This window comes from Anas platyrhynchos, chromosome W (genome assembly GCF_047663525.1).
Source record: "Anas platyrhynchos isolate ZD024472 breed Pekin duck chromosome W, IASCAAS_PekinDuck_T2T, whole genome shotgun sequence".
Taxonomy (NCBI): domain Eukaryota; kingdom Metazoa; phylum Chordata; class Aves; order Anseriformes; family Anatidae; genus Anas; species Anas platyrhynchos.
Genome location: NC_092620.1, coordinates 3,464 through 73,995, shown reverse-complemented (window position 1 = coordinate 73,995; position 70,532 = coordinate 3,464). Strand labels below are relative to the sequence as shown.

At 49.8% G+C, this 70,532-nt stretch overlaps 3 protein-coding genes across 3 annotated transcripts; all 3 read right to left on the bottom strand.

Moving 5' to 3' along the window:
* Positions 1–17,209: 17,209 nt before the first annotated feature.
* LOC119714685 (antigen WC1.1-like) lies at positions 17,210–26,574 on the bottom strand. The gene is made up of 13 exons (XM_072030450.1): positions 26,031–26,574; positions 24,471–24,779; positions 23,933–24,247; positions 23,498–23,824; positions 23,103–23,417; positions 22,637–22,977; positions 22,132–22,165; positions 21,735–22,043; positions 21,336–21,371; positions 20,926–21,066; positions 20,166–20,261; positions 19,311–19,463; positions 17,210–17,388 (listed from the first exon to the last, which is right to left on the bottom strand). The coding sequence occupies exons 1-13, from the start codon at positions 26,572–26,574 to the stop codon at positions 17,210–17,212; spliced, it is 3,099 nt and encodes a 1,032-aa protein (XP_071886551.1).
* Positions 26,575–26,868: 294 nt separating this feature from the next.
* Positions 26,869–34,314, bottom strand: LOC119714683 (antigen WC1.1-like). Its single transcript, XM_072030449.1, has 9 exons — positions 34,056–34,314; positions 32,519–32,833; positions 32,216–32,410; positions 31,689–32,003; positions 31,249–31,563; positions 30,326–30,640; positions 28,940–29,074; positions 27,392–27,706; positions 26,869–27,266 (listed from the first exon to the last, which is right to left on the bottom strand). Exons 1-9 carry the CDS (start codon positions 34,312–34,314, stop codon positions 26,869–26,871), a joined length of 2,562 nt encoding a protein of 853 aa, XP_071886550.1.
* Positions 34,315–37,727: 3,413 nt separating this feature from the next.
* Positions 37,728–40,331, bottom strand: LOC140000590 (uncharacterized). Its single transcript, XM_072030612.1, has one exon. It carries the CDS (start codon positions 40,153–40,155, stop codon positions 38,485–38,487), a length of 1,671 nt encoding a protein of 556 aa, XP_071886713.1. The 5' UTR covers positions 40,156–40,331; the 3' UTR covers positions 37,728–38,484.
* Between the last annotated feature and the right edge of the window lie 30,201 nt (positions 40,332–70,532).

Below are 70,532 nucleotides of genomic sequence, written 5' to 3'. Positions count from 1 at the left end.
TGTATACATATGTATTTTTCCCTTTTTAATAGTGGCAGTTCCATTTTCCCTTTGCCATTCAATGGAACTTTGCCAGACTGCCACCGCTTTTCACATGTGATGAGTAGTGGATTTACAAGTTCATTTGCCAGTTCCCTCAGGACTCTGGGATTCATCTCACCTGGTTCCATAGACTTGTGTTGCTTCAGATGCCTTAGATGGTCTTGCACCTAATCTTCCACAGTAGACATTTCGACATTCTCCCAGTCCCTGCATTTGTCATGTGGGACTTGGGCAGTGTGGCTAGAGCTCTTGCCAATGAAGACTGAGGCAAAGAAATCGAGTACCTCAGCCTTCTGTATATCCTGGGTAACCATGTCTCCTGTTTCCTTCAGGAGAGTGTCCATGTTTTCTGCTGTCTTCCTTTTATCACTGTTGTACTTAGAGAAGCCCTTCTTGTTGCCCTTGACCTTCCTGTCCAGATTGAAGCTTACCATGGCCTTAGCTTTGCTGACTTGATCCCTGGCTGCTCCGATAGTGTCTGTGTATTCCTCCCAGGTTACCTGTCCTTGCTTCCATCTTTTGTAGGCTTCCTTTTTTTTTTTTGTTTTATCATAGAATATCCTGAGTTGGAAGGGACCCTTAAGGATCATCAAGTCCAACTCTTGACACCGCACAGGTCTACCCAAAAGTTCAGACCATGTGACTAAGTGCACAGTCCAATTTCTTCTTAAATTCAGTCAGGCTCGGTGCAGCGACCACTTCCCTGGGGAGCCTGTTCCAGTGTGCAACCACCCTCTCTGTGAAGAACCCCCTTGGCCAGCATCTCCTTATTCAGCCATGTGGCCTCCTGGCCTTTTTGCCTGACTTCCTTTGTGCTGGGATGCATCGCTCCTGAGCTTGGAGGAGGTGATCCTTGAAGATTAACCAGCTTTCCTGGACACCTCTTCCCTTCAGGTCCTTCTCCCATGGTACTCTACAAAGCAGATCCCCGAAGAGGACAAAATCTGCTCTCCTGATATCCAGGGTGATGAGCTTACTGTGTGTCCTCCTTGCTGCCCTAAACATCCTGAATGCCATCAGTTCATGGTCACTGCAGCCAAGGCTGCCTTTAAACTTCACATTCCCCACAAGCCAATCCTTGTTGCTAACAACGAGATTCAGCATTGCACTGGCTAGTGCACAGTAAGTGAACTCCATCCAAATGAACTCCAAATGTATGGGGTCCAGCCAGACAAAGTATACTGGGTAAAAGCTTTGTAGTGGGAAAGAAGGGCTGAGGTGGAAAGCCTGATCCTTCAAGGATGAAGGGTCTGGATGAACGCAGTGGATGTCCCTGTCTCAATCCAAGAAGATGTAAGGCAAGGAGAGAAGAAGACTTGAGATACATCCAGAGGAGCACAGCTGGAGCTGGGACATAGAAAGCCTCAGCTTTTCTGAGACAGAGAGGCCTTGCCTTGTTGGAGGTTGAAGGGAGCAGAGAACCTCTGCAAGCCTTGCTTGCAGCTCTGGGCAGAGAGTTCCTGTCCTTCATGTGTGGCTCCAGGCACTTCCTTGGTCAGTGGTATGTGGGGTATGCAGTGCCAAGTAAAAGACAGTGGTGTGACACCTCCTGGCCTCACTCAGAAGGTGCAAAGAGGGGACGAGCCACAATTGCTAAGAGGACAACATGTTTCCTCCTAGGCCCAGGTGGCAGAGAGACCTGCCATAGCCAAGGGGAAAAGACTTTTTTTTTTCTTGGCTAATGCTTGCCTTGCCAGTGCCCTTGTCCATCTCCGTATCTGGCTGTCCTATGCTGTCCCACACCACTTCATGTTGGTGCATTATCAGTTCATTCTGTACTTCTAAAATGACACACTCATACACACCAGCTGTGTGCCTGAAGGCGGCCTGTCAGCTCCTCAGTCAGAAGTGCCCTGAAACCCACCTGCACAGCCATGGGCCTCCTGCTGCCTTCTGAGAGCCTGAGGCACAGCTGACCTCAGCAAAACATCCCCACCCATCTCCTCCTTGAGCCCGATGACCTGACCAGATCCAGGTCACCTCCCTTGCCTCTTCCAAGACCAAGTGACTGCTGCAGGACCTCTCAAACCCATCTTAGCCTCATGGGGTCAAGCCCCTTCAGTTTTGTGATAAGCATGCAGGAATGACGGATTTGAGGTTTAGGAGTTCTTTTTGCTTTTCATGTTTAGAGATAGGACAGAGTCTTAGAGGGAGGTTTTCGTGTTCTGCTTTGGGAAGCCAGTCAGAGTTTAGTGTAAGGGCTAGATTTTTGGTCAGGTTTTTGTTTGTTTATTTGTTTTTATGGTGTTTTACTGGGTGAGGGCTGGTGTTAAGGCTGGCAATCTAATGCTAATGATTAAAGGCTAGGCATTAGTGAGAGTTAAGACTAATGTTAACAGGTAACATACTTGGGGTTTGACTTCGAGGTAGGATTTGAGGATGGGGATTAGAGCAATGAGTTCCTTCCAGAGCAGGATTTAGTGTAGCCGTAGGTTTTAAGGCTACTGGCCTCCTAATCCTTCCTTTCTCTTAGCCAACCCCCTCTTCTACCCCCAAAATCCCCCACTGTTATTCTCCCAGCTTTCCCCTGGCCTCACCAAATGTGTCACCCTGTTGGGGGCAGCTTTCTGAGGGCCTTTATGACCTCAGAGGCTCTGCCTCCCTGCTGTTGGCCAGCCAGGTGCTGTGACACAAATGACCTCACAGCCAGCATCCAAAGGGACAAAAGGAGCTGTTGTACTCAGGAAGCCTCTTCCCAGGTCCCCCAGGAGCAGTGGGTGCAGGGGATGCCCTGCACAATCTCTCGGGTATTCTTCCTGCCAATTAGCTCATACTGCAGAAGGCCTCCCACATGTCCAGAGTAATTTTTCCTCATGTAGCCTTTATCAACTCCAGGGCATCCTGAAGAAAATCTGTAGAAAAGTGATCCAAGAACTGCTTTCTCAATTTCTTTTGCACAGCTAAAATGACACATGTTCACACCAGCCATCAGCCTGAAGGTGGCACATCAGGTCCTCAGGCAGAAGTGCCCCGACACCCACCTGCACAGCCATGGGCCTCCTGCTGCCTCCTGATGTCCTGAGGCACAGCTGACCTCAGCAGAGCATCCCCACCCATCTCTTCATTGATTCCTGTGACCTGACCAGACCCATGTCACCTTCCCTGCCTCCTCCAAGACCAAGTGATTGCTGAAGAATGTCTCAAGCCCTGCCCAGCCTCATGGGGCCAAATCCCTTCATTTACATCATAAGAGTGCAGGAATGAGGGATTTGAGGTTTGGTTGTTCAGTTTAGAGTTTAGGGATTGTGTTTTACCTTCCAAGTTTAGGAACTGGGCAAGGTCTTAAAGGGAGGCTTGTGAGTTCTGCTTTGGGTAGACAGTCAGTGTTTAGGGTATAAGCTAGATTTTTGGTTAGGGTTTTATTATGTACCTTGTTACGGGATGATATCTGGCAATATAATTCAAGGAATTAAGAACTAGGGATTAGCAAGAGCAATATGTTAAGACTAAAGGTAAAAAATAATTTGTTTGGGGTTTGACTTCAAGGTAGGAAATGAGGTTGGGGTTTAGAGCAGTGGATTCCTTTCAGGGTGAGGGATAGCATTTAGTACTAGGTTAGCACTAGGTTTTCAGGTTGCTGGTTAGAAATTTTGCCAAGGCCTAACACGAATGCTTTCCCAGTGAGTGTTGCAGAAGCATCAGCCTTACCTGAACCCCTCTCACCTCTTTGAAATCTTTCCTTTCTCTTAGCCAAGTCCCTCTTCTCTCACCAAGGTCTTGCATCTTTACTCTCCCAGATTTCCCTTGGCCTCCCATACATGTCACCGTCTTGGGGGCAGCTTTCTGAAGGTCTTTGTGACCTCAGAGGCTCTGCCTCCTTGCTGTTGGCCAGCCAGGTGCTGGGACAGACGTGACCTCACAGCCAGCATCCACAGGGCTACAAGGAACTTTTGTCCTCAGGAGGCCTCTCCCCAGGTCCCCCAGGAGCAGTGGGTGCAGGGGATGCCCAGCACAATCCTTCAGGTACTCTGCCTGCCAACCAGCTCATGCTTCAGAAGACCTCACACAAATCCAGACTCACATTTCCCCATGTAGCCTTTGCAAGTCCAGAGCATCCTGAAGGAAATGGCCACCTCTCTGTAGGAAAGTGATTCAAGAACTGACTATATATTTTAGAAAAATGTTGAGAACTCTTCAGAGGAGTTGCTGTGAAAGTCATGATGACTAGCATTGGTCATATCCATATGCAGTGAACAAAGGCCCAGCCCAGACTGCTCTGTGGTTCCCCCTTGTCGCTTCCAGGAGGCCAGCCCAGCCCACTCCCTCCCCAGCTCTCCACACCTGCCTCTCCTCTCCCCAACCCAGCCCAGAAGAGAAGTCCAGGCTGGGCTGGCCCCAAAGCTGCAAATGAAGCAGGGGAGGTCACCAGCAGTGTGTCTGCTGCTGCAATCTGCAGGAGATAAGCCCTACCGATCCACCTTCTCAGACAGCCTGCAGCCGCCCCCTCCCCGGGCCAGTGCCACTCCCCAGCACAGCACAGCACCACACTGCTGGCCCTGCGGTTCCTCAGGCACCACCACTGCAAACACACAGAGCCCTGCTCTTCTCCCAGGACACCCCATGTCCCACACAGCCTTGCCCCAGCCCAGCACCTCTGGGCTGGCCTGAGCAGCCATTCCTGTAGCCCCTGCCCATGCTGCCCACAGCCCCCCAGCTGGCAGTTCTGTTCTGCAGAGCGAGGTGGCTGTGGTGCACAGGGCCATGGGGGCACTCTGCAGGGCTGTGCTGGTCAGGCTGGGAAGACAGAGCCAGCTGGTGGGGGGCACTGCCACTGACTGCCTCCCACACAAGTGGTTCTTTGGCCATGGAGGGTGCACACAGATAGCCCTCCTTCTTCAGAGTCAGAGATTCATTGAATAGCCTGAGCTGGAAGGGATCCACAAGCATTATCAAGTCCAACTCATTTCCAATGTCAGGAGAAGTTTTGGGGTGATTCACTCAGTCCAGACTATGGAATTTCACTGGTTGAATAATTAATAATTTTCCCAACCCCTTTCCCGTTTCCTCATGTTGCAGAGCTCTCCTTTGTCTGTGGAACACAAATAATGATCATATTTCTCTCTGGACTACCTTATCATCAGTAAAGCAAAGTAAAAGTAATAACAAAAGGAAAACAAAATGAAAACTGTATCTTAGTCTGTAATGAGTCGCATTATCAGTGATATGCAGAGGACAGTAACTATATTGCTTCTGAAAAACACCCAGACATCACTTTCCACACGGCATCCTTCAGCATCTGATTCCTCATGCTGTAGATGAAGGGGTTCACTGCTGGAGTCAACACTGAGTACAGAACTGCCAGTAAAATATTCAGGGATGAGGAGGACATGGATGGAGGTCTCAAGTAGGCAAATGTGCCAGTGCCAATGTACAGGGAGACTATGGCAAGGTGAGGAAGGCAAGTGGAAAAGGCTTTGTGCTGTCCAGGCTCAGAGGATATCCTCAGCACAGCCCTGAAGATCTGCACATAGGAGTAAAGAATGAAAGGAAAACGCACTAAGAGTGAACATGCAGTGAAAACAATAAGCCCAGCTTCTCTGAGGTACACATCTAAGCAGGAGAGCTTGAGGATCTGGGGAATTTCACAGAAGAACTGGTCCACAGCATTGCCTTGGCAGAATGGTAGTGAAAATGTATTGGCTGTGTGCAGCACAGCATGGAGAAAGCCACTGCCCCAGGCATCTACTGCCATGTTGACACAAGTTTTGCCATTTATGATGGTCCTGTACTGCAGGGGTTTGCAGATGGCAATGTAGCGGTCATAAGCCATGATGGTGAGAAGATAAAACTCTGCTGGAGTAAAGACAGCAAACATAAAGACCTGTGCAGCACATCCCGGTAAGGAGATGGTCCTGGTGTCCCAGAGGGAGTTGGCCATGGCTTTGGGGGCAGTGATGGAGATGGAGCCCATGTCAATGAGGGCAAGGTTGAGGAGGAAGAAGTACATGGGGGTGTGGAGGCGGTGATTGCAGGCTATGGATGTGAGGATGAGGCCGTTGCCCAGGAGGGCAGCCAGGTAGATGCCCAGGAAGAGCCCAAAGTGCAGGAGCTGCAGCTGGCGTGTGTCTGCAAATGGCAGGAGGAGGAACTCGGTGGGGAAGCTGCTGTTGGACATTTGTTGCATCTGGGCATGGTTGCCTGCCCATGGAGGAATAGACAGTGACAAGTTAGGGAGAGTTTTCTGAGCAAAACCTAATCCATATTTCATAGAACCCTCCTCACCAAAACTGCATCCTCAACATATCTTCATCTGAAGAAGACTTGTTCCTGCCTTGAGCCCTAGGTTTCTCTGCCTAAGGGTGCCACAGAGACCATGCAGATCCTCTGTAGACTCAGCAGGAGTCAGTAGTGCCATACAGTACATGGTAAAGAGTACCAGGGATGGATCTCAGGTGTCCACTATCCAGCGGCATCTCCCTATTTACAGGTACTGAGAAGGACATCCAACAATCCCACAAGAGACAATGAAGGTTGTGTTGGTGCTGTCTGTAGGCTAAAGAGTGTGGAGGGAAATTGTGAGGTTCCTCAAAGACCTAGAGGTTCCTTTCATTGCAATGCTCTATGAGTTTCAGTCCTTTCTACAAACCTGACAACACCATTATCATCCCGACTTCCCTCCAAATGCAGGAAGAGTAAAGCAGAGATGTCAGATAGTGCCTTTCCTTCTGGTACAGGAGGTGTTGTTCTTCCCTTTCAAGAATCTCCCCTGAAGATGTCCTGTGGGTGCTGTGGATCTCTGACCAGCCTGCTCCAGACAGCAGACTCTGGGCACCAGCAGGACCCTGACCTGTTCTGCCCGGCTTTGGGGGTTCCTTCCATCCACAGCTTCTCCCAGCAGCACCCTGGGCAGTTCCCCGGGCAGGCTGAGTGCTGAGCCTGGCAGGTGGCAGAGACCCTGCCCCATCACACAGTCCCTGGGGCACAGCAGGGACCCTGCTCTGCTCCACAGCTCTGGACACCCCTGCCTGCACCCTGGCTGCACAACCTGCAGCCAGTCCTGTGAGAAGGAACCCTCATGCCCTGTCCCTCTGACAGTTTAGGGAGGTAATCCCTGCTCTGAAAGTTTTCACTCCCCTCTTACACAAAGAAACTCTGAGAGTCCTTCTTAAAGCTCGCATAGGCTGTGGGATTTGCCAGAAAATCTGGAGATGGCATCAGGAGCAACAGCTGTGCTGCCCTGCAGCCACAGACTTACCCTGTTCAGGGCTGTGAAGATTTCTCTCACAGTGATCTCTCAGCATCCCCCCTTCACACTGCCTTTAACATCTCCCTCCCTTCTCTCAGCTGCCCTTGTCCCCTGCAGGCAGTGCCCCCAGCCCTGCTGTGCTGTGCAGAGGAGCTGCTCCTGGGCAGAGCTGTCTCTCTGCAGCACAGGGAGCTCTTGACAAGTCCCTGGGCCTCCAGGGGAATCAACTTCGAAACACACTGAAGTAAACATTTATGTTGCTTCCCTCCAGTGGAGAGGGAGCACTGTCCTTCTTCATTTCAGAAGAGGTATGATGTCCAAGAATCACTTTTCCATATCCTGGTTTTAGGCAGAACACCCAGGCAAGGACAGGGAGTTATCTGTCTTCCCCCTGTTGAGGAAAGGGTTTCAGCTGAGTCAAACCAAGCAACTCATACCTTGTTTGCAGTTCAGAGGCTAGAAGGGAGCTCAGCTGACTCTCCCATGCCTTACAGAAGACCACAGGAGTTGGGATTCCTCTTGCCTAGGTTCAGGTGGGCACAAACCAGGCAGCTCTATGTAAGCTGCTTGTCTCAGCTCCCAGCATATTGAATGGAGACAGAGGCCAGGAGGGAGCTGTTCAGATGCAGACACCGGGTGTCATTGGAGGTGCCATGGTGACATTTGAGTGATGTTTCAAGTGCCAAATTCCTCCGGGCCATAAACAAAGATTTTATTGATGCATGTCCAACATAATATAGCTCTAGCCATTGCTCAACAGCAAAGAAATAAAAGGCAAGCTATGACTTGGCTGCCATCACTGAAAGGTGCTGGGACCACTCCCATGACTAGTATGCTGCAATGACTGGCTTCAGGCTCTTCAGAAGGGACAGGCAGCACAGAACGAGTGGTGGCATGGCTCTCTATATTAGAGAGGGTTTTGGTGTTGTAGAACTCAAGACTAAGAATGGTAACGTTGAGCCCCAGTGGGATAGGGTCATTGGGAAGGCCATCCTGCTGGGGGTCTCTTATAGATCGCCAAACCAGGATGAGGAGATGGATGAGGCATTCTAAAAGCAGCTGGCAAAAGTTGCACAATCACCAGCACTTGTTCTTGTGGGGGACTTCAACTTCACAGACATATCCAGGAAATACAATATGGCTCAGAGTAAGCAGTCTAGGAGGTTCCTGGAGAGCATGGAAGATAGCTTCCTGACTCATTTGGTTAGTGAGCCTACCAGGGGAGGTGCCCTGCTAGACCTTCTGTTCACAAACAAGAGAAGGACTGGTGGGAGATGTGTGGTCAGGAGCTGTCTTGGGCAGGGTGACCATGAAATGGTAGAGTTCTCTATTCTTGGCAAAGTCAGGAGGGGGATCAGTAAAACTGTTTTCTTGGACTTCCGGAGGGCAGACTCTGAGCTGTTCAGGACACTGGTTGGCAGAGTCTGTTGGGAGGCTGTTCTGAAGGGCAGAGGAGTACAGGAAGACTGGGCACTCTTCAAGAAGGAAATCTTAACAGCTCATGAGCAGTCTGTCAGCACGTGTCCAAAGACAAGCCGGTGTGGAAGAAGACTGGCTTGGCTGAACAGAGAGTTGTGGCTAGAGCTCAGGTAGAAAAAGAGGGTTTATGACATTTGGAAAAGAGGACAGGCCACTCAGGAGGAGGCTCAGCATTAGGGCCAGATCTCTTTAATATCTTTACCGATGCAGTCTGTATCAGTCCATGGCAAATGGCAGGACTGTGTTTTCACCCCTGGGGCAGTTGATTCCAGGTGTATAGGATACCCCTGAAGTGAAAGCGAACTGTGGCCTTCACAGTGCTCTCAAAGGGATGGATAAAAATGCATTAGTGATATCCATTGCAGCATACTACAAGGGAAAGGAGATATGTTCTCTTTATGATGTAGGACCTCTTGGAAAAGTTTCTCCCTTGCCTTCTCTTGGCGTTGGTGAGCCCCTTGAGAAAGTTTCTCCACAGACAATACAGAAGCCCATTGGAAAGAAGAGAGACTTTCTTCATACTGCTGGATTTGACTAGCCTATTCATCCACTGTAGGTTTCACCTGACTTTCAGCATTGTTTTCTCTTGTTTAGAGGAGCAACTGATACTGGCATAGGCTGGTTCTCTGGCCCAGACATGGGGCCATCACATTGGTTGGATTAGCTGCAGGGCCTGTCACAGATGGAGTGTCACAGGAGCCAGAGTGTCTGCAGGGCTTGTTACAGGGTTGGAGTCGCTGATGGGCCTGTCACAAGAGTTGTTGTGGCTACAGGGCCTGTTGCAGGTGTTGCAGTGCCTGCAGAACCCATTGCAGGAGTTGCTATGGCTGAAGTGCCTTTCAGAGGAGTTGTAGTGGCTGCTGGGACTGTCACAGTAGTTGGAGTGGCTGCAGGACCTGTGGCATGTGTTGGAGTGGTTTCAGGGCATAACACAGGGGTTGACGTGGCATTAATTGAGGCTCAGTAAGCAGAGGTCAACTCCCAGCATGTTGATTTGTGTCTTATGGGAATGGCCGTGGTGATCACACTACTTTTTCAAAGGTTTCTCTAGATTGTTTGGATTCTGCACTTGTTCAGGGGTGAATTTTCAAAGCATTGGAGGTGTTCACTGCTATAGGTACCTGCCCATATCCTCCCTCAATCCCTGCCACTCCTAACTCTCCTGCCTCTGGACAGACCTCTGGATGGCATTCTTAAATAATTGTCTGACGTTAAACAAAAGCTGAAACACATTAACGAGACATAACAATAGGAACTTGCTGGTTTGACCATCCCAAGGATACTCAAAGCTTTGCAGATCTATTGGGAGTATCCTGGAAGAGAAGGGGGAGATGAAGGAGAAAGGGAGAGTTAACAAGTGGGGAAAAGCGTCCCCCTCTTGTCCTCTCCATGTCCCTGTCTACCAGTTCTGGGGGCTGAGTATCAGGAGAACAACTGGTGCTGCTGCTAAAGACTGAGGGAAAGAAAGCATTAAATACCTCAGCCTTTACCTCATCTCTTGTCACTATGTTTATCCCACCTACAATAAAGGATGAATATTTTCCTTAATCCTCCTTTAAAGTATTTCTATAAACAGTTTTGATTGTCTTTGGCAGTAATAGATGGATTGAGCTCCAGCTGGGCTTTGACATTTCTAATTTTGTCCCTGCACAGCATCATAACATTTTGGACACAGCTCTGTACAAAATGACAGCATGCATGACAAGAAAGCACAGAAAAGGTGGAACCTGGCAGCCTGCAATCCCTTACCCTTCTGAGACTGTGTTGCAATTCCATTCAGCTGGTTACTCCTGTATTATCCAAACTTGCCTGCAACTCCTGATGCTGCTCTCTTGTCAGAGATAGCACAATCACGTGAAGGTTGAACCGTCTGCCTGCAGACATTAACAGCTGATAGAATGGAGCATCAGTGTGGGGGAGCCTTGAGAAACTGCATGAATATGCCTACAGAAATCTCCTGACATTTACAAGGAGAAGAGTCTAGTCCTGCACCAGTGGAAGAGGAGCTCCACACATCAGGGCAGCCTGGGACCCTGCTGAGTGAGCAGTGCCCAGGAGGAAGAGGAGGACCTAGGCACCACCATGGATGCCATACCAGCAATGTTGCCTTCTCACCATGAACCAGGCCAGATTCCTACAGGTGCCTTACAAGGTGCACGGCCACCAAGAAAATCTCAATTACCAGACTCATCTCAGATCTGGTGAGACACCGCATGGAGGAGGGTCTACAGCCAGCAGGGAAAGAGGTGCAGGTGTAAGAGTCCCAAGGACTGCATGGGGTGGAATGGAACAAGGGCTGTGGCAAGGATGAAAGTCCAAAGAGCACCAAGTTCTTTGTATCCATGGCTATGGCTGTTGTCAGTGTCACTGAGGCCTATGAGGAGACAGCTTATCACTAAAGTGCCAGGGACTCATTGCCTCCTCACACCCAGCCATGAACCAGGCAGAGGTCGTACCACTGTCCTGCACTTGGCAATGCACATCCCCATCTCCTACTGTCCCAGAAACAGCTCTGAGCAATGTGTAAAGAGAAAGGATCTCTCTTCCCAGAGGCCAGGGATCAAGGCTCAGCCTTTGTGCTTGGTGAAACACACCCAGTTTTTCCAAAGATCAGTGTCAAATTCACATTGCCTTTGTCTCCTTGGCCTCACTGCCTCCAATGCTTGGTTCTAATGAGCTCCAAGGGAGGCTATATCAGTCCTGGCCCTCGGGGGGAAACTGCAGAAAACTTGCATCTGACTTGGACTTCTTGAGAGAGTTCTTCACTTTCCACTCAGTGCCTGAGGTTCATGAGCTCATCACCAAAGCCACCAGAGGGGTGATTCCACTGCCTTGGGCTGGGCCTCTGCTGCTCAGCTGGGTCGGGCTCCTGGGCCCAACGGGAGCTCCTGGTAGAGGACAGAAAGACAGGTCTGCCCAGGAGCAGCTTCTCTGCACAGCGCAGCAGGGCTGGGGGCACTGCCTGCAGGGGACAAGGGTGACTGACAGAAGGGAGGGTGATATTAAAGGCAGTGTGGAGGGAGGATGCTGAGAGCTCACTGCAGGACAAATCTTCACAGCCCTGAACAGGGTAAGTCTGTGGTTGCAGGGCAATGCAGCTGTTGTTCCTGGTGCCATCTGCAGATTTGATGGCAAATCCCACAGCCTATGGGATCTTTCAGGAGGACTCTCAGAGTTTCTTTGGACAGGAGAAGAATGTCAAGCTCCAGAGCAGGGATTACCTACCAAAGCTGTCAGAGGGACAGGGCATGAGGGTTCCTTCTCACGGAACCGGCTGCAGGCTGTGCAAGCAGGGTGCAGGCAGGGGTGTCCAGGGCTGTGGTGCAGAGCAGGGTCCCTGCTGTGCCCCAGGGGCTGTGTGCCAGGGCAGGGCCTCTGCTGCCTGGGAGGCTCAGTACTCAGCCTACCCGGGGAGCTGCCCAGGCTGCTGCGGGGAGAAGCTGTGGCTGGAAGGACTAGAAAGCCAGGGTAGAGCAGGGTCCTGCTCCCGGCAGGGGGCTGCTACATGGGACAGGCTCCTCATAATTCCCCAGCTCCACCAGGGCATTTCTGAGGGAGATTCTTGAAAGGGAAGAACAGCACCTGCCGTAACTGAAGAGATGGCACTCTCTGAGGTCTCATTTTTTAATATCCTGCTTTGGATGGCAGTTAGGGAGACGATAATGGTGTTGTTAGGATTGTAGAAGGGACCTAAACTCATAGAGCATTACAGTTAAAAGAGATGTGTAGGTCTTTGAGGAACCTCACAACTTCACTCCACACCCTTTAGCCTGCAGACAGCACCAACACAACCTTCCTTGTTTCTTGTGGGATTGGTGGATGTCCTTCTCAGCACTTGTAAATAGGGAGATGCCTCTGGCCAGTGGATGCCTGAGATGCACCCCTGGTGTTCTTTACCAGCAGTACTGGTTACTGCTGAGGCTACAAAGGATCTTCATGGTCTCTGTGGCATCTTTAGGCAGACAGATGCAGAGCTCCAGGCAGGAGCAAGTCTCCTTGCGATGAAGACGCAGTGAGGATACAGCCTTGGTGAGGATGTTTTCTATGAAATAAGGTTTAGTTTTGGCTCAGAAAAGTCTCTCTAACATTTCATTATCTATTACTCATTGGACAGGCAACCATGCCCTGAGGCAGCAAATGTCCAACAGCAGCATCCCCACAGAGTTCCTCCTCCTGCCATTTGCAGACACGCGTGAGCTGCAGCTCCTGCACTTTGGGCTCTTCCTGGGCATCTACCTGGCTGCCCTCCTGGGCAACGGACTCATCCTCACAGCCATAGCCTGCGACCACCGCCTCCACACCCCCATGTACTTCTTCCTCTTCAACCTCTCTCTCATTGACCTGGGCACTATTACCACCACTGTTCCCAAAAACATGGCCAATTCCCTGTGGGATACCACGACCATCTCCTCCTATGGATATGCTGCTCAGATTTTATTCATTTTCTTTTTCATTTCAGCAGAGTTTTCTCTCCTTACTGTCATGGCCTATGACCGCTACATTGCCATCTGCAAACCCCTGCACTACGGGACAATAATGGACAGCAGAACTTGTGTCAACATGGCAGAAGCTGCCTGGGGCATTACTTTTGTCTATGCTGTGCTGCACACTGTCAATACCTTTTCCCTCCCCCTCTGCCAAGGCAATGCCCTGGACCAGTTCTTCTGTGAAATTCCCCAGATCCTCCATTCTCTTGCTCAGATGTCTTGATCTGGGAAATTGAGCTTGTTGTTTTTACTGCTTGTTCACTTTTTGGGTGTTTCTTTTTCATTCTTTACTCCTATATGCAGATCTTCAGAGCTGTACTGAGGATCCCCTCTGAGCAGTGTCGACACAAAGCCTTTTCCATGTGCCTCCCTCACCTGGCTGTGGTTTCCCTGTTCATCTGTACTGGATTATTTGCCTACATGAAACCTCAATCTCTGTCCTCCTCCTCCCTGAATCTTTTGCTGGTAGTTCAGTACTTAGTTGTACCTCCAGCAGTGAACCCCCTCATCTACAGCATGAGGAACCAGGAGCTGAAGGATGCCATGTGGAAAGTGATGACTGGACATTTTTCTGTAGCAATAAACCACCCATCTTCTACATATAGCTAAGGTAACTTCTTACAGATGCAGACCCTATATATATATATATATATATATATATATATATATATATATATATATATTAGTGTTATATTTTAAAATTCATTTCCTTTATTCACGATAGAATAAGAAATGTATTTTTTCATCCTCTTCCATTTCAGTATCTACCTGTCTCTTGTGACATAGAAACTTGGTGTGAAGGAGCCAGGCTCTCTGTGTATTTGCATGATAGAAAGGACGTTGCAACGAATTGTTGCCTGAGATCCTCCCTCAGAGACCTATGGTGGAGTTTCAGGGGCACTTGGCTGTGTGCAGAGGTGCAGGGAAACAGAATCCTGGCACAGCAGCAATGCCTGGGAGCCAAACAGCTTGGTCTGCCCAGAAGTGCTTTCCTTCACCACCTACATTCTCCTACAGAGCCCTTGTGTTGCTGTGAGGACTGATTGCTCTTGTTGCTTGCTCACCGTGCTGCTGTGTGGCAGTCCTGTGTCCACAGGCTGTCCCTGCCTGTGGCACTTCACACTGTGGCCAGTGGCACTTCTCTAACACAAACAGTTCCGTACCAGCATCTCCAGCATAAAAGGGGATCTTCTGAGGGCAGTATCTTAAGGCTCAGATCTTCTCCTAGAGCTGTTGTCATGGATATTGCAAAGGAGTAGACTTGAAGGAGGCTCCTTGCTTAGCTTATTTCTCTTCTATGAGTCTCTGACTCTGAAGAAGGCCAGCTCTCTGTGCGCAGCCTCCATGGCCAAGGAACCACTTGTGTGGGAGGCAGTCAGTGGCAGTGCCCCCCACCAACTGGCTCTGCCTTCCCAGTCTGATCAGCACAGCCCTGCAGAGTGCTCCCACAGCCCCGCGCACCACAGTCCCTCACTCTGCAGAGCAACACCACCAGCTGGGGGGCTGTGGGCAGCATGGGCAGGGGCTGCAGGAATGGCTGCTCAGGCCAGCCCAGATGTGCTGGGCTGGGGCAAGGCTGTGTGGGACATGGGGTGTCCCGGGAGCAGAGCAGGGTGCTGTGTGTTTGCAGTGGTGTTGCCTGAGGAACCCCAGGGCCAGCAGTGTGGTGCTGTGCTGTGCTGGGGAGCGGGGCTAGCGTACAGGGTTGCAGAATGCCTGTGGGAAGGGAATTTCCTGCAAATTGCAGCAGCAGGGACACTGCCACTGACCTCCACTCCTCCATTTGCTGCTTTGTTGCCTTCCCAGCCTGGGCTGCTGGGCTGGGCTGGGCTGGGGAAAGGAGAAGTAGGTGTGGAGAGCTGGCGATGGGCTGAGCTGGGCTGGCCTCCTGGGAGAGACAGGGAGGACCAGCAGATCAGGGGCTGGGCTGGGCTCTTCTCTGGACACCCTGGCAGATGCTGCCCCAGGGGGTCCTAGATCAGCCCCATGCAACCACTATTCACAGCACTGGACTCCAACCCCAGCTCACACAGGCAGTTTCTTGCTTTCTGTGAGAAGAATCCAGAAGTTATCCCATCTTACATAAGGGGCCTGCCACTGGTCAGAGCTGAGCCAGTGAGCAATGTTGTCTGTGCTTCTCTGAGAGAATATTTAAGGAAAGGGAAAATAAATAAATAAATAAATAAATAAATAAATAAATAAATAAATAAATAAATAAATGCTGCTACATGGCAGCTGGGAGAGAGAGGAGTGATAAATAGCCAGGCAGTGGCCAAGTGAAGGAGGGGAAGGAGGTGCTCCAGGTGCCAGAGCAGAAGCTCTCTTGCCGCCTGTGTTGAGGACCATGGTGGAGCAGGTCGTCCCCCTGCAGCCCATGGAGTACAAGGGTGGAGCAGATCTCCATGCTGCAGTCCATGGAGGAGACCACGGTGGAGCAGGTGGACCTGCACTGATGGAGGCTGCGGTCTGTGGAGAACCCTCACCAGAGTAGATTCCAGGATGGAGCTGTAGCCCATGGAGAGGAGCCCACACGGGAACAGGCAACCTGGCAGGAGCTGCTGCCCATGGGGGACAAGGTTGGAGCAGTTTGCTCATGATGAATGGAACCCGTGGTTCGGAGCTATATCTGGAGCAGTTCTTGAAGAGCTGCTGCCTGTGGGAAGCCCACTCAGGATCAGTTCAGGAAGGACAGCATCCCATGGAAGGGACCCAACCTTAGAGCATGGGCAGAGAGTGACCAAGAAGGAGCGGTGGAGACGAAGTGCTATAGATCGCCCATAAGCCCCATTCCCCCATTCCTCTGTGTCGCCTAAGTGGAGGGGATAAAAGAGGGTGGATGGGGGGAAGGTGTTTGGGGTTTCTTTCGTTTGTTTCTCACTTTTCTAGCTTGTTAGAATTTTAATATCTTCCTAATCTGAGTCTGTTTTGCCCATGATGATAATTATTAAGCGATCTCCCTGTCCTTATCTCAGCATTTGAACTGGTTTCATCATATTTTCTCCTCCTTACCCTTAGAGGAGGGGGAGTGATAGAGCAGCTGTGATGAAGCTCAGATGCCCACCTGTATAAAACCACCATAGAAGGCTGCAGAAAGTAGAAGCAAGGACAGGTAACCTGAGAGAAATGCAGAGACATCACCTGAGCAGCCAGGGATCAAGTCTGGAAAGCTAAGGCTATGGTAAAATTGAATCTAGATAGGAAGTTCAAGGGCAACAAGAAGGGCTTCTATAAGTATGTCAGTGATAAAAGGAACACTAGGGAAAACATGGACCCTCTCCAGAAGGAAACAGGAGACCTGGTTACCCGGGATGTGGAGAAGGCTGAGGTACTCAATGACTTCTTTGCCTCATTCTTCACTGGAATAGCTCCAGCTACACCATCCAAGTCCCAGAAGGCAAAGGCAGGGACTGGGAGAGAGAAGAACCACCTACTGTTCAGGAGTACAGATCAGTTTTGGGAGTATCTGAGGAAACAGAAGGTGCACAAGTCCATGGGACTCGGTAAGATGAATCCCAGAGTCTTGAGGGAACTGGCAGATGAAGTTGCAAAGCCACTACTCATCATATTTGAAAAGTGGTGGCTGTGCAGTGAAGTTTCTACTAATTGTAACACAGAGAACATAACCCCAACTTTTTAAAAGGAAATAAAAGTAGGCCCAGGGGAGTCTAGCCCAATCAGACCCACCTCTGAGCCCAACAAGATCATGGAACAGATCTTCCTGGAAACTCTGCTAAGGCACATGACAAATAAAGAGGTGATCGGTGACAGCCCATACCTCTTCACTAAGGGCAGAGCATGCCTGACATATCTGTAGGCCTACTGCAATGGTGTTACGGTGTTTGTGGGTAAGAGAAAAGTAACTGACATCATCTACCTGATTTGTGCAAAGTATTTGACACATCCCATGTGGCATTCCTGTCTCTAAATTGGAGAGACATGGATCTGACAGATGGACCACTCAGTGGATATAAGGAATTGTCTGGATGGTCACACTCATGGGGTTGTGGTCAACAGATCAATGTCCAAGTGGAGATCTGTTACGAATGGTGTTCTTAAGGGCTTGGTACTGGGATCGGCACAATTTCACATCTTTTTTGGTGACATGGGCAGTGGGATTGAGTGCACCCTCAGCGAGTTTGCTGATAACAGCAAGCAGTGTGGTGAGGATGACGTACTGGAAGGAAGGGGTGTCATCTAGCGGGGCCATAACAGGCTTGAGAGGTGGGCCTGTGTGAAACTCATGAACTTCAACAAGGCTGAGTGTAAACTCCCACACATGGGTTGAAGCAGTCCTATGCATAAATACAAGCTGGGTGGAGAAGGGAGTGAGAGCAGCCTTGTGGAGAGGGTCCTGGGGGTGTTGGTGCTTGAAAATCTCAACGTGTGTAGGCAATATACACTTGTAGCCCTGAAAGCAAAATCCAGGGCTGCATCAGAATAAACACAGCCAGCAGGTCAGGGGAGGTGATTCTCACTTTCTCTTCCTAACTTGTGAGACCCCACTTAACATAGTGTGTTCACCTCTGGGATCCCCAACGTGAGAAAGACATGGACCCATTGGAGCAAGTCCAGAGGAGGGCCACAAAAATGATAAGAGGGCTGGAGCATCTCTCCTATGAAGAGGGAGAAGAGAGGAATTAAGAACAGAAAGACCTGGGCCTTCATAGGCAGAACGTAGAGCAACCTTCCAGTAGCTCCAGAGGGCATAAAGGAAAGCTGGAGAGAGAGAATTTATTAGAGGATGTAGCAATAGGACAAGGGGAAATAGCTTTAAACTCAAAGAAGGTAGATTGAGATTAGATATTAAGAAGAAATCATTTACTCTGAGGGTGGTGAGGCACTGGAGGAGGTTGCCCAGAAAGGTTGTTGGATGGTGTCCCATCCCTGGAAGTATTCAAGGCCAGGCTGGATGGGTCTTTGAGCAATCTGATTTAGAGGAAGGTGTCCCTGACACAGCTAGGACAGCTGACCCAAATGGATCAAACAGATGTTCCAGACCATCCAGCACCCCCTGCAGCCCACCACTCTACTACCAAAAGCATCTCTAAGCCTGCAGCGGAGGCACCTGCTGGGGAAGAGCTGGGGAGGACCTACCAGCAAGATCAGAGAGGGCAGTTTGGGTACCAAGTCCTGCCCAGGGGTCCAACACTTCTCGCCACTCTGATCCTGCAGGAGAGGTTCCTCTGTCTGTGGGTGCTGGGCAGGAATCCTTGGGTTCCATGAGGGCCCAAGGCTGTAGAAGATGGGCACTACCAGTGAGTGCATCATGAGGCGTCACACAGAGCCACTTTTGCTGGAAACTGCCTGTGGCTGACAGGACGGAAATGCCTCTGTCAGTAGGAATAGTGTCTAGGGACTGGGGGTTCTGGCAGCCCTACAGCCTGATCCCAACCCTGTTGGTCCCAAGAAATGACCATTCCCCACTATTGCATCTTTGAGCTCTACTCCAATTGGTTAGCCTCAGAGAGACACCCCAACACCTGGGCAGGAAAGCAATGGATCTGGGACAAAGCCCCCCCCCCCAGAGGGTTTTAATATAAACATTTGTCAACACAAAGCACAAAAACAGGGGAATACCAAGACAGGAAATACCCGTGTATGTCTGCTGACTGCCGGAAAAGGGAGACCGTTCCCTGGCACTCACGGCTCTCCCAGTGACACTGAGCTCTCCTCCTTCCCGGCTGCATCCAGCTGCTCAGCAGGGATGGGCTCTGCTGGCATGGGGCTCTGGGACCCTTGTGCACTGGACTTCGGTGTCACATCCTGGGTGTCCTCATGGGGACATGCCAGAGACATCTCTTCAGCATCATCATAGCCCATGTGTACCAGAAAAGGGGACAAGATGTCTCCATCAGCTCCAGGGTCCTCAGCACGTCTCCGGGAGCGCAGCCTTCCCCCTGTAAGCATCAAGGCAGGCTGTTGTGGTTGATCCTATGGGGTTCTTCTCAGGGCTGTACAACACCTTCCCCCTCCTCAGAAGCCTGAGACATTTGGCACATCCACCAGCGTCCTGGAAATATCTCAGTCCAGGTTCTCCATGTCAGGAGATCAGGCTCTAAATACTTCATGGATTCTCCTGGCACCTAGGAAGTGGCAGTTCTGCATTGCCCTCTCACCTGTGGCTGTATCCTTGGGCCCAGCTCCTTCCTCTGGTGTCCTGGGCACTTCCCAGTCCCCCTGTCCAGGGACAGGATCCTCCCCAGGGTCAGAAACCTCTCCAGCATCGTCGTAGCCATCCGCTGGGTCACCTCCAAGCAGGACAGGGACATCTGAAATGAGAGGGAAGGTGGTGGCAGTGAGAAGAGATGTTCTGCACAGCAGAGGATGGGAGGGTGTGTAGGGACACAGGGCTGACATGCTGCTGGTGTCAGGGCCAAAGCAGAGCCCTCGTCCCTCCAGCTCTGAAAGTGGCACTCAGTGGCACTGCTGTCTGTCTGTCTGCAGGGAGGAGAGATGGAGCCCTTCCTCTCCCTCCCCTTCTATCCCTGCAGCTGGCCCCAGACCATCCTCCTCCTCATGTGTCTGGGGTAGGGCTGCAGCTGGGTCAGGGACCCCTCTGAAAAGGAGGCTGCAGAGAGCTGCAGTGGGTGCTATGGGATGATCCCTGCTGCCCCATGTTGTGGTCAGCACTGCTGGGGATGGACAGCCACAGAGCTGGGATAGAGTGGGAAGGAGACCACCCCTGCTACCCTAGGATGAGCCCATCTCATAGGGGCTCCCAGAGTTGCCCTGGAATAGCCACTTAACTCAGCCCTTGGATGTCCCCAGGGTGCAGGGCCCAGCAGAGAGGGGCTGTCCCCTCTGGGATGGGCAGAGCTGGTGTGGAGGAAACTCCTCTGTGGGGGCCAATGCCTGGATGCTCTCCCACAGACGTCATGGTCCAACCATTTCAGGGACCATGGGCAGGAGCTGCAGGACACAGCCCTGGTCTGAGGCAGAGAGAAAGTGCCCCTTCAGGAGCATACACCCACCTGAGAGACTGAACCTCGGCTGCTTCTCCCACGCCAGGCTGTAAGCGATCTCCTCGTACACGGCCTCAGGGAAGGGCTCCCCAGCTCTCCCGGAGCCTGGGGACAGAGGCAGGACTGGTCTGGGCATGGGCAGAGAGGGACAGGACCCCACTGGGCTCCCTCAGCAAAATTCCCTAGGCCAGCACAGGGCTGTCCCCACAGCACAGCCCCACTGTGTTGTGTTGGCACTACAGCCACATCCCCAGGGAGGGCAGCATCCCCATGGAGATGGTCTGGGACAGAGTCAGCCTCACATTTGGAGACAGCCTTTATGCCCCTTTGGTCCCCGGCTCAAGTCCCAGTGCAGACCATGCACCAATTCCCACATTTCTCCTCCCCATGGATCTGCTCCATCTCTGCCCCACACATCAATAGCACAGCCCATGTCCTGCTGGGGGGTGGCTGACACCATGGTGATGGACCCCGCTGCCACATGCTCCTCCTGCCAGAGCCACCCAGAGCACTGCCAGCAGTGCATCCTCCCCTTCTCACCCAGCCCAGCTCTCACATTTCTCTTCTCACCCCAGAACTGATGCCTCAGGCTCTGGGCTCTCTCCATCTCTTTCTGCTGGTGCCCCATGGTCTGTCAGTCAGTGGGGCAGCACATGGGGCAGGAGGCAGCACACGGCTCTGTTTCTGTGCCCCAGGACACCAACACCCCCAGCACCCCCAGCCCTGACAGGAGGCATCTCCCCCCGAGGACCACTGGGGAAGGACCCACCTCTGCGCCGAGCCCTGGCGCTTCGCACCTGCCCAGCCAGGAGGGCCAGGAGCAGGCAGAGGAGGGCCCCCAGGATGATGCAGATGACAACAGGCACCGAGAGTCTCTCGCTGCTGGTGGTCGGACGGCTCCGTGGGGGATCTGCAAGGGCAGGAACATGGCAGGGGCAGCATCAGACAAGGGAGAGGCTGGGGCCAGGACATGCCACTCCTAACCACACAAGGCAGCAGGGGCTGGGAGGGACAGGGCTGGGTGATGGGGCAGGTCCCACCCTGCTGGGTCCATCACAGACTTCTCCTAGCTCCCTTGATTTCCTGGGAGTCTCACAGCCCAACAAGAAGCCCCTTCCCCTGGCTGTCTGTCACAGCGTGAATATGGACAGACCCAGCCCCAGGAGAAGGACAGCTTACCTGCTTGTGGGGGGGGAGTTGCTGTCCTGGGTGCAGCTGCAGGGGAGCAGAAGGAGAGCTGGGCTGAGAGGCTGGGGCTGTGGCACCAGGCAGCCTCCCTGGCAAATGACCCCAAAATTTGCCACCTGAATTGTCCCTTCTGTGGGGCTGAGCAAGGTGGCAGGGACAAGGCCCAGCACCACTGCTCTGTGCTGCTCAAAGGACAGTGCAGGCAGCCCAGGGGATGTGCTGGCACATCCAGCCCCACAGAGGCTGCTCCCCACCCACAACCAGCCTCCCACTCTGCAGGAACACCCTTGCTTGGGCCTGCACTGGGGCCATGCCAGGATACAGCAGAGCAGATGCCCAAGCCAGCTCCTTGCCAAGACCCCAGCCATGTCTCCCAGCCTCACTGCTCACCTGAGCAATGCACAGCCGCATCTGCCTTATGCTGGCAGGCACCTCTGTCTCCTGGCTGGGCCCAGCAGTCCTGCAGAGACAGCTCCGTCCCCCTGCACTCCATCAGCCACATGGGGCCCGTCCCCTCTCCAGCAGCAGCCTGGCCCAGGGCGTAGACCGCAGAGCCACAGCCCAGCTGCCTGCACGCCACCTCGGCGTCCCGCATGTCCCAGGCATTGTCACACAGCGTCCCCCAGGTGCCGCGGTGCCAGATCTCCACTCTGCCCGAGCAGCCGTCCTTGCCTCCCACGGCACGGATCTTCTCCCTTTCTGGGGAGGCAGAAATGTCCCATGGCACCAGGACAGCTGCGGGAGCCCTGCCAGGTAAGGGGGGGCACGTGCAGGGGCAGCTCCCTACCTGTGCAGCTGGTGGAGTTGGGGCATGCAGCCACCTGTGGCCTTTCTGTCCATGTCCCAAAGGAAAGAGAAGTTGGGCTGAAAAGGGCTTCTCTAGGGGTCATGCAGAAGAAAGCAGGGCTGACCTCTGCTCACACGTCCCCATGCTCCCTGGGTCAGGGCAGCAGCAGAACCCTGTTCACTCAGGGGACACACACGGTACTGCAGGGGGGACCCAAGTGCTTGGCCCTACAGGGTCCCTGATTCACAGAGCAGCAGGAGGCTGTCCCTGGAGGGAGGACTCCTGAAAGCCCTGCATGGTCTCCTCTGAGACCTTGCCTGGAGATGCCTCTGCATCCCCCAGGGGCTGAGGGCAGCCCACATGTTGACTGCTGCTGGTGGACATGGGTGGCTCCAAGAGCTGAAATCACCTTTGTGTACCAGTAGCAACAGGGTCTAAAGCAGGAAAGTCAAAGCCACTCTTGGTTCCTTCTCTGCATTTCACCATACCCAGTGAGGAAGTGGACCTGGTGCCTTGATGGCTCAGATTTACCATTGCAGGTGATGTGGGTCTCTTCTCGGCGGTCAGTACACGACTGCGGATCCCAGGGATCAGAGGGACACTGCCAGAAGGAGCTGTTGTTCTTCCCACACTCCACGCGATCCAGCCACGCGGTGCCAGACAGCTTCTCATAATTTGAGATTGTTTCCAGTTCCCCCTCATTCCCACAGCCCAGCTCCTTGCACACCAGTGACACCGTCTCGGTGGTCATTGAGTTGGAGCAAACGCTGCCCCACGTCCCGTTGTAGAAAACCTGCAGGCGCCCGGAGCAGCCGTCGCTGTTCTCCAGCCTCAGGGCCATGAACTCTGGAAGGAGGAAAGGCCCCAGGGATGTCCTTGGATGTCAGCCACTTATGGCCTTGGCCCTACCTGGCTCTGCCCACGCCCCGGCCTCACCGGACCCAGCTCCCAGCCCCACTCCCAGCACAGACCTGAGCAGATGACTCCCACGTCCTCCTTGTGCCCGCAGTCGTGCTGCCCCCAGGCCTCGGCAGGGCAGTCCCAGAGAGCAGCTTCGGCCCCGGAGCAGTTGATGCCATCCAGCCAGATCTGCCCGGAGCCCTCCCCAAACCGAGCAGAGCCGGCTGCCTCCAGGGCCCCTCCGCAGCCCAGCTGGTGGCAAACGACGGCGGCGTCGGCCAGGTCCCAGGTGTCGTCGCAGACGGTGCCCCAGCGCCCCTGGTAGTAGATCTCCACTCTCCCGGCACAGCGCCCAGCCCCGTCCACCAGCCGCACCCGCCGGCTCCCTGCAGCGGGGAGAACCCCGGCTGTCAGGGGCTGGCTGCACTCCCAGACCCACACCTGAGGGACGTGCAGCACCACTCACCCTGGCACACGACCCCCACGTCCTCCATGATCCCTGCTGCTGGTGTGCTCTCAGGTAGGGAGGTGTTGCAGAGGCTCAGGTCAGCCTCGTGCCCTGCACACTGCACCCCACGCAGACCCACGGGGCCCAGACCTCGCTCGGCCCTCACGGGGGTGTAGGCTGCCTCTGCCTCTCCGCACTGCAGCTGCCGGCACACCACGCTGGCCTCCTGCATGTCCCACTGCTCATCCAGGACTCTGCCCCACGTCCCGTGCTGGAAGACCTCCACACGCCCGTCACACCGGCTCCCTCTGCCCACCAACCGCAGGGGCATGGGGTGAGTTAGGCCTGGTGAGAGCAGAAATTCAGCCAGGCACTGCCATGGGGTCCAAAGCTGTGGGTGGCCGTGTCACACTCCAGGGCCAAATGGACTTTGCAGCACTGCCCAGCACTCACCTGAGCAAATGACAGCAGCAGCGTTCTCCTGGGAGCACGGCGAGGCCCCCAGGGCAGTCACCGGGCACTGCCCCAGGTGGGCTTCAGTCCCGTCACAGTGGAACGAGTCTCTCCAGACGGGGCCGGTTCCTCTCCCAAAATGCCCTCCTCCAGGAATGGACTCAGCAAAGCCACAGCCGAGGTGCCGACAGAGAACGTGGGCGTCCGAGAGGTCCCAGCGGGAGGCACAGAGGGTCCCCCATGTCCCCAGCACCTCCACCTCCACCCTGCCCTCACACGCTGTGCTGCCGTTCACCAGCCTGAACGCTGTGTACTCTGGGGACAAAGGAGGGTGAGAGAGGCCACATTTGTGCTCTTGCTCCCACAGGAGCTGCAGGAGAGGCCAAAGGGACAGCGTGCCTTTCTCCTCCAGCAGCACTCTAATTTTAGGGCTGCAGACCACCACCTCACCCCACCTGTCCCCCACCCAGCACAGCCCAGGGCCCACCCTGCCCCCAACCACAACCCCAGAGGATACCATCCCTACCCAATTCCTTACGTGTGCAAATCACATGAGTGCCATTGCTGTGGGTGCAGGCCTTGTCCTTGGAGGTCCCCCAGGGGCAGAAGAGGATGGTGGATTCATTCCCCACACACTGCAGCTCTCTGTCCCAGACAGGACCGGCCCCTTCTCCCAGCTGAGCTGCCCCATGGACAGACAGGGCTGTGCCACACTGCAGCTCCCTGCACACCACCTCGGCAGCTTTGGCACCAAAGTGGGAGTGACAGACAGCTTTCCACTGGTCCCTGTCGTAGACCTCCAGACTTCCTGAGCAAGGGCTGTCCCCTCCGACCAGCCGCACAAATCCTGGAGCAACCAAGGAGACCTGTGAGTTCCCAGAGCCCTCTGGCACTTCCGTGCCCACCTCCCACCTCATCGGTAATGTGGCCAGACTCAGAGCTCCACGGTCAGCCCAGCAGCTCTCAGCGGGTGCTGATGGCACAAAGAGGTCAGGGCCCCCCTGCTGCTCCTCTGAATCCAGCCCAGTACCCATGGGCTGCCCTCTCTCCCATCCCCCAGCCACAGGCACCACTCAGACTAATTGCTGCTGGTTGGAGCCCCTGGGCTGCCCAGCACCGGCCCCAGCACTGCAGCACTCACAGCATGTGGACCCATGGAAAGGGGCCCAGGCACTGGGGGCTGCTGCAGTTGGCTCTGCCCCGCCGGGCTCAGGCCAGGCTGAGGAACCCCTTGGAGCTTCCAAGAAAGTCCCCTGTCCCCAGGGGCTGCTGGAGCTCTTGGGGAGGTGCTGTTAGATGGGGCACATCTGGGGAGAAGGTAAAGGGGGGGGTCCTCAGACAGGGACAAAGTGTGGTGCTGGGCATGGATGACCCCACCCACCAGCCACACATAGAGCAAAAGAGCAGGCAGAGAGCAACCCTGGGCTGACACGAGCTCCCGGTATGAGGGCAGGCACCGAGGAGAGCCAGGAGGTGCTGGCACAGCCCCTGGGGCACAGGGTAGGCAGGAGAGGCTGGGCAGTGGGTCAGCATGTCTTAGAGGGGCCGTGTCCCTAGGGGCTGGCACTCATGGGGTGACCCCAGGACAGGAACAGGGTGCTCCTTGCCACCATGTTCCTCTGCTCAAGCCCAGTGCTCCTGCCTTCTGAGCAGCCCCTCTGCTTTGGCCGAGGTTCTCTTGGCTGCTGGGGGTACAACCCAAATGTCCTGGGCCGTTGCACGCCCTTCCCTGAGGCTGCTGGTGGCTGGGGGAGCTGCTCTAGATTCCCCTGGCATAGGGACCAGCCTGCCAGACAGGGCCTGGGTGAATGGAGGAGAAAGATGGGAACCAGGCAGCACAATGGGGAATGGTGGGGGCTTTCCTCTCCCAGCGCCAGGCACCTCCCCAGTTGGCTGCTCCAGCTTCAGGGCCAGGCTCAGTGTGCTCCCACTGGGCTTTCTCCAGGGACAAGGGACACCAGCAGTGACAGACCCAGCTCAGAGTGCAACTTGACACACAGAGCCATGTTCTGGTGTCCACTCGTTGCTTCCTGAGGTCACAGCCAGGTCCCTTAGGAGTGTCCTCATCCCAGAGGTAGGGAACAAGTTCAGTCCTTACCTGAACATATCACTCCAGCGTCCTCAGTGTGATCGCAGTCTGTTTGATCCCAGCCATTGTGTGTGCAGTCAGACAGAGCAGACTCCTTGCCATTACATTCAACATCATCCATCCAAATGGAACCAGATCCTGGCCCAAATTGTGCACTCCGAGGAGCTTCAAGAGCAACCCCACAGCCCAGCTGCCTACAAACCACTGCAGCATCGGTCATGTCCCAGTGGTCACTGCACACAGTCCCCCACTGACCCCGGTGTTTCACTTCCGCTCTCCCAGCACAGCGCCTGCCGCCATCCACCAGCCTCACCTCTGCAGTCCCTTCAAACACCAACACAGGAAGGGTCAGGAGAGCTTTGAGCCCCACAAGGTGGGTCTGTGAGTGCTCCTTCTGCTGCCCAGGCAGAGTCACAGGCCCAAGGGTGGGAGCCCTGTCCCCACTGATTGTCACTGGAGTGTTGGGGGGATCCTTCCTCTGTCCATGGGCTGCACTGCTCTGGGGGTGCCCAACTCCAGCCCTTCTGGGCCATTTACTGCCCACAGCCCTCATAACCCCCTCTTCCCACCCCAGTGGCCCCCTGACCCTACGCATGCCCACCCACACACCACCCCCAGTCCTGCACAGGTTTCCCACTCCTCCCCTGACCAGATCCCTCTCCAAAGCACCGTGACTCTAACCCCATATTCTTCCTGTCCATCACCTGCACCAGGCACCTCTCAAATGCACCAAATTCCCAGGAGCTGATTGCAGCCTGGACATTGACTGCTGCTGGTGAACACGAGTGGCTCTGTGAGCTGAAGTCACCTTTGTGCCACCAGCAGCAACAGGGTCTAATGCAGGAAGTCAAAGCCCCTCTGGGTTCCTTCTCTGCATTTCACCATGCCCAGTGGGGAACAGGACCTGGTGCCTTGATGGCTGAGATTTACCATTGCAGGTGATGTGGGTCTCTTCTCGGCGGTCAGTACATGACTGCGGATGCCAGGGATCAGAGGGACACTGCCAGAAAGAGCTGTTGCTCTTCCCACACTCCACGTGATCCAGCCACGTGATGCCAGACAGCTTGGCAGAGTTTAAGATAATTTCCCAGTCCTCTTCATTCCCGCAGCCCAGCTCCTTGCACACCAGTGACACCGTCTCGGTGGTCATGGAGTTGGAGCAAACGCTGCCCCACGTCCCGTTGTAGAAAACCTGCAGGCGCCCGGAGCAGCCGTCGCTGTTCTCCAGCCTCAGGGCCATGAACTCTGGAAGGAGGAAAGGCCCCAGGGAAGTCCTTGGATGTCAGTCACTGATGGCCTTGTCTCTAACTGGATCTACCCTCACCACAGCCTCACTGTCCCTGACTCCCAGACCCGCTCCCGGCACAGACCTGAGCAGATGACTCCCACGTCCTCCTTGTGCCCGCAGTCGTGCTGCCCCCAGGCCTCGGCAGGGCAGTCCCAGAGAGCAGCTTCAGCCCCGGAGCAGTTGACGCCATCCAGCCAGATCTGCCCGGAGCCCTCCCCAAACCGAGCAGAGCCGGCTGCCTCCAGGGCCCCTCCGCAGCCCAGCTGGTGGCAAACGACGGCGGCGTCAGCCAGGTCCCAGGCGTTGTCGCAGACGGTGCCCCAGCGCCCCTGGTAGTAGATCTCCACTCTCCCAGCACAGCGCCCAGCCCCGTCCACCAGCCGCACCCGCCGGCTCCCTGCAGCGGGGAGAACCCCGGCTGTCAGGGGCTGGCTGCACTCCCAGACCCACACTTGGGGGACGTGCAGCACCACTCACCCCGGCACACGACCCCCACGTCCTCCATGATCTCTGCTGCCGACATGCTCTGAGGCAGGGAGGTGTTGCAGAGGCTCAGGTCAGCCTCGTGCCCTGCACACTGCACCCCACGCAGCCCCACAGGTCCTCGTCCTCGCTCGGCCCTCACGGGGGTGTAGGCTGCCTCTGCCTCTCCGCACTGGAGCTGCCAGCACACCACGCTGGCCTCCTGCATGTCCCACTGCTCATCCAGGACTCTGCCCCACGTCCCGTGCTGGAAGACCTCCACGCGCCCGTCGCACCGTCTCCCTCCGCCCACCAACCGCAGGGGCATGGGGTGAGTTAGGCCTGGTGAGAGGAAAAATTCAGCCAGGCTGTGCCATGAGCTCCCCAAATTTGTGTGGCCATGTCACACACCAGTAGCAAGTGGACATTGCAGCAATGCCCAGAACTCACCTGAGCAAATGACAGCAGCAGCGTTCTCCTGGGAGCACGGCGAGGCCCCCAGGGCAGTCACCGGGCACTGCCCCAGGTGGCCTTCAGTCCCGTCACAGTGGAACGAGTCTCTCCAGACGGGGCCGGTTCCTCTCCCAAAATGCCCTCCTCCAGGAATGGACTCAGCAAAGCCACAGCCGAGGTGCCGACAGAGAACGTGGGCATCCGAGAGGTCCCAGCGGGAGGCACAGAGGGTCCCCCATGTCCCCAGCACCTCCACCTCCACCCTGCCCTCACACGCTGTGCTGCCATTCACCAGCCTGAACCCTGTGTACTCTGGGGACAAAGGAGGGTGAGAGAGGCCACATTTGTGCTCTTGCTCCCACAGGAGCTGCAGGAGAGGCCAAAGGGACAGCATGCCTTTCTCCTCCTGCAGCACTCTCATTTTAGGGCCGCAGACCACCACCTCACCCCACCTGTCCCCCACACAGCACAGCCCAGTGCCACCCTGCTCTCCTGCCCCCACCAGAACCCCATTGTCCATCATCCTACTGCGAGTCCTTACGTGTGCAGGTGACATGAGTGCCATTGCTGTGGGTGCAGGCCTTGTCCTTGGAGGTCCCCCAGGGGCAGAAGAGGATGGTGGATTCATTCCCCACACACTGCAGCTCTCTGTCCCAGAAAGGACCGGCCCCTTCTCCCAGCTGAGCTGCCCCATGGACAGACAGGGCTGTGCCACACTGCAGCTCCCTGCACACCACCTCGGCAGCTTTGGCACCAAAGTGAGAGTGACAAACAGCTTTCCACTGGTCCCTGTCGTAGACCTCCAGACTTCCTGAGCAAGGGCTGTCCCCTCCGACCAGCCGCACAAATCCTGGAGCAACCAAGGAGACCTGTGAGTTCCCAGAGCCCTCTGGCACTTCCGTGCCCACCTCCCACCTCATCTGTAAAGTGGCAAGATTCAGAGCTCCACGGTCAGCCCAGAAGTTCTCAGTGGGTGCTGATTGCACAAAGACGTACGGGCCCCCCTGCTGCTCCTCAGAATCCAGCCCAGTACCCATGGGCTGCCCTCTCTCCCAGCCCCCGGCTGCAGGCACCGCTCAGACTAATTGCTGCTGGTTGGAGCCCCTGGGCTGCCCAGCACCGGCCCCAGCACTGCAGCACTCACAGCATGTGGACCCATGGAAAGGGGCCCAGGCACTGGGGGCTGCTGCAGTTGTCTCTGCCCTGCCGGGCTCAGGCCAGGCTGAGGAACCCCTTGGAGCTTCCAAGAAAGTCCCCTGTTCCCAGGGGCTGCTGGAGCTCTTGCGGAGCTGCTGTTAGAATGGGGCACATCTGGGGAGCAGGTAAACGGGGGTCCACAGACAGGGACAAAGTGTGGTGCTGGGCATGGATGACCCCATCCACCAGCCACACATAGAGCAAAAGAGCAGGCAGAGAGCAACCCTGGGCTGACACGAGCTCCCGGTATGAGGGCAGGCACCGAGGAGAGCCAGGAGGTGCTGGCACAGCCTCTGGGGCGCAGGGTAGGCAGGAGAGGCTGGGCAGTGGGTCAGCACGGCCTGGAGGGGCCGTGTTCATGGGGGCTGGCACTCATGGGGTGACCCCAGGACAGGAACAGGGTGCTCCTTGCCACCATGTTCCTCTGCACAACCTCAGTGCTCCTGCCCTCTGAGCAGCCCCTCTGCTTTGGCCAAGGTTCTCTTGGCTGCTGGGGGTACAACCCAGAAGTCCTGGGCCATTGCACGCCCTTCCCTGAGGCTGCTGGTGGCTGGGGGAGCTGCTCTAGATTCCCCTGGCATAGGGACCAGCCTGCCAGACAGGGCCTGGGTGAATGGGATGACAAAGATGGGAACCAGGCAACACAATGGGGAAAGGTGGGGGCTTTCTTCTCCCAGAACCAGGCACCTCCCCAGTTGGCTGCTCCAGCTTCAGGGCCAGGCTCAGTGTGCTCCCACTGGGCTTTCTCCAGGGACAAGGGACACCAGCAGTGACAGACCCAGCTCAGAGTGCAACTTGACACACAGAGCCATGTTCTGGTGTCCACTCGTTGCTTCCTGAGGTCACAGCCAGGTCCCTTAGGAGTGTCCTCATCCCAGAGGTAGGGAACAAGTTCAGTCCTTACCTGAGCATGTCACTCCAGCATCCAAGCTGTGATCGCAGTCTGTTTGACCCCAGCCATTGTGTGTGCAGTCAGACAGGGCAGACTCATTGCCATTACAGTGAACATCATCCATCCAAATGGAACCAGATCCTGGTCCAAAGTGTGCCTTCTGAGGAGCTTCGAGAGCAACCCCACAGCCCAGCTGCCTACAAACCACTGCAGCATCGGTCATGTCCCAGTGGTCACTGCACACGGTCCCCCACTGACCCCGGTGTTTCACCTCCACTCTTCCAGCACAGCGCCTGCCGCCATCCGCCAGCCTCACCTCTGCAGTCCCTTCAAACACCAACACAGGAAGGGTCAGGAGAGCTTTGAGCCCCACAGTGTGGGTCTGCGAGTTCTTTCTCTGCTGCCCAGGCAGAGTCACAGGCCCCAGGGTGGGAGCCCTGTCCCCACTGATTGTCACTGGTGTGTTGGAGGGATCCTTCCTCTGCCCATGGGCTGCACTGCTCTGGGGATGCCCAACTCCAGCCCTCCTGGGCCATTTGCTGCCCACAGCCCTCATAACCCCCTCTTCCAACCCCATTGGCCCCCTGCCCCTGCCCATGCCCACCCACATACCACCCCCAGTCCTGCACAGGGTTCTCACTCCTCCCCTGACCAGATCCTTCTCCAAAGCAACGTGACTCTAAACCCCATACTTCTTCCTATCCATCACCTGCACCAGGCACCTCTCAAAGGCACCGAAACCCCAGGAGCTGATGGCATCCTGGCCGTTGACTGCTGCTGGTGGATGTGGGTGGCTCTGGGAGCTTAAGTCACCTTTGTACCACCAGCAGCAACAGGGTCTAATGCAGGAAGTCAAAGCCCCTCTGGGTTCCTTCTCTGCATTTCGCCATACCCAGTGAGGAAGTGGACCTGGTGCCTTGATGGCTCAGATTTACCATTGCAGGTGATGTGGGTCTCTTCTCGGAGGTCATCACATGACTGCAGATGCCAGGGATCAGAGGGACACTGCCAGAAGGAGCTGTTGCTCTTCCCACACTCCACGTGATCCAGCCACGTGATGCCAGACAGCTTGGCAGAGTTAGAATCTGTTTCCAGTTCCCCTTCATTCCCGCAGCCCAGCTCCTTGCACACCAGTGACACCGTCTCGGTGGTCATGGAGTTGGAGCAAACGCTGCCCCACGTCCCGTTGTAGAAAACCTGCAGGCGCCCAGAGCAGCCGTCGCTGTTCTCCAGCCTCAGGGCCATGAACTCTGGAAGGAGGAAAGGCCCCAGGGACGTCCTTGGATGTCAGCCACTGAGGGCCTTGGCTCTACGTCTCTCTACCCTCACCCCGGCCTCACTGTCCACGTCTCCCAGTCCTGCTCCCAGCACAGACCTGAGCAGATGACTCCCGCGTCCTCCTTGTGCCCGCAGCTGTGCTGCCCCCAGGCCTCGGCAGGGCAGTCCCAGAGAGCAGCTTCAGCCCCGGAGCAGTTGACGCCATCCAGCCAGATCTGCCCGGAGCCCTCCCCAAACCGAGCAGAGCCGGCTGCCTCCAGGGCCCCTCCGCAGCCCAGCTGGTGGCAAACGACGGCGGCGTCAGCCAGGTCCCAGGCGTTGTCGCAGACGGTGCCCCAGCGCCCCTGGTAGTAGATCTCCACTCTCCCGGCACAGCGCCCAGCCCCGTCCACCAGCCGCACCCGCCGGCTCCCTGCAGCGGGGAGAACCCCGGCTGTCAGGGGCTGGCTGCACTCCCAGACCCACACTTGGGGGACGTGCAGCACCACTCACCCCGGCACACGACCCCCACGTCCTCCATGATCCCTGCTGCTGGTGTGCTCTCAGGTAGGGAGGTGTTGCAGAGGCTCAGGTCAGCCTCGTGCCCTGCACACTGCACCCCACGCAGCCCCACAGGTCCTCGACCTCGCTCGGCCCTCACGGGGGTGTAGGCTGTCTCTGCCTCTCCGCACTGGAGCTGCCAGCACACCACACTGGCCTCCTGCATGTCCCACTGCTCACCCAGGACTCTGCCCCACGTCCCGTGCTGGAAGACCTCCACGAGCCCATCGCACCGGCTCCCTCCGCCCACCAACCGTATAGACATGTGGTGAGCCGGGCCTGGTGAGAGGAGAAATTCAGCAAGGCACTGCCATGGGGTCCAAAGCTGTGGGTGGCCGTGTCACACTCCAGGGCCAAATGGACTTTGCAGCACTGCCCAGCACTCACCTGAGCAAATGACAGCAGCAGCGTTCTCCTGGGAGCACGGCGAGGCCCCCAGGGCAGTCACCGGGCACTGCCCCAGGTGGCCTTCAGTCCCGTCACAGTGGAACGAGTCTCTCCAGACGGGGCCGGTTCCTCTCCCAAAATGCCCTCCTCCAGGAATGGACTCAGCAAAGCCACAGCCGAGGTGCCGACACAGAACGTGGGCATCCGAGAGGTCCCAGCGGGAGGCACAGAGGGTTCCCCATGTCCCCAGCACCTCCACCTCCACCCTGCCTTCACACGCTGTGCTGCCATTCACCAGCCTGAACGCTGTGTACTCTGGGGACAAAGGAGGATGAGAGAGGCCACATTTGTGCTCTTGCTCCCACAGGAGCTGCAGGAGAGGCCAAAGGGACAGCGTGCCTTTCTCCTCCTGCAGCACTCTCAGTTTAGGACCGCAGACCACCACCTCACCCCACCTGTCCCCCACCCAGCACAGCCCAGTGCCCACCCTGCTCTCCTGCCCCCACCACAACCCCCATCAGCATTATTACATCTCGAGTCCTTACGTGTGCAGGTGACATAAGGGTCATTGCTGTGGTTGCAGGCCTCATGCCCAGGGGCTCTCCAGGGGCAGAAGAGGATGGTGGATTCATTCCCCACACACTGCAGCTCTCTGTCCCAGAAAGGACCGGCCCCTTCTCCCAGCTGAGCTGCCCCATGGACCGACAGGGCTGTGCCACACTGCAGCTCCCTGCACACCACCTCGGCAGCTTTGGCACCAAAGTGAGAGTGACAGACAGCTTTCCACTGGTCCCTGTCGTAGACCTCCAGACTTCCTGAGCAAGGGCTGTCCCCTCCGACCAGCCGCACAAATCCTGGAGCAACCAAGGAGACCTGTGAGTTTCCAGATCAGGCAAAGAGCAGACCTGGGCTGACACGAGCTCCCGGTGTGAGGGCAGGCACCGAGGAGAGCCAGAAGGTGCTGGCACAGCCCCCTCTGGGGCACAGGGCAGGCAGGAGAGGCTGGGCAGTGGGTCAGCACGGCCTGGAGGGCCGTGTCCCTAGGGGCTGGCACTCATGGGGTGACCCCAGGACATGAACAGGGTGCTCCTTGCCACCATGTTCCTCTGCACAACCTCAGTGTTCCTGCCCTCTGAGCAGCCCCTCTGCTTTGGCCGAGGTTCTCTTGGCTGCTGGGGGTACAACCCAAAAGTCCTGGACCATTGCACGCCCTTCCCTGAGGCTGCTGGTGGCTGGGGGAGCTGCTCTAGATTCCCCTGGCATGGGGACCAGCCTGCCAGACAGGGCCTGGGTGAATGGGATGACAAAGATGGGAACCAGGCAACACAATGGGGAAGGGTGGGAGCTTTCCTCTCCCAGCACCAGGCACCTCCCCAGGCTTGGCTGCTCCACCTTCAAGGTCATGCTTGTTGTTGGCACCTGGGCTGTACTTTTCCCAGGGACATGTGACAGACTGAGCTCAGAGCCCTGACCCATGAGCTGTTACCCTTTTCCCTTGTCCCAGTCTCAAAAAGTGTGTAATAGGTTTAACCCATACCTGAACATATCACTCCAGCATCCAGATTGTGAGAACAGTAGGATTCACCACGTCCTGCATGATTGCAGTCAGACAGGGCAGACTCCTTGCCATTACACGCAACAGCAACCATCCAAATGGGCCCAGATCCTGGCCCAAAGTGTGCTTTGTGAAGAGCTTCAAGAGCAACCCCACAGCCCAGCTGCCTACAAACCACTGCAGCATCGGACATGTCCCAGTAGAAATGGCACACGGTCCCCCACTCGTCATGGAGTTTCATCTCTACTCTCCCAGCACAGCGCCCGTCACCATCTGCTAGCCTCACCTCCGCAGCCCCTTCAAACACCAACAAAGGAAGGGTCAGGAGAGCTTTGAGCCCCATACTCACAGACCCCCTCCCCAGGCATAATCACAGTCCCCAGGGTGGGATCTCTGTCCCCATATGCTCTCCCAGGGGCAATGGGGGGTCCCTGTTTTTCCCATGGGCTATGCTGGGCTGGGGGTACCCAGCTCTAGCCCTCCTGGGCCATTTGCTGCCCCATGGCCCTCACCACCTCCTCCCACCCCAGTGGACCCCTGTCCCCGCCCATACCCATCCCTACACAGCCCCCAGCCCTGCATGGCGCTCCCACTCCTCCCCAGCCCAGTGTCCCCCAAACAGCCCCATGCCCCTGAGCAGCTTCCATTGCCTATTGTCTGCCACAGGCACCTCCTAAAACCACTGTCCAACCCAGGAACTCTAGGGTGCCCACAGGGCACTGAATGATCACAAGGATCCCAAAAACCCTTCCTCGTCCCTGCTGTCAGATCAGTCCCTCTGCTTGGACAGGGCCCCAGGAAGGACACTTCTGTACCACTTCTGGGTGCAGATGCCCCAGTCCCCTTCTGTTAATGGGACACAACCTGTCTTCCTGGAGTAAGTGTTTCCCCAGATCCCAAGGGCAGGGAACAGCACACAACACCCCTGGGGCATCCCAGACATTGGCTGTGCCCTGGAGCTCACTGAGGGTCACTCTCTCTGTCTGGGACTCCTCCAGATCCAGAGGCACAGTGATGGGGAACAAGGGCTACCAAAAGGGTCCCCAAGGGCAAGGAGTCTAGAAATGATGTCAGGCATGGGCTGCCATAATCATGGGAGCTGTGGAAAAGGATTACCCTCTCCCACAAAGACAGGCACAGGTTAAAGCAGAGGGCTGAGAGACCGAGAGTCTTCTGCCTCTCATTTCAGTGGTGTCTGCAAAGCAACCCCACTCCCAGAGAGATCCCAATGACCCCACTGCTGCCCACTGTCCCAAGGCTGTGGAACAGAGAAGCTGGCACTTACCTCTGCAAGGCTGCACCCAGAGGAACAGCCACAGCACCCAAGGGGACAGGAGTCCCTCTGTCCCCATCCTGAGGCTCCTGTCCTGACAGCACGGCCCTGCTGCTGGAGCTCCTGGGGACCCACAGGGCAATGGCGATGATGGGAGGGCAATATATCTGTGCAGATGCTGTCCCAGCTGCAGGAGGAGCCAATCGAAGCAGCAGGCACCTTTTTAGACGTTATCGGCAATTATCTCCCCTCCGACGCAGCCCAGCTCTCCAATGAACTTCTCCAGCGCTCTTCATGACCATATATGAGGGACGGCTTCACTGCGGGTCTCACGTCACTGCGGTGGGACATCATCGTGGGGTAGGGCTGGGCGTGGGGGCAGATGGCTCTGACACCCCTTGCAGCCTGCTGTGGGAGCACGGAGCATCTCCTGAGCTGTAGCATCCAAGAACCCAAGGTGCGATTGTCCGTCCATCCTTGTGCCATGGGATCCAGGGGACTGGTCCTGCAGTGGGGCTGTGTCAGGCTGGGAAGGGACCAGCCCCTGCCCCTGCTACAGCCCCTGCTGTGCTGGCAGCAGCAGCTGGGAAAGGCCCTTGGGCAGGGCCAGAGCCCCATGATGGGGGTGCTGGCTGTCCCGTCCCTCCCCAGGGAGCCTCCTGTGGGGTCCCGGCAGCAGCCAGAGCCGGTCCATTGCCTGCCCTGGCAGCAGAGCTGCAGCCCAGAGCCTCAGGCATCTCCCTGGCTCTCAGCGTGTTACCCAGGGGCCGTTATTCCCCGCGGCGGGTCGGGAGCTGGAGCCTGCCTGCCACTGCAGGTGCACAAACCGCAGCCCACGTGACATGGCGCCCGGGCAGGAAGACGGTGGTTTCCTCCTGGCCCCATGCCCAGGCATGGCCCTGCGGTGCCTCCCAGCCTCCTCACAGCTCCAAGCCTGGCAGAGTCCAAGAAGTGTTGGACAATGCTCTCAGACATATAGTTTATTATATATATATATATATATACACACATATATATATATATATATATATATACACACATATATATATACATTTTATATTTTTAATAGAACACACATTTTTATGAATATATACAATATATATATATTACTTATACATTATTATATTATATTTTTATATATTTCATTAGATTAAATATTATTCTTATATATTGAATGTATTATTATATAGTTCATATTATATAATATATAATTACTGATATTATATTATAGATTATGTTATATTTTTATTTGATATATATTTATATTACATAAAGTATTCCAGTATATTATACAGTATCATGTTATATTATGCAGTATATTATATTAATTATATATTTTATTTTATTTTATTTTATTTTATTTTATTTTATTTTATTTTATTTTATTTTATTTTATTTTATTTTATTTTATTTTTCATTACATTAATTTTACATGTATTATACATACATAAAAGTTTATTTTTCATAAATATATACATTATATATTTTAATATTTTACATATATATTTACCGTTTGTATAATTTTTTAGATACATATATATTCTATTTTGTTGTCTGGTGGCTGGAGTTGGACTCACTGATCCTTGATTCTTTCCAACTCAGGCTAATTCATGATTCTGCCCAACACAGCTCCAGGTGATGCTATAGCATATTCACCTGCCATGGGCCTTCTCCTGGCCTGCACCTGCTCCTGCCCTGTCGGTTACTCAGCCAAGAGTGGCATCACAAGTACATTCCCCAGGCATGGGTCTCCTTCCTGCCTGTCATCTTCTCAGGCACCGGTGACGTCACAAGCTCTTGTCGCGTTAAAGGGGTGTAGCTGATTAACCGTCACGGGCCCGTTTGAATTCAGAGTACTGAACCAGTCGGACATTCACCAAAACTGGGGGTCCGTTCGGACATTCACCAAAAACGTAATAACCGCCTGGGGGTCCACTCAGACATTCACCAAAAACGTATTAACCACCTGGGGGTCCGTTCAGACATTCACCAACAATGCATTAACCGTCTGGGGGTCTGGTTAGATTCAGAACACTGAATTATCACGGATAATCACCCTCACCCAAGTCGCATTAATGAAAGCTATCACAATGCAATCAAGTATGGTTTATTACAGCCACAGATAATCAGGTTCTTTTGGATTGCCGGCGATAGTGACTGTCTGCAAAAGCAAGCTAATATGCATGAAATACACAGGCGTTATAGGTGTTATAGATGTTACAGATGTTATAGATGTTATAGATGTTATAGGTGTTATAGGTGTTACAGATGTTATAGATGTTATAGATGGTATAGATGTTACAGGTGTTACAGGTGTTATAGGTGTTATGGATGCACAGCCTAGAAATAAACGTGTTGAAAGGATCAAAGACTCTATATAGAGATTTATAAGCAAATATTCAGATCTCACCCAAAGGCGTCCCAATGGGGGGGGGAAGAGAGGCTCAGCCCGTCGACTGATCCCAGGAGTCAGGAGGTCCTAAGGGTGTTGTATGTCCTCGGGATGGTATCTCCCCTGACGATGGTATCTTCCCTAACATCCCCTCTCTCTTGGGCCAATTTATATTATTTTCTATCTTTTAGGTGGAGCTTGAGTGGCTCTAGTCAAGCATATCTTAGTTATGATTGGTGTAAAGTTTTCCCGTCTCCGTTTAAAGTAATAGGCTCCGAGAAATTCAGAGTGCATGCTCAGTGAGGGGTGGTCGCACCTTGGAGGCGGGTAGCTTTTGGGATGGAGGTGTGTTTTGGTATTATAATGATATTATAATGAGCAAAAAGAACACTAGGGTACAGCATTTGTCAAAACGTGACAGGTCTTTGGCTTAGGGTGGCAAAAAGTGCTGCTTTGTGCACAAGAACAATAGAGGTCCCACCTGATCACAGAGCCTAGCCGTGGTGTCTCCACTCCACTCCACGCTCCGTGGTGTTCCTTAGAGCTAGCACACCAAGTTTCCCCAGCGCGATAGCATCTAAGGTTGGGAGCCTAGAGAACGCTCAGATAATGCAGTTATGCCCTACCCTGAAAGCCTCTTCAAAGCTGTACCTTTTCCTTAAAAACGTGAATGTTAGTTTTATTTTCCTAGTTACTTCAGGCATTTACACCACATAATCCACCCCGTGACTATAGTCACTCAAGCTTCACGACAGTTGAAATATGTCGGGGATATCACATACATTCTCGGATTGAGGTTTATCGAGTGTATGTACATTGTGTAGGGATGCTAAACGTTTCATCATAAACCAGAGTTTAACATACAAACTAATTGTCAGTATAAAACACAATACAGTGAGTATTAGCAGAACAATAACAGGGTGAAGCATCTTGTTGAAGATTCCCTTGGCAGCTGGCGACCATCCAAACAAAGTGTCCCACCAACGGTGTCTCTCATCTCTCTGCACTCTTTCCATCACTCGATGTATTTCTTGTGCATCATGGTGGACAGTAATCAGAGTCTTTTGTCCATTTTCTCGGACTTGTGTCATCAGCTGCTTCAGGTCCTCATGTACCAGCAATTTCTTCACCAAGGTGAGGTTCATTCCAATAGGAGTAGGCAGCAGTTCATGAAGCAGAATATAATTAGATGCAATAAGTTGATAAGAAGTGACAGGAGCTGAGTATTTAAAATCACATCCTAGAATTTTGGTAAAATTGCAAACACAGACATTAGAGTGATTACTGGTATCTACCACTGTATCATCTACGACTATAGAATCACAATGAGTTCTCATACAAACGCAACCTTTCCCAATATATATAAGTACAGTTTCAAGGGTTTCATTAGGATGTATCTCGAAGTGGCAAATATTTTGCTCAGTGTCAAGACAAATGTCTTGAGATTCCAGCGTGTTACTTTCACAGATGAAACCTTTTTGTTCACGCACAATGCATGCATTTACATCAATTGTTTGCCACTTTCCTCCCTTTTGATGGGCCCATACTTTATGTTCTTTAGGATAAAGTATAGTTCCATTATGATTGAGTCCTAATGCAATGATTGGATATACATTGTATACGGTGGCATTACTTATAGTAAGTATAAAGGCAACAATTTTATCATTTTCTGCATAATGGGTAAAGTTGACTAATTGCCACCAAGCTTGAAATTCTTTTTCAAATTCTGAAGCATTATCCCAAATCAATTTTCGAATTTCAGTGGGCAAAGTTCCTCCTTCTCCTTCTCTAATAATAGCTGCTGCTACAGATTGTATCCATAACTGCGCTTGGATACAGCTCAAGGCAAGGGAGGTATTGCCTTGGGCTTTTCCAAGGGCATTTACAATTAATTGATGATCATTTTCCTCAATTTGTTCCCAATGGGGTAAAATATCTGATAGAAGCCATTGATTTGCTCCTAAAGCCAATAAGGATGATTTTATTGGTTGTTCCAATTTCCTTAGGTCATCTGTAGTAGCAGTTACTCTACTCATTAAAACCTCAGCATCAATGCTATTTAATATACCTAATCCTGTCCCTAATAACCCAGTTGCATCCCGTGGCACGCGCTGAGATTGTTTTAGAGAACGTCCATGTAACCATGCTAACCAGCCGGTGTAGGCAGTTCTCAGAAAGGTGGTACATTTCGAGTTAATTTCAGAGATATTAATGTGCAGCGCTAGCTCTACCCTTTTTAGGGACCAACTAGGGTTAAAGAGAATTTGTTGTTGTCCCACATTTTTAATTATGTAAGGACCTGTTTTGAAGATGGAGGGAGTTAGACTAATGGGGGGCTGAGTTGGTTCATTTTCAAATATCTGCGGAGGCAGAGGCTTCTTATCCTTTGTAGTCGATGATGTTTCTGTATTAACCATGAATTCAAATAATATTTCTGTGCCTCTGTAACCCCAAAGACAGTACACAATTATAGGTTTAGTGAAAGTAAAATTGTACCAGCAATCAAAATTTGGTTCTGTTATTTTAGTACAATCAGTACTATAATTCTGTGGTCTAGTAGAATCAGTGTATACTGTTTTAATTTCAGTAGGCCGATTATAAGTGGATCCATTAGTTATTCGACAACCAATTTGTATTAGCTGGCCAGATGTGGCTTGAAGTTCAGCCATTTTTAGAGAATCATTCCAACTCCATTCATCTTTTGAAAATATTTTGTTTCCCTGTAAAACTAAGGTAGATAAATTTAGGCTCCTTTTGTTCTGAGGTGTTCCAATGATTGCGCTGTATCGTGATAACGCATGATTCCAAGGATCATCATAAGGTGTTATGGTGTCACTGGGTATATTTCTACTTCCATACTGCAGTATATCAAATGTAATGTATGGTGTTAGGTCAGGTGGTGTAGTTGGTTCAGGCTCAACCACATCTATTTTGAATCTAAATAGTAGTCCTGTACACCATGACTGCGACAGGCCTGAACCTGAGCAGTGTTGTTGCCATATACAAGTTACAATAGTGGGTTCTATCAGGGTAAAATTATACCAACAATCCCACTCATCTGTAGCACAGGACTTTGTAGTCACTTGGTTTCCAGATATTGTTATTAATGTGGCTTTCTCGTGAGTTGAGCCATTAACCATTCTACACCCCACTCGGATTTCTTCTCCTGTTCTCCCCTTTAGAAGCGGAAGCCATCTCTCATCCCAGCCCCACTCGTGTCTCGAAAACACCTCAGTTCCATGCATAACCACGGTAGCTAAGTTTAATTTTTCCTTTAAGGCTTGCGTTCCCAAAATACCAGTGTATTTAACATAGGCTTGGGACCACAGCCAGCCTGGTTCTCCTTGGCTGTAAACCAGAAGTGATTGCATCAAGGTCAGGGCGGAGCAAAGTATTATTAATCCAAACTGTTGATTCGTCATCTTCCAGCTGTCCATATGCTGTTCGCTCAGGGTTCCTGTAAACATAAAAAGAAAGAAAAGCATGCTCGGTTGTATTCAACCGGCAGGGTCAGAAAGAAGGTGATATCCACCGGGTGCTGATCCGGTGTGTTTTTCCTGAACAATCTTTAGCTTCCCATGCATAGGGATTTTTGGGAGTAGTTAGTGTCATGGGTACTATTCCAATCTGAGGCATTTTTACCAGCACAGGCTGTCCAGGAGAAAATCCTACAGTGTGCTTTTCCATTTTGGTATGATGCTTTTCTGTTTCAGTGTAGTGCTTTGGAGTGATGGTGGTAGAAGATGTACAGAAGGCTTTCATTTTGGGGCAGCCATCTCCACTCCATCTATTATTTATTTGATAGATGGCGTCATGTAACCACAAATGCCATCCAGATTTGTGAGTATTTGCGAAACGTTTGACCAAACCATTAGTGCGTTCTACAATACCATTTGCTTGAGGATAATAGGGGGTGTGGAATACCCATCGGATCCCTTCCTCTCTGGCCCAGTCCTGTACCACTGCAGCTGTAAAATGTGAACCATTATCACTTTGAATTTCTTCAGGTAGGGGGAGTGTACTGAACCATCCTTTTAATCCTTTTACTGTGTTTTCCCCAGTAGCTGATGCAAAAGCAGTAGCCATAGTGAGACCAGATATTACCTCTACTCCTACTAGAACATACTTCTTCCCTCCTGATGATCGCAATGGGCCGATGTAATCAATCTGCCAGGAGTGCCACAATGTTTTCCTGTCCCGAATGTGCAAGGGAGGTGCCTTACTCGGATGGTCCTTGTTAAGCCGTAAGCGACATTGGGAGCAGGCAGTCACCACTTGTTCACACAGTTTGACTGATACAGGCCATCCTCGAGCTATACCTTCCCGGTATAAGTCAGCCCGTCCAGTGTGGCCACGCTTAACATGTAACCATTCGAGCAACCGTTCCCATTCTTGGTTATCATTAGTGAGATCAACTTGACGCAACCGTGTGAGGCTATCTACCTGCTGATTGAATTGGGCAGCTACAGTGTTCGACTGATCATGTCCTTTTACCCATCCTATATGTAGTGTTCGCTGTTTTCCTATCTCTAACAGTTGTTTCCAACTTTCGGTTTGCCAGACTGGAACTCTATTTACCTGCCAATCATTAACTGCCCAGTGACCGATCCACTCAGTAGCTCCTTTAAAAACAGCATATGAGTCAGTATAAATATGGGTAGCACCATGTTGTGCGGCTAATAAAACTGCTCTGAGTTCCCCTACCTGTGCACTGCCTTCACCGGTTTCAATCAGTTTCTCTCCTGTGGCTACTTCCAATGCCACAGCCTTGTATTTCCACTTATTGTTTTCCCTATGAGACGAGGCATCTGTAAACCACACTCCTGTAAGATCACTGTCTTCCTTTAGAGGAGGTGCTTCCTGGATTGGAGATGGTTTGGTTGGTGGAAGCTGAAACAGGAGGGTACTATCTATGTCCTTCTGTAGTTTGGATATTTTAGTATTACCCTCAGTGATTGGCATAATCTCATTAATACCTTCTAGATAGGCATACCATTTACGAACCATGGGTTTCTGGGCAATGCCAGCAGGTGGTATTGTTCCTTTACGGACTACATCCAGGATGCGGAAAGGTCCTCGGACAATCACGTTCTGTTTTCTCCTTAATTGCTCTGTCTGTTTCACTGCTCGCACTAAAGACAATAATCCCTTCTCAAGATCCGAATATCTTCTTTCAGTATCACTGAAAGAGTGGGAGCTGAATTCCAGTGGTCTCTCAGGTCCCTCTGGCCCCCTTTGCCATAAGTTACAATGAGAGCCATGTTCACTGAACCCCCATTCCACATGGATAGGGTCAGTAGGGTGTATAGGACCACGCTGTTGGAACAACCTCAATTCCTTTATTAATAATTCTATTGCATTAGTATGCTGTTCAGTCCACTCCCATGATTTTCCTTTCCTAAGCAAGTTATAGAGAGGACGCGCAATGATAGCAAAACCTGGGATATGTTTACGCCAGTAACTTAAAGCACCCAATACTTGTTGTAATTCCTTTACACTAGAAGGTCTTTGTCCGTGTTCTATTTTTTCCAGCGTGTCCTGAGGAATAGAGGCAGCTCCATTAACCCACCATACTCCTAGGAATTTAACTTCCTGAGCAGGCCCTTGGCACTTTGAGTCAGGGATTTCCAATCCTAAATCAGTCAGTGTCTTCCGGATATTTTCCATTGTGCCTTTTACGCTTTCCTGATCCTTTCCCCCTATCAGGATATCATCTATATACTGATATACTGTGTTGTCCGGTGGAATAGGAATTTCTGCTAGAATTTTAGCCAAAGTATTGTGGGCAATCGTGGGAGAATGCTTGTATCCTTGTGGAAGCCTATTAAAGGTATATTGGATTCCTTTCCAGGTGAAAGCAAACTGAGCTTTGTCCTGCTCAAGGAGAGGAATCATAAAAAACATATCTTTAACATCCAAAGCAGCCATCCAAGGATGGGCAGCGCCTTGTATTAATGTCACTATTTCTGCTATGTTTGGGACTGCAGCAGTTAAAGGTGCGGTGTTAGCATTTAACTGTCTGTAGTCCACGGTAAAGCGCCACTGCCCAGTTGATTTCTTTACTGGCCACACTGGTGAATTATAAGGTGAATGGGTCCTTTTAATAATGCCTCTTTCTTCCAATTCTGTTACCACCCCGTCAATCCCCATAAGTGCTGCTGCTGGCAACGGATATTGCCGAACATTAGTAATTTTAGAGGGAGGTAAGGGTATAGATGTTTGTAGCAGGCTCAATTTTACTGTGTCCGAATCCCTTTGATATGTCGCGAAACTCCACACTGTTCCATCAGGGAGTTTCCACATACGACCACGCAGTACGTCAAATCCTAAAATATTAGTGTATGCAGCACCAACTAATACTTCTACCCTGGTTAATTTTTGTTCCTCTGGCAACCAGAGTGAAATTTTTGCGGTAGGGCATTGTTTTTCCACACCATCGATTCCTGTAAATTTAACCCTGCGTCGATCAGGTGTTATACCCAGGGTCTGTGCGGTCTCATGTGTGATTACTGACATTTGAGCCCCAGTATCAATAAGAAAATTTACCAATATTTTTCGGGGTCCAACAGGAATGGCAATGATAGGGTCAGATTGTTCATTAGAGAGCCATTGAATTGCTAATACCCGCCGAGCAGGGTGGCTCACTGCCCTCCCCGGGGATAGGAGTTTTTTTGCTGGGATTCTGTTTTGTCACTTAAGCTTGGTGCCGAAGGTGTACATTCTTTACGGACGGGATTTTTTCCTGTTAAGCAATCCCCTCCATCTGGAACATTTTTCTTACCCAGAGATTGGACTAATGTACGGAGGTCATCTAGAGAAGCACCACGCAAGAGTGGTCGGGATGCACCCAAAGCTAGGGCCTTACGCCAGAGCTCATCCCGTTCTTTATTAAATTTGAACCTGTTTTTAAAATTAGGGTATCTGGGATTTTTAGTGTGGATTTGGCGGACTCGCCGAGAGTGATCTTGGGGCTTAATACTGGATGAATTAATCCAGCCCATTCGGCGTCCGTATTTATCTAGGTCTTGGACAAATTCACTCCATGTGGGAATAGGAAAGTTTGGATTCCGTCTACGACCACGATCACCATCCCTATGAGCAGCTTGTATACGATCCTGGGTGTTTGCTACAAACATTTTAAGACAATCAGGGAGCCCACGGATAAGAGGGGTTAACCGAACCGGATCAATAGGAGCTAACATCGGGGATTTCCTAAATTCATCTCATTCATATATCGCCTGAATACAGGCTGCTTTTTGTACTGCTACAGCCAGGTCAGAATAGCCTGTAGCTCTAATTTCCAGAGGTTCCCCTCTCTCTTGGGGATCTATACCACCTGCCCAATATGCTGCCCGTGCAGTGATAGAATAACTATGGTCTCCTGGTGTGGTAGTTAAAAATACTCCAGGTCCCCAAAAGCCACCTGCTTCTTCCTCACTCAACATAATTCGATCTCCTCCTTCAAGAGAAACTCGCCACACATATTCCACTTCCGATTCCCCTGGTCGCCTTGAGAACTTCTCCTGTATTTTAATCAACTCCGCCGGCAACCACGGAATCGTTCGCACAGTAGTGCGGATTTCATCATTGTCATCAACAGTAGTCTCAGTCTTAACCAAAGGTCTCAAGGAAATCGACTGAGGTTCAGGGTCAGAAACCTCTTCAACACCATCATCATCGTCAGACCAGATATCACCATCCCAACTTTCAGGGTCTGCATTATACAACAGTCTACGAATCTGCTTAACCGGAGCGCAAGGCTGTATTTTAGTTAACAGATGACTAACCCTTTCCAGCAATTGTTTAAGATAATTATTTTCACTCACGAGTTTATCCACTCTAACTCCTAATGCCTTTCCTGTCTCCCTTTCAAAGGCCAATGATGACTTCAATATTTCATTCTCTGATTTCAAAGCGGTATGTTCCGCATCAGAGATCAGTTTGGGAGCAGGAGTTTCCTTAGCTTCTTGCTGAGCACAAGTCAAACAAGCTCCTAACACCGCACAAATCGCACTTTTACCCTTTCTTAGACCAATCTTTCGTGAAGCCTGACACTGCTCAATGCGCTCCACCACCTTTTCCTCATCTTTCCAAAACTTTTGGGCCCATTCCTTCCCCGCCTGGGAAGGGGCACATTTGTATTTTTGCAGAAGTTTATCCATAGCAATCCTGCCGACTACGCCAATTTTACTGTCGCGTTAAAGGGGTGTAGCTGATTAACCGTCACGGGCCCGTTTGAATTCAGAGTACTGAACCAGTCGGACATTCACCAAAACTGGGGGTCCGTTCGGACATTCACCAAAAACGTAATAACCGCCTGGGGGTCCACTCAGACATTCACCAAAAACGTATTAACCACCTGGGGGTCCGTTCAGACATTCACCAACAATGCATTAACCGTCTGGGGGTCTGGTTAGATTCAGAACACTGAATTATCACGGATAATCACCCTCACCCAAGTCGCATTAATGAAAGCTATCACAATGCAATCAAGTATGGTTTATTACAGCCACAGATAATCAGGTTCTTTTGGATTGCCGGCGATAGTGACTGTCTGCAAAAGCAAGCTAATATGCATGAAATACACAGGCGTTATAGGTGTTATAGATGTTACAGATGTTATAGATGTTATAGATGTTATAGGTGTTATAGGTGTTACAGATGTTATAGATGTTATAGATGGTATAGATGTTACAGGTGTTACAGGTGTTATAGGTGTTATGGGTGCACAGCCTAGAAATAAACGCGTTGAAAGGATCAAAGACTCTATATAGAGATTTATAAGCAAATATTCAGATCTCACCCAAAGGCGTCCCAATGGGGGGGGAAGAGAGGCTCAGCCCGTCGACTGATCCCGGAAGTCAGGAGGTCCTAAGGATGCTGTATGTCCTCGGGATGGTATCTCCCCTGACGATGGTATCTTCCCTAACATCCCCTCTCTCTTGGGCCAATTTATATTATTTTCTGTCTTTTAGGTGGAGCTTGAGTGGCTCTAGTCAAGCATATCTTAGTTATGATTGGTGTAAAGTTTTCCCGTCTCCGTTTAAAGTAATAGGCTCCGAGAAATTCAGAGCGCATGCTCAGTGAGGGGTGGTCGCACCTTGGAGGCGGGTAGCTTTTGGGATGGAGGTGTGTTTTGGTATTATAATGATATTATAATGAGCAAAAAGAACACTAGGGTACAGCATTTGTCAAAACGTGACAGGTCTTTGGCTTAGGGTGGCAAAAAGTGCTGCTTTGTGCACAAGAACAATCGAGGTCCCACCTGATCACAGAGCCTAGCCGTGGTGTCTCCACTCCACTCCACGCTCCGTGGTGTTCCTTAGAGCTAGCACACCAAGTTTCCCCAGCGCGATAGTATCTAAGGTTGGGAGCCTAGGGAACGCTCAGATAATGCAGTTATGCCCTACCCTGAAAGCCTCTTCAAAGCTGTACCTTTTCCTTAAAAACGTGAATGTTAGTTTTATTTTCCTAGTTACTTCAGGCATTTACACCACAGAGCCCGGCCGGGCTCCGCTCCGCTCCCGTGCCGCGCCGCGCCGCCGCAGCGGCACAAACAAACAGCTCCAGGCGGGGCACCGGCCGCGCCCTAGGAACGCCGCGCACGCAGCGCGCTACGCACACTGCGCACACTGCGCACACTGCGCACGCCCCCGCTGAATGCGCAGGAGCCGTTGCCACAGTGCGGGGAGGGGAGGGGCGAGGCTGTGACGCATGCGCGGGGCGGCCGCTGGGGCTCCCTGACAGGGCTTTAGGAACTGAGGTTGCAAAGGGTCCCTCAGAAAGTAGCTGGGAGCAGCCCTGAAGACGCGCAGGCTGCAGAGTTTGAGACACGAGCTGTAACTTATTCTTTTGGATTGATTGATTTAATTTTGTAAGCCGTAAGGCGGTTGCCCCGCGGCTTGCTGGAGGTGTGCCCCTCTCGCTTTTCTGCAAGTTCCAGGCACTTTGGTCAAATGGAGGCCACTGGGCTGTCCCCAAATGGTGTGATATCTCTGTGGACAGGCTGCGTTAAAAATTCATCCCCTCCTCAGTCTCTAGCGTCCCACTGACATGCACAAGTTTCCTGCTGGACCTAAGCACTACCCACATCTCCACAACTCCTCCTGCCTTTATAAAAAAAAAAAAATAATAATAAAGTATCCACCTTGTTTCTGTAAGCAGCAGCCACCTGACACCCTGCCGGAGTTAACCCTCTGTTTTATTATTTGCCCTATTAATGGGGATTTCTTTACACATTGGCTTTAATTCCATAAGAAGAAACAGCATTTTTTTCCCCTCTTCTTTTTAAATGACGAGGATTACAAAGTTTGTCAACACCTGCCAGGCTGAGGATTAAAAGTCTTAGCGCTGGTGCAGAGGAGAACCTGAGAGCTGGCTCGGGAGTCACTGGAGGAAATCTTTGCTTTTCGTGATGTGAAATTGCCTTCATGCAGACCAGGTCAAGCGCCTTGACGCTGGTCAGCATCTCTGTGGAATTGGCACCGTGTTGTCCCCACTGGTTGCAGCACCAGGAGGGTAGCCCGCCCGGCAGGACAGCAGTTGACCATATTCATTGCTAACCTTACAACCAGACCACACTCAGCTTGGCTCATTACATGTTTTGATACCTTGGTGGGAACTGAGCTCAGGATTTGCCGCTGCTGGAGGCAGGAAGGCTTTAGGCTCAGCTCCTTCCCCCTACAGCTACATCCATTGGGCTTTCTGAAGCGCTCCCTACTGTTATTCTAAGCAGGAGCTTCAAAAGGAATCTCTCTTCCTCGTGCATGATTGATCCCATGCAGTAAGAAGGGGGCAAAGCTGAGGCATCCATTCCGAAATCCCAGGCCCACAGCCTTCTTTGAGAGACCTAGTAGGGGTCACGGTTCAAACAACAATAATAAACTCAGCCTCTTTAAAGAAAGCATGTCCAGCTAGGTGAAATATTTATAATGCTGACAGGCCAGGAAGTCAGCTTCAACACTAGACCGGCAATTGTCCAGGTTAATTGTCTAATTGCTAGCTCCCTCCCTGTTTTGCGCTGCTTTTCATAATGCCCTTGATGACAAACTCCATGGGTATTATTTCAATGATAGTCCACTCTGAAGACAACTCCCGAGGGAGCAGTGTGAATTTGGGCAACCCACCACTGGAGACAGGACTGCAATAATAAGAATACAGAAAAAAAAAACAAACCACCAACACCTGGAGGGTGATTGAACACTGTGACATATTGCCTACAGAGGCTTGTGAGATCTCCCTTGGAGATACTCAAAACTTGGCTGGGTATGACTTTTGCTGTTGGGGCAGCTTTGAAGGTAGACCTGCCTTGAGCAAATGTTTGGACTACCTGGCCTGTAGCAGCCCCATCCTTCTGAAATATTTCTGTGACGGAGCAGGCTTTGAACCCCGGAACCCTTGGATGCTCTTAGTGCTACGTAGTGGGGTCTGAAACACTTACACTCCTGTTAATGACACAGAGACCACCACCTTGGTGCTACTGCATGATAGCGCAGTCTTCATGATCAAGAACGTGGAAACACAGCAAAAACCATGGAGTTCGGGCCACAGGGTTACTGCGGAGCCTGGAGGAGGTGCAAACGAGGCTGCCACGTTCTGGGATATAACCACACAAGGCAGGCCATACCCCTTGGGGTCAGGGGCTGTTTCCACCCACAGTAGGGCTGCGCATACGGTCAGCGGAGCATGAAAAAACTAGAAGAACTGAATTACAATTTAAAGGAAGTATTGCTGAGAGTGGTCTCCCGAACCCATGGCACAGTCCGAAATCCCAACGGTGTTATCAGGCTAGTTATATAAACTTTTTTTTGGGGGGGAAGAGGGCTTCTCGTCATGAACACAGTAAGGACTGCATTCAGCTACTGAACTGCTACTGCACTGAATAACTACATACAATAATAACAAATAATAACAATCAAAAAGACCTTACCTAGCACTAAACTATAGGCTTGAGGTGAAAGCCGCATTACATTGAAAACAAGAGAGAAAGATGTGGTAGGAAGGTACGCATTTTAAACTCAGACAAGGTATTTTCTTTAGGAAAACCTCCTGACTGTGCCGATTCAGAAAACAGCCAGAAGAACCAAGTTGTTCATTACGAAGCAAACTGCAGTTTCTGTCTTAAACCTAATAACTAAAGTGCATACATAGGTTAGGTGTGTGTCTCCTTTAAATCAGGATAAGGAAGTATTTACATAGGCACAGGTAGAAGCATAGGGAAGAAAGGCTGCCTTGCTGCTTTTCCATCCATCTCAAACACTCATTGAAGAGAGCTGATACAAGTCTTAATAACATAGCCTTTATTGATGACACTGGAAAGATGTTTTGAAGCAACCAGTTTTCCATAAACAGGAAAGGAAATTTTGCTTGCTATGATGTAATTACATAAAATCTGTGTAAGTCACTAGTATAAAAAGGAAAAAACAAACACGTGTAGTTGGTAACACAGTACCATCAGGAATTCCTGAGCAACTGCATTTTCAATAGAAAAGGGAAAAATAAAACAGGTGTGCATGAACAGAACTCAACGGTATAAAACAATCAGGTGTATGTTATAAGGAATTCTGATGACTTGTGAACTCAGTTCTTGAGGATGACTAAAGAAATAGATCCTAGCAGGATCAAACCACATATATTTACACTCACAGTGTAAAAGTAATATTGCCAGTTAATTGAAATATGCATTTCCATTACTGTTCTAGACGTTAAAGAAGCTAAATTTAAACCTCAGGTGTTCACATTTGTAACAAAATTCCTCTTGCATCCTGAATAATTAAGGCAAAGTATGTTATCTTTTGAAAATACCTTGTATATAGTTTCTGCATAAAAATATGAAATAAAAATAAAACTATATATATATATTTAATGGAACACTGTTATGTATGGTCCAGCAGAACAAGGCACAAAAAGTGAATACAATGCAAAAGCATATATAAAAGTTAATGAGTTACTCTGAATGGAATATAGCAAAATTCAAGTAGTTCTGAGCATGCTCATTTCCTGCAGTAGGAATATAGACTTCATACAGATATTTCATGCTAAGTCCGATGTACAGATTCATCATGTAAGCACAAACGATCAGAAGCAGGTCATTTGTACAGTGACTGTATCTAGAAATAAGATACTTTTCAAACCATCTGAAACCAGGCTCCTTAATGAGACTATTTGACCTGAAATCTGGGCATGTTTGTTTTGTTTTGTTTTTCCATGAGGTGAGGTATGTTTGGTTTCTTGCCCTAGACACTTGAAGTTTTATATTCATGCTTAATCTGCACATCAATACTTTCATTAATATAAATGACACGCTGTGTCCGTAACATTGGACACATTTGCAAAGTGTGTCTTTGCCGGTATTCACAAGCATATTCTCCATCTAAAATTCCACAGAGATTACTGTGCACAGTGGCACACTTGTACCAATTCTACTGCATTATCAGGGTCTGAAACCTTTCAGGTGAGCTGATATTTAATTTAGTCTATAAGTGTGGTCTATTTATCAACAAATAAGTATACATGTACACGTACAGAGAATGGAAAATTTCAAAATATCTCAGTCTGATTGAAAGGCATGCATCATAATCTATTATCTCATTGCAGCCTAAAAGTCCCTCCCCACGAGTAAGATGTATAACATTTCCATAAAGAACAGGGAGAGCAGAAAAGTCTTCACTTCCTTCCCAAAGTTTCAGCTAGTTTCTTCAGTCTTTTCTTCAGCTCTAGAGGAAGCTTCTCATAGCAGGTTTTGCAGACAGGCTTCATATCAAATTCTCATATCAAACTAGAAGCTATTTTTAAATATGTATTTAAAATCCGAGCTCCCAACACCGGATCAAAAAGCAGGTTTTGCCTGTGAACTCCAAACTACTGGAGGTAGTTAGGCCCAACGACGCAAAACATGAATCAACGGTCTGCATTCGAAATACACTCAATTGCTACTCCCCACCCCTCCCCCACCCCCAAGTGATCTATGTAAAACTTTAAGTGAATTTCAATGAAAACAGGCCTCCGCGTTTTCGGTCCATCTTTTCAGGTATCACTGACACGCCAGAGCGGACTCACGCTTGACGCCTTGCGGACAGGGATGAAAAGCAACCTCAAAAGAAACGCTTGCAGCCTTGGCAGACCCTTCCCTCCGAAATCAACACAACAAGGAAACCAGTAACTATTCCCTCGGTGGACTGTGCTACACAGTCAGCTGTAAGCATCGCTCGAAAGTCAAAACTAAACGCGTCCGGTGGCCTTGAGCACAAGAAGAGGAGAGGAAATATTTTGTGTCGAGGCCACCGGGGAGTATCAACACTGTGGGAACGTATCAGTGCACCTGGCGGCGATGCACTTGACGCTGTCTAGCCCAAACAGTGCCCAAGTCGAACCCACAAAGTCACAGGACAGCTTTGCTGCTGCTGCTGCTGCTGCTGGGAAAGGCACCAACCAAAGGCACAGCCCCTGCACGCAGTCCCTACCGGATCACGCTTAGCTCGGGCACATTCACGCCGCTTCAAAGCAACTCCGAGCGGCAGGCCGGGATCTTTCAGGATTAGGGCCCGCTGAATCGCATCAGGCGGCTGAGCGTTTCCCAGCTAAAATGGGCACGGGTGGCGTTTGTCACCCCCGGGCCCGCTGGCTGACAGGGAGCGGAGCTGTGCGCCCCCAGCCCCCCTCGCTCGGCGCTGTCGCTTCAGCGAGCGGCTGGCCAGAAACCTCCACGGCGCCGCACGGAAAGGACACTGAAACTTGAAGGCGGCGCGGTGCTTCGTTTGTGAAGGAAAGAACCTCTCCCTCGCTCCGGCCCCGAGGAAAGCCCTGCTATAAAACCCCTCCTGTCCGTGAGGCGCCGCGGGGCAGGGGCAGGGGCAGGGGCAGGGGCAGGGGCAGGGGCAGGAGCAGCGGCAGCCCCAACCCTCCCCTCACGACGCCGGCCACCCCCCTAGCCCCCCACCCCACCCGGGACCCCACCGGGACCCCACCGGGACCCCACCGGGACCCCACCGGGACCCCCTCCGCCTCCCCCCCCGCCGGCCAAGGGAAGCGGCGAGGCCTCGCTCACCTCTCTCCGAGAAGCCGCAGAGGCCTGCACGGAGGCGACACAGCGCTCCACCTATCTTGTTTCGAGATATACAGTCCTTGTCTGGGGATTGTCCTTGCCTCCCCAATGCCTCCCCAATACCTCCTTAATCAATCCCCCCTTTTCTTTTCCCATGCAAATTCTTTTGCATCAGATACTTTCATTATTTACAGTAACAAAACAAAGCAGGCATCTAAACAACATGCACACAAATATTCCTAACACTGCTAATGTTATAGAGCAATGAACACTTGTTTCAAACACTGGAAATTGGGCAACCAGGAGGTTAACTTATTCCATATTTCACTAAAACTCCATGAAAGATCATCTTTACTGATCTCATGTAGGACCCTTGTCTGCTTCCATATTTCTTCCAGGTCGGTAGAGATCCTTCCACTCTGATCTACATACATACAACAACTTGTATTTATTACTGTACAGACTCCCCCTTGAGCGGCCAGTAACAAGTCTAGGGCCATCCGATTTTGTAATACTACCTGTGATAAACTAGATATCTCTTCTTGTTGAGCCTTTATAGCATCCAGAGTTTTGTTTTCTAACTTCTCTATAATTGCAGAAATATTAACTATCGCCTTTTCCAATTCATTCACTCCTAACCATGGGATAAACCATCGAACAAAACTATGAAAAGCAGTGTGTCTCTCTATCAATTGATTGTTAATTTTTCGTCTAATTCTCCAGATATGATTTCTCAAGTAACCTCGAGGCACTACATCATGTACTGTCATACTGGGGACTACTGCTCCAAGAGTGCAAGTTCCCTTGCAGTTCTCGGGCAAGACCTTACGAGCTGTATCATTGCATAGCCAATACCACCCTTTTCCTTCTGGAACAGGCCAGCTGGTTGAATTTGCCCAACTGCTAGTTGTACTAATATCAATTGTTTGATTACAAGATGTCTGATTTCCCACATAAGTAGTACCCGTATTTATACAATCCTGTTTTCCCATACCCTTAGGCGGGTTACACCTTTGTACACATACATAGTAAGATTCCAATGGCACGAAGCTACTAACTTCTAGTTCCAAAACTTCTTCATATTTTTGACCCCAAGATGTGTTTTCCCACAAATTAGTCCAAGGTAAGTTTGCAGGCAAGGGAATCCTGATTAACGATACACCCTTATTCCCATGCTGTGGCAGATGGGTGCATACCCAACTGTTCGTCTTATTAATCACTTGAGATACAGTTTGTATTAAGGTCAGGTGTAAGTTCTCGTCCCAAACTGCCCACCCCGAATCTGAGAACCACACCCCTGCAATCATTAGGATCTGGAAAACCATAATTTTGTTGGTCCAATTGGAGTGGTGGTCCATATCCTCACCAGGGCCTTCTTCACCCTTGAATCGTGGATCCAAGCTGCTTGCTCCTTAATCTTAATGGCGGTGTGTGTTGTCAGTAATACCTGGTATGGTCCCGTCCACTTTCCTTCCGTTTTTCCTCTAGGGGTTGTCCTGAAAAAGTCTTTATATATATAATCCCTGAGCTTAAAAGGGTGGATTGGTTGATCCAACCGTCTAGCCCAGGTCCTGAGAACAAATTTATGTACTTTATTTAATTATTTCTGAAGTTCAGTTATATATGCATATAAATATTCTAATCCTAACTGCGTTCGATCCTCTCCACTAAATAGAAATGGATACGGCCTTCCATATAAGATTTCAAAGGGACTCAAATTCCCTTTTATTCTAGGTTTAACTCAAATTCTAAGTAATGCTAAAGGGAGGGATTGAGGTCATGACAAATTAGATTCTTGTCCGATTTTAGTGTTTAATTAAATGTTTCATTTTTTCTACCTGTCCACTTGCCTGCGGTCTATAAAGAGAATGCAGTTGTCTTTAGAATATCTTTAGAATCTTACTTATCTGTTGTACCACTTGCACACAAAAATGTGAACCTCTCTCAGAAGACATTGCTACTAGAATCCCAAAGCATGGTATTATTTCATTTAACAAGACTTTAACCACTTCTTCTTGCTTTGTTTGTTCGACAGGGAAAGGCTTCAGGCCTTCCTGAAATCATGTCAGTCAGAACCAGTAAATAACAATACCCCCCTTTTCTAGGGAGTTCTGAAAAATCAATTTGCCACAGTTGCCCCGAATAATTTCCTTTACTGATTATTCCAAATTTTATTCTATTCTTGGTATTGGGGTTATTGTGTAAGCAAATGCTACATTGTTAAGTTACTTGTTTTATTGTTGTGTATAAATTTCATCCCACTAATGTCTGACTCAGGCTCTTATGCAATGTGTCAGCTCCCCGATGTGTTTTATTGTGTTCTGTAAGAAGTATGGGCCATATCAAATTAGAGGGTATTATTACACAGTTATCTTTTAAATATACTCATCTATCTGGTTTCATTTTACCTTTCAAATCTTCAATTAATTTTAAGTCTTCTTTTGTATAATTTGGCTTTTTGGTTCATATATATAGTTTGGATTTTACCGTCTGGTATTAAAGACAATGCCTTCACCTCAGTTATTTCAGCTGCCTGTTTAGCCTCCTGATCTGCCAATCGATTTCCAATTTCAAAATCAGAGTTTCCCTTTTGGTGTCCTTGACAATGCATCATAGCTACCTTTTCTGATTGTTTTACAGCCTGTAACAATTTTAAAATTTCTTCAGCATGTTTTCTTTTTGTTTTCCCTGAGCAGTCAGCAATCCACGTTCTTTCCATATCGCTCCATGAGCATGTACCACGCCGAATGCATATTTAGAGTCTGTCCAAATACTTATTTTCCTTCCTGCTGCTAGTTCCAGTGCTCGTGTAAGAGCAATTATCTCTGCTTTCTGGGTGGACGTCCCAGGGGGTAATGGTTTGGACTTGATTACCTGTTGAGTGGTTGTAATGGCGTACCCTGCCTTACGTTGTCCTTGTTTCACAAAGCTGCTCCCATCAGTATACCAAGATTCGTCAGCATCTTCTAAAGGTTCTTCCTTAAGATCGGGTCGACTAGAATACACAGTCTCTATTGTTTCTATACAATCATGAGTTATAGGTTCATCCAGAGTTCTGCTAAGGAAAGAAGCTGGATTTACGACGTTAGTGACCACAATTCCCACATCATCTTGTTCTACTAATATTGCTTGATATTTTAAAAATCTTTGTGGTGAAAGCCAATGATTTCCTTTTTGTTCCAAAACTGTTGAGACCGTATGGGAGACTAACACTGTCATTTTCTGTCCCATTGTAAACTTCCGAGCTTCTTGTATATTGATAACAACAGCTGCAACAGCTCGAAGGCATCCGGGCCATCCTTTACTTACTTCATCTAATTGTTTAGAGAAGTAAGCTACTGCTCGTTTATAGGGACCCAGTCTTTGTGCTAGTACTCCCAAAGCTATCCCTTGTCTCTCATGAGAAAACAACCAAAAGGGTTTCGAGAGATCCGGTAATCCCAAAGCTGGAGCTTGCATCAATTCTTGTTTAAGTTTTTTTAAAGGCGTTTCGTGCTTCTCCAGTCCAGACTAACTTTGACTGATTACTCTTTATCAATTCATATAGAGGCTTTACCAATCGTCCATAATTATAAATCCAAAGGCGACACCAACCTGTCATTCCTAAAAAGGTTTGTAGCTCCTTTACCGTTTGAGGTTCTGGAGTCCAGCAAATGACTTCCTTATGTTCAGTTCCTAGTTCTCATTGTCCTCCCGAAATTTCAAATCCCAGATAGGTCACACTTTGTTGAGCCAGCTGGACTTTCTGTCAAGAGACTTGATATCCATTTTAAACCCAGAAAATTAAGAAAACTTATAGTCCATTGAATACAGCTCCCTTTAGTCTCGGTAGCTATTAAGAGATCATCTACATATTGTAACAAAGCACCTTCAGTGTCCGGAGGCATCCATGTTTCGAGTTCCCTTGCTAATTGGTTTCCAAAAATAGTGGGGCTATTCTTGAATCCTTGAGGTAGTAATGTCCACGTAAGCTGCGTCTTTCTGCCTGAATTGGGATTTTCCCATTCAAAGGCAAATAGGTTTTGGCTTTCTGTGGCTAAGCCTAGGCAGAAGAAGGCGTCTTTTAAATCCAGTACGGTAAACCAGACTTGACTATTCTTTAATTTAGTCGGCAAAGTATAAGGGTTTGCCACTACTGGATGTATATCCTCAGTGATTTTACTTATGGCCCTCAAATCCTGAACTAACCTATAGCTTTTTTCATCTGCCTTTTTAATTGGCAATATGGGTGTATTGTATTCTGATTCACATTCAATCAATAATCCATACTGTAAACATTTATCAATTATCTCTTTAATTCCTTTCCTATCTTCTATCCTCAAAGGATATTACTTAACCTTAACGGGTTTCTCTCCTGGCTTTAATTTAATAATTATTAAGGTCACATTTTTTTGCTCTTCCAGGGACTTCGGTAGCCCAAACTCCTGGACATATTGATCTGTGATCTCTAAAGGTATTTCACTTTTAGGGTCAGTTTGTATGAGTGCCAAGCTTAACACATTTGTTAGTTGTTCTTCTCCTATTCTTAACTTCATTTTCCCTTTTTCAACGACAATTTCTGCTCCTAATTGCTCTAATAAATCTCTACCTAAGAGTGCCCATGAAGAGTTAGGCGTATATAAAAATCTGTGTATGCCCCATTGTTTCCCTAACTTGTACTTCAAAGGTTCACAAAAATAAGCCTTTTCGGTTACACCTTGTCCTGGTTTCAGTTAGAATAGAGTTAATTTTTTTCTTAGGATGAGAAGAGTGCTGATAACACCCCGATGTTTTAATTGTTGCAGAGCAGTGCTTATACCAAGCCAAGGACATCTCAGCTTCTTGCTCTGTCCTGCCAACAGGCAGGCTGGGGGTGCAGTAAGAGCTGGGAAGGGACAGACCCAGGACAGGTGACCCAAACTAGCCAAAGGGGTATTCCATACCATCTGACGTCATGCTAAACAATATATAGGGGCGGCTAGCCGGGGGAGGGGGCCTGACTGCTCGGGGTTAGGCTGGGCATTGGTCAGCGGGTGGTAAGCAATTGCATTGTGCATCACTTGTTTGTACATATTATTAGTAGTGGTACTATTATCATCATTGTATTATTACTATTACTATTATTATTATTACTATTATTATTATTATTATTCTTTTGTCTTATTAAACTGTCTTTATCTCAACTCACGGGCTTCACTTTCCATTTCTCTCCCCCGTCTCAGAGAGGGAGGGGGAGGGGGAGCGAACGGCTGCGTGGTGTTTAGCTGCCAGCCGGGTTAAACCACAACACACCTTTTACCCTAATATAATAATTCTGTGAAGGCATTAATGCTTGATTTAGAACTGAATACGTTGCCCCATATCAATAAGAAATTTCACTTCCATTCCTCCCCTAGCTTCATTATAATCAGTGGAGGATCCGCTAGGGTAGATTCCCCAGGTCCCCGTTATTCCTGTTGAAATCAGGGACCAATGATTACCCTAGAAAAAGGCTAGTCAATTTGTCCTCCGAAGCCAGGTCCAAACTGTTTTGTTTTATTTATTTATTTATTTATTTTCATTACATTTCAGAGTTGGTCCAAAAATTCCATAGGGGTTTCTTTTAGACCTTGTTGGAAGCATATTCTCAATTCCCAATTCATCCAGATTTTAGTATTTACTTAGCCGTTCATAATTTTAGGGATGATTAGGGTCTCAGTGGGGTTGGTCAGGGGAATTCAGTTGTCCACAGTTCCCTGAGCGGTCCCATCAGTAATCTGAGCTCGCACATGAACTCAGGTTGTTTTAAGAGTTAACTGTTTTTCTGTTTCCATAACAACTCTCTCTCGGACCCATCATGATCCATTTGCCCCGAAGGGCTAACACCCATGATTTTAAGATCTCTGCCTAGAGCAGAGGCAGAACTATTAACATTCCTACATCCTCTTTCCCTGCTCATTCAACTTCAAACACCTTTAACACTTTCAACAACCCTTTTAACACTTCCTTTATCTTTCTCCAGCCTCTACTTCTCTAATGCCAACATCAAAGGCTCAGTCAGGGGCCAACTTAATTCCGTACCTTTTCCCACCAAGATGCTGAAACAACATCAGTATACAACATTTCATCCTATTCTCCTTCTCAAAACCAACATTAACTGTAGCAAAACATTAGAGTTTAAAGTTCCATTTAGGGGCCACTTTTCTCCACATTCCAGCTTATAAAGCGGCCACCATTGATTACAATATTTTATCAATGTTTTCCTGTTCACACTTCCACCGGCAGATCCTCCAATATCCTTCCAGTGACTCAAAACACATCCTAACGCACTTTTCTTAGGAATTTCACTGCTTACTCGCCCCCCCATTTTCCAGTTTACACTTTCAGAATACACGTGTTACTTACAAAAGCGTATCACAAAAACGTATCACTCACAAAATTACAGGCACGCAATATCTTTCAGTAGCGATGTCACAAAGCTATTATTACCAGCAATATTGCTAAAATCACAATAACAATAGTCAGAGTCAAATTCCACATGCGATAAGTCAGAAAACCGAACTGTGTAACACCATAACGATATCTTTCTTATAACAATGCCACGAACCTACTATTACCACCAGAAAAATAGCCAAAATCACAGTAACAATAACCAGAGTTAAATACCATACTCCATGAGTCAGAAAACCGAAATAAACAACACAATTCCAGATGGACCTTAAAGCGAGCTCTTTCCTTAAGGTCCCCAAATATACTTATGGTGCTTACCACAAAGTATATACCAAACACTGCCTCGCAGAAGATCACCTTCCGACTTACAGACAGTTCCAGATACAGATGGACCTCAAGGTCCCCAGATATACTTGTGGTACTAACCACAAAGTATATACCAAATACTGTCCTGCAGAAGTCACCTTCCGACTTACTGGACAGTCCCAGATGACCGGTCTACCAGAAAACCAAACCAGAATAAAGAATATACTCACTTACAATGATGGGGTCCTTGTCTGCCTCCGCAGTGATCCGGTGAGTCGAGGAGTCCCTCCGGGAAATCCCGGGGGTACCCTAGGGAGTCCTGTCCCCAGCAGGTCCTGCGGTCCGGCAGAGAGGTAGTCCCATCTGGGGTGCCAGATTGATTCAAAGATCGAAGCCGAAATTCCTTTAAGTGGTATATTCTTTATTGCAGCGCTGGATGCACGGGGGATCTCTCCACCTATCGTGCATACCCAAAGCGGAAAGCAGTCTTGAATTTATACAATCAATCTCTCAATATTCTACAAGCGCCTATACATATGCATTACCTATCCCCGCCTTCCCTCGCTTCTCATGCTAATTAGCCTTTTGGCACCTTGCGCCTGCGTAGAGCCTCCCAAGAATTGTGGGCAGGGGTCTTTGGGACGTGGGCAGGGGTCTTTGGGAGGAAGACCTCGAGTCTTCCTCACAGTGTACTTTTCACCTTTGGTCAGGAATCTGCTGAATTGGCACGTTTCTTAATTGCGAGAGCTGGTTGTTGCCAATTCTTCCGTTTGTTGTATCTTTATAATGAATTCCAATGTCCAATTTTGAGATTTATAGTCCTTACATTTGTTTCTCTGTCCGTCTGCCGCTTCCTTATCATGAGTTCCAGTGTCTTGTTTCGAGATATACAGTCCATGTCTGGGGATTGTCCTTGCCTCCCCAATGCCTCCCCAATACCTCCTTAATCAGTATCCACCTTGTTTCTGTAAGCAGCAGCCACCTGACACCCTGCCGGAGTTAACCCTCTGTTTTATTATTTGCCCTATTAATGGGGATTTCTTTACACATTGGCTTTAATTCCATAAGAAGAAACAGCATTTTTTTCCCCTCTTCTTTTTAAATGACGAGGATTACAAAGTTTGTCAACACCTGCCAGGCTGAGGATTAAAAGTCTTAGCGCTGGTGCAGAGGAGAACCTGAGAGCTGGCTCGGGAGTCACTGGAGGAAATCTTTGCTTTTCGTGATGTGAAATTGCCTTCATGCAGACCAGGTCAAGCGCCTTGACGCTGGTCAGCATCTCTGTGGAACTGGCACCGTGTTGTCCCCACTGGTTGCAGCACCAGGAGGGTAGCCCGCCCGGCAGGACAGCAGTTGACCATATTCATTGCTAACCTTCCAACCAGACCACACTCAGCTTGGCTCACTACATGTTTTGATACCTTGGTGGGAACTGAGCTCAGGATTTGCCGCTGCTGGAGGCAGGAAGGCTTTAGGCTCAGCTCCTTCCCCCTACAGCTACATCCATTGGGCTTTCTGAAGCGCTCCCTACTGTTATTCTAAGCAGGAGCTTCAAAAGGAATCTCTCTTCCTCGTGCATGATTGATCCCATGCAGTAATGTCGTGGTTTAACCCGGCCGGCAGTTAAACACCACGCAGCCGTTCGCTCACCCTCCCCCCTCCCTCTCTGGGACGGGGGAGAGAAATGGAAAGTGAAGCCCGTGAGTTGAGATAAAGACAGTTTAATAAGACAGGAAAATAATAATAACAAAATAATAATAACAATAATAATACAATGGTGATAATAGGGAAATAATAATAATATGTACAAACAAGTGATGCACAATGCAATTGCTCACCACTCGCTGACCGATGCCCAGCCTCACCCCGAGCAGTCCGGCCCCCTCCCCCCGGCTAGCCACCCCTATATATTGTTTAGCATGACGTCAGATGGTATGGAATACCCCTTTGGCTAGTTTGGGTCACCTGTCCTGGGTCTGTCCCCTCCCAGCTCTTACTGCACCCCCAGCCTGCCCGTTGGCAGGACAGAGCAAAAGGCTGAGATGTCCTTGGCTTAGTATAAGCACTGCTCTGCAACAATTAAAGCATCGGGGTGTTATCAGCACTCTTCTCATCCTAAGCCAAAACACAGCATTCCACCAGCTACTAGGAAGAAAATTAATTCTGTTCTAACCGAAACCAGGACAAGTAAGAAGGGGGCAAAGCTGAGGCATCCATTCCGAAATCCCGAAAAAATTTAGAGCTTTGCTGAGAAAACAGTGTTTCTGTAATGAAAACCTTGTGAATTGTTCAACCAGAGATCAAAACGTAGTCTCCTCCTCTGAGGAAGAATGCAATCATGACTTGCCTTTCAAATAACTTTCTAGCTGCCGGTATCTGTTGAAACCGTGAGGGAAATGTTGGATGCAGTGAGTCAGGAACTCGGAGAGAATGATGAAGAGGGAAGTCTTGCCTTCAGAAACGATCTGTCACCAGCTGTAGTATCAGAAGTGAAACATTCCACTCCGTTGTCTGATAAGTTCTCTGTCTCACCGACTAAGAGCTACAAGGTACATTAGCCAGATATTATTTTAGGGAAGTGTTAGATTTGAATAAAAATTCAAAAGATTAAATGAACTTTTCTTCCACTCCCCAGTTTTCTCCTAAAACTCCCCCTCAGTGGGCAGAAGATCAGAGATCTCTACTCCAAATGGTCTGTCAGCAAGTGGAAGCTTTAAAGGTAAACAACTTTGTCGCCACGTTCAATGCAGATCAGCTCATCTTTTTGTTATAGTAAGGACTCAGTGATAAAATAGGTATTTCTGTAAGTAATTTCTGAATTTCTGAAAGTAATATTTGATACAGCCCACTGTATCAAATATTACTTTCCTTAGTGAAGTTCACTCTTTATCTATGTGATGTTTCTGTTTTCTAGGTCATATGCTGCTGAAATTGAGCCACGGCAAGGAAGACTTCCTGACAAAGGTAGTGGAATCTTTGGCAAACAAAAGTGGTTCATCTGCACTGTTTGATCATCTCTTCAAGAGTGGAGTTTCCAGAGAGAGGTCTTTCCTTGGTACAGAGGATATCGGAAATGTCAGTACGCAAGCACCAGCGCTAGCAGAACTTCATAAATATGATGTTGGTAAGAGGTGTTACTCTCTGAAACTCAGCATAAACATGACTGTCTGTACCAGAGGTTCTTCTAGAAATACTTCGTATTGCAGTAAGAGACAGATAGCAACACTGAACAGCTAGTATGGCCCTAATCACTCCAAAAGAGGAGTGAATATGTAAGGAGTTTCAATTTATGCTGTAACATGTTGCTGAGAAGCAGTATTGTTATGCTTGGTTCTTAAGAATCTGTCACATACTTCCCTACTTCTATCCTTTCTGTGTTCTCTAGTCTGTTCTGATCCGTTTTCATTTGCTGCTGCCTGTTTAGCTCTTTGTGTTTGGACATCGGTAAGCGTCAATGGGAAGGCAGGTCTGTCTTCCTATGTGACCTATGAATACAGGCTTATGAGCACACAAAAAAAGTAACTTTAGGAGGAGTTGCAAACTAGTAAAAACTTCTCCTTTTTGGAACTTGACTTGATGATGAAGTCTGGCTTTGAATTTTGGTGTAATAAGGTTAGAGTACTAGTAGTTTTTTACCTGGCTGATAATTTTTAGAAACTTTTAGGCTGTTAAATCTGTTGTGCATACTACCTAACTCTCTTAGGTAATTTTAGACAATAAGGCTTACAGTCCTTTATCTTAAATAACTAAAAGCTTATACTACCACAACCTCTCATAAGCAGTTTATTTATGGTATTTTTTGTTATGTGTTTTAAAACAACGAAAGTCTGTGTGTATTGCATGCAGCCTCTGCAGATCTTCCCTGATAAGGAAATAAGTGCAAAAACATAATTGCCAAAAAAAAGTCTGGCTTTAAGTTAGAAACTGTGTTCAAGTTATTTTAACTTTGCTGAAGACAGAGATTTCACGAGCATTACAGAACTAGAAAAACTGCAGTACTCCGGTTTAATACATTAGTTTAATCTGCTGCCTCGAAATGAAGAGGCTAAAATTTAAAATCCTTATGCATTTCAGTGGAAATGTTATCTCCATAATACACTTAGCTTGTGCACTCCATGAAGTGGATGCTGCTTCTTCAGAAGATATTTATATAATATAAATAGATGCTGAAATCACTTTGTGCTATGTCTTATTTTTAAAATGCTTATTTCCAGCTTAGATGGAGGCAAAAAGATGGGAAGAGACTGCTAGGAAGCTCCTTCAGTGTGATATATATACTAAAACTCTACTTTTCATTTAACGAAATCTGGCTTCGATCAGATACAAGTCTTCCCAACTAGGATGCAGGTATTAACTTCCTACAACTTTGTTTTTGCATAGGTGCCGTTCGAATGCACAATGGTAGTCTCCAGCACCTCGTGTGGCTTTGTTTGCAGTGGATCTTGATGTCAGCATTCCCCCCAGTGCGCAGATGGCTAAAACAAATTTTTCACTTGCCCCAAGAAACATCAAGACTAGAGACAGATGCTCCTGTATCCATTTGCCTGTTAGATCTTGCAGTAAGTAAATTTTCCCAGTTCTTAGATGTACTATGCAGTTTAAGAGTTTTTATTATCTAATACCTTTTATTTGTTTATCTTTTAATTTTACAAAAATAGGTATTTCTGCTTGGAGTGGTATTCACTAGCAACTTACAATTGCAAGAGAAGTTTAACGCTCTCTGCAGTGCACATCAGCCTCAGTTCTTACTGTTGCCAGTGTGCAAACAGCTCTATACTGAAAAGCAAAGAGCCTGGTGGGATGCTGTTCGGACTCAGTGATCCTAGCATGAACTAATGCTTGCTTGCTAGGCCACCACGTAACTCAGTGACAATATCTTCGGTAAACATCTACCTAAAATGAGTGCAAAATGAGTGCACTTGTTGCCTAAAAACCCCGATTTGGGACTCAGTCAGGGGTATGGAGGCAAACCTTCCAAGGACTGTGTGTGCAGAAAGTTCTTTTCTCATCAGCTTGGGTATCATCCAGTTGGTTCTGGGATTTTTGTTTCTGGCTTTAGGAAACACTCCCAGCATATTGTATAGCATAAACAGATCTTGGGTTATTCCAGCAGCCACCTCTTGATTTTTTTTTCAGAGCTTGAACACGATTGTAATTAGTGTAGGTATTGCTCCTTATGCTTTCTTCTACAAATGCCTGTATATGCAGTTACATTCTCTTAATTGAAACACTGTCTTAATAGAATGAGATGCAAAAAATGCAACGCAATAATTCCAACTGGAATGTATCATCTCATCGCTGGCCTGGTGAAAGCTATGGAGCAGACTCTAGGTCAGAGAGCTATCAGAGAGCACAAAATCTTCATGAAGCTCCGTTAACAGGTAAGTTGTTGCTGATTTTTTAATTAATTTACTCTTTATTCAACTTCTCAGGACGATGAAGTTACCAGCTCTACCGATTTAGTCCCTGCCATTAAAGAAGTACCAGCTCCATCAGCTGATGTGAAGCGAGATTCCACCACAGGCAACGTTCATATAGGGCAGAGTTTACCAGCAGATGATGAGAAACCTGTAAACCTGGCAAATAAAAAAGAAAGTGAATCTTTCGTTTTTAAGAGCTGGGATCTCTCTCTAGAGAAAGGGTAATTGACAAGGTAATCGGGAGACGAGCACAGGCCCTCAGGCTCTGGAGACGACTCCTGGCAGCTGTGAGAGAAAGATATCCCCATAAGGAAGATATTGTATAATCACGTAGGCAAGTGGACCACTATGGATAAAGGTCTCCAGCATCTGCGGGAATTAGCTGTGCGGGAGATGATGTATAGTGATTCGGACAATGCCCAGACACATCAAGACCCCGATGAAGTCCAGTGCACAACATCCATGTGGCGTAAATTTGTGCGGAGTGCACCACCAGCACATGCCAGTACCCTGGCAGTAATTAACTGGGATGAGGGGATGGGACCAAGAATGTATGATCTGTCTGTCCTGCCAGCTTCAAAAATATGAAGACAATCTCTCTGCTCCGCTACAGTCCTGTGTCTCAGCTGTGGAGAAACTGTCTAAAGGACTTGACCAGCTCGTGGAACAAGTATATTCCCCCTCATTTAGACAGAGTGATACTTCAGCCACTAAGAATCAGCATTTGCCTGCTCAAGAGAGAGAGTACCCAAGACGTACACCACGTGGCACCTTGTGGTTTTATCTGTGTGACCATGGGGAAGATATGAGGAAATGGGATGGTGTACCTACTTCAACCCTAGCTGCTCAGGTACGTGAACTGAAAGGAAATACAGCAGCAAGAAGAGGGGCTCCTAAGAGAAATGCTGCTCCGGTTTCTATTGGGCAGTACCCCAGAGGCAGTAGAAGAGCTGATGTTATTCTTGACCCTGATGAAGGGACCTCTGCCTCTCATTTGCAAGAATTAAGTGGCAGACGCTCCAGCCAGGACTAGAGGGGCCCTGCCTCTGGCCAGGTAGAGGAGAGGGATAACCGGATTTATTGGACTGTGTGGATCCGATGGCCTGGCACATCAGAACCACAAGAATACCAAGCTCTAGTGGACACTGGCGCACAATGTACCTTAATGCCATCAGGCTAGCAAGGGACAGAACTCACCTGTATCTCTGGAGTGACAGGGGGATCCCAACAACTATCTGTACTGGAAGCTGAAGTGAGTCTAACTGGGAATGAGTGGCAAAAGCATCCCATTGTGACTGGCCCAGAGGCTCCATGTATCCTTGGCATAGACTATCTCAAGAGAGGGTACTTCAAGGATCCAAAAGGATACCGGTGGGCTTTTGGCATAGCTGCTTTGAGCACAGAGAAGATTAGGCAGCTGTCTACCTTGCCTGGCCTTTCAGAAGACCCTTCTGTTGTAGGATTGCTGAAGGTTGAAAAACAACAGGTACCAATTGCTACTACAACGGTGCACCGACGGCAATATCGCACCAACCGAGACTCCCTGATTCCCATCCATGAGTTGATTCACCGACTGGAGAGTCAGGGAGTAATCAGCAAGACTCGCTCACCCTTTAATAGTCCTATATGGCCAGTACGAAAATCTAATGGCGAGTGGAGGCTAACAGTGGACTACCGCGGCCTGAATGAAGTCACGCCACCACTGAGTGCTGCAGTGCTGGACATGCTAGAACTTCAGTACGAACTAGAGTCAAAGGCAGCCAAGTGGTATGCCACAATTGATATTGCTAATGCATTTTTCTCCATCCCTTTGGCAGCAGCATGCAGGCCGCAGTTTGCTTTCACTTGGAGGGGCATCCAATACACCTGGAATCGGCTGCCCCAGGGGTGGAAACACAGCCCTACCATTTGCCATGGACTGATCCAGTCTGCACTGGAGCAAGGGGGAGCCCCTGAGCACCTTCAGTACATTGACGACATCCTCGTGTGGGGCAACACAGCAGAAGAAGTTTTCGAGAAAGGGAAGAAAATAATCCAAATTCTCCTGAAAGCTGGTTTTGCCATTAAACAGAGCAAGGTCAAGGGGCCTGCACAGGAAATCCAGTTCTTGGGGGTAAAATGGCAGGATGGACGTCGCCATATTCCAATGGATGTGATCAATAAAATAACAGCAATGTCTCCGCCAACTAGCAAAAAAGAAACGCAAGCTTTCCTAGGCCTCGTGGGATTCTGGAGAATGCATGTGCCAGGCTATAGTCAGCTTGTGAGTCCTCTGTATCGAGTGACTCGAAAGAGAAACTATTTCGAGTGGGGCCCTGAGCAACAACAGGCATTTGAACAAATCAAACAAGAAATAGCTCGTGCAGTAGCCCTTGGGCCTGTCCGTACTGGACCAGCTGTGCAAAATATACTGTACACTGCAGCTGGGGAGCATGGCCTCACCTGGAGCCTTTGGCAGAAAACCCCAGAAGAAACTCGAGGCCGACCTCTGGGCTTCTAGAGTCGGGGCTATCGAGGATCAGAAGCCAATTACACCCCAACTGAAAAAGAAATACTCACAGCATATGAGGGTGTTCGAGCTGCTTCAGAATTTGTGGGTACAGAGGCACAGCTCCTCTTGGCACCGCGGTTACCTGTGTTCCATTGGATGTTCAAAGAGAAAATTCCCACTACACACCATGCAACTGATGCTACATGGAGTAAGTGGATAGCGCTAATTACACAGCGGGCTCGAATGGGAAAACCCAATCGCCCAGGAATCCTGGAAGAGATTATGGACTGGCCGGAAGGCAGAGATTTCGGAGTACCAACAGAAGAGGTAACCCGTGCTGAAGAGGCACCACCATACAATGAGTTGCCAGAAGACAGAAAGCGGTATGCGTTGTTTACTGACGGATCCTGCCGTGTGATAGGGAGTCATCGGAAATGGAAAGCTGCTGTGTGGAATCCCATACGACGAGTTGTGGAGGCCATGGAAGGGGAAGGTGAGTCGAGTCAGTATGCAGAAGTAAAAGCCATACAACTAGCCCTAGATATCGCCGAAAGAGAAAATTGGCCAGTATTGTATCTTTATACTGAGTCATGGATGGTGGCAAATGCTCTGTGGGGGTGGCTGCAGCAATGGAAAGAGAGCAACTGGCAGCGCAGAGGTAAACCTATCTGGGCTGCTACCCTGTGGCAAGATATTGCTGCCCGGGTAGGAAACCTGGATGTTAAAGTACGTCATGTAGATGCCCACATGCCCAAGAGTCGCGCTACTGTAGAACATCGGAACAACGAAGAAGTGGATCGAGCTTCGAAAATTGAAGTGGCTCAGGTGGACCTAGACTGGGAACGTAAGGGTGAGCTGTTTGTAGCTCGATGGGCCCATGAAACATCAGGACATCTGGGGAGGGATGCCACTTAGAGATGGGCTCGTGATCGAGGGGTGGACTTGACCATTGAAGCCATCACACAGGTTACCCATGAGTGTGAGACCTGTGCTGCAATCAAGAAAGCCATGAAGGTAAAATCTCCCTGGAACAGGGGGAGATGGCTAGGGTTTCAATATGGTGAGGCCTGGCAAATTGACTATATTGAACCACTTCCAAAAACCCGCCAAGGCAAACGGTACATACTCACCATGGTAGAAGCAACTACTGGGTGGCTGGAAACATACCCTGTAAACCATGCCACGGCCCGAAACACTATCTTGGGCCTGGAAAGACAAGTATTGTGGCGTCATGGTACACCAGAGAGAATTGAGTCTGACAATGGGAGTCATTTCCAAAACAATCTTGTTACCTCCTGGGCAAACAGGCATGGTATTGAGTGGGTGTACCATATCCCTTATCACCCACAAGCCTCTGGGAAGGTTGAGAGGTACAATGGACTGTTAAAGACTATGTTACGAGCATTAGGTGCTGGGACGTGGAAACAATGGGACACAAATCTACCAGAAGCCACTTGGCTAGTTAACAATAGGGGGTCTGACAGCCGTGCTGGTCCTGCCGAAACAAAACCCCTACACACTGTGAAAGGAGCTAAAGTTCCCGTAGTGCATGTAGGAAGGTGGATGGGGAAGGCAGTGGGGGTTGCTCCTGCCTCGGGAAAAGGCAAACCCACTCGTGGGATTGTCTTCGCCCAAGGACCAGGGTATACCTGGTGGGTCATGCAAAAGAATGGGGATATCAAGTGTGTGCCTCAAGGAGATTTGACACTGAGAGAAAACTAATCTGTAATCTAAGTTATATGTTGTAGGAAGATGCTGTAGGATCAACGACAGGTCAACGTTGCAAGGAGCCGGGCAGTGCAACAAGGACTTGAGCTAAGCTGGTGCTGGCGTCCAGACATCCAACTCCACCTGCCTTGAGTGGCCACTTTGGCAGATGAAGACCTAATCATCAACAGTTCTTATGAACATTTTCCAGGAAAGACCTATGGAATGAGAAGATTCGCCTGCCTATTATTCCTGTCCTGTTAAAGGACCAGGAATAATGATGAGAATGCTTGTATGCTAAAATATGGGGATCTGAGTGTGACACAAATGTTATGGAATAAGGGGTGGAGGTTGTACTGGGTCTGGCTGGAATGTTAACTTTCCCGGCAGCAGCCCATACAGTGCCGTACTCTGTACTCGTAGCTGGAACAGCAGTGTTATCACACCAGTGTCGTGTCTACTGCTGAGCAGCAGTGGCACAGCATTGGGCCTTACTCTAACTCTCCTAGGGGGCGGGCAAAAAGTGAGGAGAAAAACATCACTAGGGCAGCTGACCTAAACCAATCAAAGGGATATTCCATATCACGTCACACTCAGCAATAAAAGGTGGAAACAGGAAGAAGAGGGGAGGGGTGGGCTCTCCTTGGGAAAACGTCGGTCCTCCTCTTGAACACCGGCTGCGTGCGCTGAGGCCTTGCTTCAAGGACGTGGTCAATCATGGCTCATTTGTGGGAAGCAGAGAGTAATTTCTTTCCTCTGCGCTTCCACATAGCCTTCATTTATTTTATTTGTTTGTTTTCCTCCCTTCTTTTTATTTTTCCCTTTTCCCCTCCCTTTTCCCCTTTCCCTTTTTATTTCCCCTTAGTTAAATTGTTTAGTTCATAATAATCTTTATTTAATTATTATTTCCCTTTAATTAAATTATCCTTATCTCAACCCGTGAGTTGTTCTTTGCTTTACTTCTCCCCCTCCTCATCTAAAGGAGGGGGGGGTGAGAGAGCAGTTGTGGGGTTTAGCTGCCCAGCACGGTAAAACCACCACACCTATTCGTGAATGAGGGAAATACCAGTACGATTCTACATGATACAAAGTAACTTACAGAATACAGAGGGTTTGGTCAACAAATTTATTGAAAACACTAAAACAAATAAACACTTTTTCAAGAACAAAAGAGAGTTGGCATACCTCACCCAGAACAACAATTTGATTGAAAGATACTGCTAGGCATTTATGCCACTCCCAAATTATGTAGAATTGCTTTGGCGTTTATGGTGACAAGAAAGCCTTGTGGATGTTCTATTCCTTGCAGTCCTTCAATGGTTTGGCGAAGCGCAAGTAATTCAAACATATTCTTATTGCTTCTGCAAAAGATTTAACATAGAATAAGTGACATAAGATAATTAACAAGTTTCAACTTTA

Coding starts and splice junctions, on each gene's coding strand:
- LOC119714683 (XM_072030449.1), bottom strand. CDS start 34,314: ATGAAACTCCATGACGAGTGGGGGACCGTGTGCCATTTCTACTGGGAC. Junction 27,707..28,939: donor GGTGTGCAGGGAGCTGCAGT/GTGGCACAGCCC, acceptor TCCCCGCTGCAG/GGAGCCGGCGGGTGCGGCTG. Junction 27,267..27,391: donor CGTGGGAGTCATCTGCTCAG/GTCTGTGCCGGG, acceptor TCCTCCTTCCAG/AGTTCATGGCCCTGAGGCTG.
- LOC119714685 (XM_072030450.1), bottom strand. CDS start 26,574: ATGAGGGCTGTGGGCAGTAAATGGCCCAGAAGGGCTGGAGTTGGGCAC. Junction 22,978..23,102: donor CGTGGGAGTCATCTGCTCAG/GTCTGTGCTGGG, acceptor TCCTCCTTCCAG/AGTTCATGGCCCTGAGGCTG. Junction 22,166..22,636: donor CTGAGCCATCAAGGCACCAG/GTCCACTTCCTC, acceptor GAAAGGCCACAG/GTGGCTGCATGCCCCAACTC.
- LOC140000590 (XM_072030612.1), bottom strand. CDS start 40,155: ATGGTTAATACAGAAACATCATCGACTACAAAGGATAAGAAGCCTCTG.